The sequence below is a fragment of the Chrysoperla carnea genome, chromosome 1 (assembly GCF_905475395.1).
Source record: "Chrysoperla carnea chromosome 1, inChrCarn1.1, whole genome shotgun sequence".
Classification (NCBI taxonomy): Eukaryota; Metazoa; Arthropoda; class Insecta; order Neuroptera; family Chrysopidae; genus Chrysoperla; species Chrysoperla carnea.
Window position 1 is genome coordinate 55,030,752 of NC_058337.1, and position 60,948 is coordinate 55,091,699.

At 30.2% G+C, this 60,948-nt stretch overlaps 2 protein-coding genes across 2 annotated transcripts; both read left to right on the forward strand.

The window, feature by feature from the left end:
• The first annotated feature begins 49,579 nt into the window (after window positions 1-49,579).
• Window positions 49,580-50,704, forward strand: LOC123302942 (trypsin-7-like). The gene is made up of 3 exons (XM_044886038.1): window positions 49,580-49,704; window positions 49,774-50,201; window positions 50,337-50,704. The coding sequence occupies exons 1-3, from the start codon at window positions 49,653-49,655 to the stop codon at window positions 50,631-50,633; spliced, it is 777 nt and encodes a 258-aa protein (XP_044741973.1). The 5' UTR covers window positions 49,580-49,652; the 3' UTR covers window positions 50,634-50,704.
• A 4,543-nt stretch (window positions 50,705-55,247) lies between these two features.
• Window positions 55,248-56,257, forward strand: LOC123302948 (trypsin-7-like). The gene is made up of 3 exons (XM_044886044.1): window positions 55,248-55,340; window positions 55,411-55,829; window positions 55,961-56,257. Exons 1-3 carry the CDS (start codon window positions 55,289-55,291, stop codon window positions 56,255-56,257), a joined length of 768 nt encoding a protein of 255 aa, XP_044741979.1. The 5' UTR covers window positions 55,248-55,288.
• Window positions 56,258-60,948: the final 4,691 nt, after the last annotated feature.

Sequence of the window (60,948 nt, forward strand, 5' to 3'; positions counted from 1 at the left end):
ATTATATTTCGGGTAGTATTTAATGTTACATTAAATTACTTTTCGTGGATGACAATCTACTACCAAAAATTAAGCTAACGCACAAAAATTACGATTAGGCATATGTATTGAAATAAACACCACGATACCCGAAATAAAATTAAGATCGTGTATCGTGGTTTTTATTTTAATAACTATATCTCAAGTCAGCAAAAAATCATTCTTATATTTTCGTTATTTTGGCACTTTCGGTACCTACCTACTTTTGTTTGACCATTTTTTGATTTTCCGCCCCCATCTTGAAACATGAGGGAGTTATTTTTCACAAATACAAGGTAATCACACATCGTCTACACTGCGAACGCATGCGGTGTGATATCTGAAAAAGTGTTAATTTTGGCTTTAATCACTTGGAAATGTTGAAAAATAGCTGAAGATATGGTCGATTGATTTTAATTCATAGAGGTCTGACCTAAATGTGTCAGTCATCTGATCACAAGAGCTAGACAGTGATTATAGTAAGAGTAATTATCAAAGAAAATTATTTCTTCAGCACGCTTCCGACTATAATTCGGAAATATTTGTACATCTCAAAATAGTTTTATTCAGGAGTAGTTTGTTTTTCGTTAAAGATACGTCTATATGTCTATATGTTCAGTGATGCTGGTGTCTAATAGTTTTGTGTCTTCCCTAACTTGTCGTACTTTCAACATCCGGCAAGACGTATAAGACCGTGAATCAAGGGCCTATATAAGAACGTAAATCAAGGGCCTTGTTAGCACCGAGTTAGCCTTGTTGGACCGAGCTTAGAGTTTTTTTTACGTCACGTCGGATAGTACTGTTGTTCTCTAGAATACGGAGCCTAATCCAATCAGCTATGTTCGTTACATTGTGATAAATGTTTATTATTAAAAAAAATGTATAGACGTTAAAAAAATGTATGCATCTATCTCTACTACTTATTTTTTCTTTATTTAATCAATTAACACAATAGCGTTATAAATGATAACGATGCGTCTCGTTAAGGAATCATAGAAATCGACCACTGAACTCACCATTACATTCATTTCATATATATTATATACACATTGCCATACCTTGTTAACAGCATCATGGAATATGACTGATCATTTATAAAAATTTGCCATAATATAAATAAAAAAGAAAAAAATACTTTTAAGGTTATGTTCATTGTATTAATAATAAAATGTGTCAAATATATCATAAACGTAACAAGTATTAGTATATACAAAGTCTAAGTGGTGCCATCTATTAGACATCATAAAGATTTATTGATGCTTTTATATATGAATGTCATGTGACCCTTTTTAATACGTCCGACACATCAACTGGCCCATATATCAGCCTTCTATTTCTATGTATGGTTGAAGATAATTCATTATATAAGATGACCATAACACACAAAGTGATGTGGTCTTTTCTTTATTCCTTTTTTTTTCGTTTTCTGCATCAACTTCGCGCCACATAACAAAAGAATTCTGTGGAGAAAACAGTTTTTCTTATTTCCTATATAATTCATTTGTTGGGTTTGGCGAGGGACTGTCCAATATGATTTATGATATATGATTGTTATGATAAATGATTTTTACTTTTTTTTAAAAACATTAACATTCTACTACAATATTGTATCGAAATTTGTTTTGTGAATTAAACCCGACTAAATTTCATTGTTAACCCTTTACTGACATTGTTGAATCTTGAATGATCCCTCAAGCATGTTTCCTAAATGATTTCAGCCATTTTGAATATTTGACTTGAAACTCGTTATATCTCATTTTTTTAATGATTTGTATTTTGACACCTCTCTTCACCGTCTTTAAAATATAAGCCTCATAAAAAAATCGAATTTTTAAGCTAACATTTTATCTCCAACAAAATTGACGATTATCGTATAATTGTGATCAACTATTTGAATAAAGACGATTTAAATTTGTATTTGGGATAATTCTAAGAACTTTTTGTCTCTTATCATTTTTCAACTTATCTAACCGTTTCGCGCTTTTTTCGAGATTTAAGCGCTTTACGCTTTCATTTAACGCTTATATCTCAAAAATGGTGATTTAAGGTGAAAAATGACAAAACACAAAAAGTTCTTAGAATAAATATATTTACAATCGTTTTTAAATCAAATATTTGCTCACACTCATACGATAATCGTCAACTTTGTTGATAAACAAATTTTAGCTTAAAATTGCGAATTTTTGAGTAGAGATGAAAAGAACCAAAATTGTTTAAAAGCATTCAAAATATAAGATACAACAAGTAATCAAGTGTATAGTAGTGCTTAAATCGTAAGTCAGAAAAGTGGAGTTACATTTTACGTGGTTGTGAGCCCGGGCCTATGAGTTTTTGAAGCATGCAGTTTACCCAATAAGCGACGAACAATTTTGGATTATATGTTACAGAAATACTAGAGTACTGCACTATTTCAAATGAGGGCTAATACGCTTCATTTTACTATTATGTACTTGAACAGATGCTGATGATGATGATTCCTTTAAGGTTTTTACTATAAAATAAGTTATTTTCATTTGACGTAAAATAAATTAATGTTGAATAAATGCTTTTTTTTCGTCATTGTTTTTTTCGTCATTGTGACACAAAACAAATTAAGAGCATAAATTAAATTAACACAAAAATAGAGATAGTGAAAAAAGAAAAATGAATCAAATGAAAAACTGTTCGAAACGAAATCAATTGAAATTAGTGATAGACATTTTTCTCTCTTTTATAAGCATAGAAGAAATCTCAACTGATTTCAAACATACGACGTTGTACTTTCGAAATCTGTCAATTATAAGGTTAAAATGTTGTTTTTGTATACGATACATCATGGTTTCAATAATTGTACCTATATTATTCTCGTGCCATATACGTGAAAAAATTTATGGACCTTAACTTTCTGCAACGTAGTAACTAAGCTCTTGAGTCGATGTGGAGCATTTTCTCTCATAGGACATATGGCAGAATGGGTATTTTCGAGAGGGGGTATAGAAATCGGGGGAAAAAATGAAATCTAACCGTCTGGAAGCAATGGCAAATCAAAGCATTCATTTTCCTATAAACCTGGAAAAATAGTAGCAGACCAAACTTTATGGCGGTTTCGAAGAGAGTGGAGTTGAAATAAACCGTGCGAGGGTGGAAATGTCTGCCATAATTGTGTAACGTTTGTGCGTTCGTTATGGAAGTTATATGGCTAGCGGCATACATTTTTCAGTTTTTACATCTTTTGTTTAATAAAAGTTTTCGGGGATTCTCCAACGCTTGATTTCAAATAATCGTCATACTGCCAGTCTGCCGTGTCTGCCACTACACCATCACACTTGAGTTTATCTGGTCAGGGTCCACTTTTTTCCGGTTTACTTCAACCCCACATCCTTCCGAAACCGCCATAAAGTTTTGTCGGCCACCATTTTTTCCCCCAGATTTCTACGAGAAATTTTCTTCTACCTTTTATAATTTCTTTTACTTTTAGAACACCAGTGTTAATTAAGTTTTCCTAAAATTCTTAAATAAAAATACTTCTATTGCATGCAGTAGGATTAATAAATCATCTTTAAAAAATATTTCACATGCTTTCGTCCATTTAGTAAAGTTGCCTCTATCTAAATACAAAAATATCAAATTCCCGGTTACTATCACAGTTTTTAATTTTTTTGTTTTTTGTTTTGTTTTGTTTTTTTTTTTTTCTATAAATAGATGTCAAGTCTGATGACGAAATTTTCAATTCCAAATTACTGGATGGTACAATTTTTAAGATTGTGTATATTGGTCTTCCTAAACTCATCACCACCTTTTAGATACTTAGGGAATAAATTTTAAGAACCACTTAGTAAATGTCGAAATGCATTTGTTTAACTATTAATCGGTGGGTAAGTTCAATGTATACATACTTTTTATGTACACGAAATATGTCGTTAGGGAATCAGTAGACTTTGTTGGTGTTTTAATGTGAATATGTACGCTATACGGTGATTTATTTCAAGCTGTCAACCTTTGATATTGAAAGTTTGCCCTTATATTATCATGTTTCTTTGTCTATCCAATTTAATTTGATCGATTTTTATTGAATGAACAGACAATTCCTTTTTTTTTCGTTTTGATTTTTCAAAGCATTATAGGCTTTCTTTACAAAACTGTCTACACTTTACAAGGCTTTAAAATTTTAAAACTCAAATTTTTCAGAATCATGTTTTAACAATTTTAATAATTTAATCTTATATATTTAAACGAGCAATTCTTGTATATATATATATATATATATATATATATATATATATATATATATATATATATATATATCAACGATCTTGGAAATGGCTCCAGCGATTTTTATGAAAATGAGTATGCAGGGGTTTTTTGGGGCGAAAAGTCGATCTAGCAAGGTTTCATTTTTAAAAAACGTCGTTTTATCCGTCTTTTCATGAAAAACTGAAACCGGCAATGCAAATTATAACTCTTCCTGACATCTATTGGTGTATATCGTAGTTAATGAAATACAATGCAAATTATAACTCTTCCTGTCATCTATTGGTGTATATCGTAGTTAATGAAATAAAATACATTACCGGGACATTCAAATTGGTATTTGTGTGGAGACATTTAAAACGGTCTTCTATTAGTGATAAAATTTGTGTCTTTTTAAGAACACCGAGCAAAGCTCGGTCATCCAGATATTTGTATTTATACTTTACTTAATTCATCATGAGGAAAAATCAATGTGCCATCTATCATCTATAAGTATCAACTTTATATCTATAAAGTTGATACTTTTTTCACATCGTTTTTGTTCATTCCTTAAAGCTATTATTTCCACCTTTATTAATATGTTTTGCAAAAAAACAAAGCAAACTTTTGCAGAAAAGCAAAGCTAAGCTTAAGTATTGAAATTGATTGACGATTTGCCTGTATAAAAAGCAACTGCAGACAAGAACTAAATTTCTTGGCGGAATAAAATTTTCCATTCTTACAAAACGTTTTAAACAATTTTTAAGTTATCTTGAAGCCGACTGTTCTTGGATTGGTTTTCTAGATTTACTATTAAATTAAATTAAACAGTATTATTAAATAGTAAAAACTTGTTTGCTATTATTAGGTTCATGACGATAATCAATGTTTATAGTGTTAATGTTTTATGATGGTTCTCTATTTACCAAAAATGTATAATCCATCTTATGGAAAGTGAGTTGAAAAATACTCTCCTCTCACAAAATAAAATAAATATGTATAAAAATAATATATGAGCAATAAATTTACGGCACATTAAAATAACAGGCCGCTTTTGGGCCATAAATAATATTTATATTATATATATATTATTATTTTCGAGAACCAGAAGAGAGATGGAACTAAACTCCCTTGTGGTCTGCAATAACACAACCGCATACACGACTGACTCCTCGACTGACGATAACAAAAAAAAACATACAAACATACGAACTCTCATTTCGCCTTTTTTCACAGACATAAATTTTTATTTTTATTTTTCCATGAATTTATTTTTTTGTATAAAATATATGTGGTTTGTTTACTAGAGCCAGCAAGCAAGTCGTATATAACCTACAAATATTTTTGGAGCATGAGCTCATGGAGGTACTTTTTAATGAAAAAGTCTACACACATTGCGGTCAACTCGTGTAGAAAATAGAGAAGAAATGTAGACAAATATTATTTTCATAAATTTGTCATAATTTGTAATTAATTGTTTCAACTAATTTTTTTTTTTTTTATTAATTTTAAATATGTGGTCGAATAGACAGGATTGTAATAAATTGCTGTTGGAAAAAATGAACATAAATATAATTTCCATTTTTGATATGTAGGTATATATTCTATTTTTATACTAAAAATTTGTTTAAGCGGAAAAGAAAATAGTGTTAACGGGCGTAAAAACTTAATGAACACTTGTCATAAAAACACTTTCAAATATTTGCAAAATTTCAAACAGAAAGGTTGTTCTTTGTAGTTTTTGAATACTATTAACTTGAAATCGTACGCCGGTCAAAACAATTATTGTACTACAAATTTAACATATGCACTCGTAAGGTTATAAATGTATCTTTTTTAAAAGTTTTTTCATACGTGGCACGAAGGTACCTTGAATTTTAAAGGAAGGAAATGGCTTCTTATATTACTTTTATTATCTTAAGTGACAATAAACTCAATCTAACTCATAGATACTTCTAGAAAGATTTTGAGAGAAAATCTGGAATGATGTAGGTATGATGTTATACGACGCATTGAATGTAAGGCTTCACGTAATCAAATAAAAGACTCTTATAAAAGTAACCGAGATTATCTCGAGACCATATCTTTCAAGCCGAGACCATGTAAATATCCGAATAATAAAATATACTGTATTAATAGCTTTGAACTAGAATAAACCATGATAGAAATAAAAATTTTTCCACAAAACAATTCCACAAACATGACAAATAACAATTATTAAGCTGTACATGTCACCATATTATCTTTTTCATTATTTCAACAAAATTGATTTCCCTGTAGATAGATCGGCATAGTAGGAAAAATCCCGATAAATTCTTTGAAATGAAAATACAAAAAAAAATAAATAAATAAAATAAAATAAATGAAAACACAAAAACATAATTGTTGACATGAACGTACATAAATATCCATAAAATGACAAACTCAAATTATTTATGTATATAAAAATTTATGTGAAGAGTTAAGCTAAGCTGACTATTCTATGTGTATAGCAAAAGAGCTATTTTAATAATTTTTTATTATTAATATTTATTTTTTCCATAAAAAACATGCATGTAATACTACATATACAGAGTGCTCAGGCAAAGCGCATTGAAAGTAAATAGTACTAATTTTCAACGAAGAATTACAATAATTTCGTTATAAGCGATATATCCATCATAAGCCACCTCTAAAGCCTCTAAGAGGCAATTTTTAAGAGGGAATTTCAAACAAAAATGTTTCCAAATCTCATTGCCACCCTTGACCCTTTAGAAGAATTATAGTAACTTTCAAAAGCCCTCGAGTGACGAGTTTGCATGTATTTTAAAAGTTCCATTGTCATCCCTTAGTCCAGCGTTTATACCCTTAAAAACAATAAAATAATTATTTAATGATTATTAAAGAAGAAGAAGCCTGCGATTTATTAGCGACTTAAAAAGCTTCCGAGGGATGATTTTGCATGTATTTGAAAAACAAAAGTGCAATCATATGAACATGGCACTCTTGAACTCATGTTTGTACTACCAAGTGCACCAAAAAACCAAGTAACAAACCCCAACCTATTTCGATCATCTACCACAAAATAATTCTCGGTGATAGAAGAATGCATTCAAAAATGAATTTGTGAACAAATTCTTATGAGTTCAAATGCACTTTTGATCGGCAAAACAAGTTGCACATGATTTCTAGCTTCCTTAATAATGTTTCAAACTGCATTAATAATAGGTGAGTTTTTTGTAGTAAAAACATTGAATCTTAGGTTAAGAAAATGAATTGTTATATCTATGACAGTCGAGGATATATTTACGGTGGTTTAGTAGATTAACGTTTTTGAATATTTGTATGAAGACAACCAATATTAAAGGCTTGTTACCCACAAACAGACTATCAGACTATCTACCATGGAACATAGTATACACAAAATATTTATTTATAATAACTATTACATATGTTATAAAATTTATGCATTTATTTTCTTGTTTGACTAAAATGTAATATTTTATTATCTAATGTCAACTGTTTAGCTTTTTAGTCATAAATAATGTATACAACATACGTATATACAATATATAATGTATGATTATTAAATTATTATACACAATTTTATTTTCTTCATATGTGTATGAATTTATGTATACCGGCTGATCAAATTGTAACGCGTCATTCCCGTCTTTTTTATCTTAGGATGCAAATTTTTTTAAATTAAAATAGGAGTATTTAATTATTTTTAATCTACATTATTTTAAGGATATACGAGCGCCAAGGCAATTTGAAATAAAAAGCTTGATTTTTTTAAATTTAATAACGATTCTATATATGAAGTTGGACTATGTGTACATCAATGCTGAAAATTTTTGGGCGGGGGGGGGTGTGAGTTTAATCTAAAATTCTTTTGTCCTCGTATACCTTTAAGCGAAATATAGCATTCAACTTTTAATTTTCAATTGTTTTTTTGTTTTTTCAGTGTTTTTTTAATTTCGCATCCGAAGAAAAAAAAAGGTGAAGCGTTAAAGACTAGCCACCCGGTGTATATGTGGAGTATGAGTAAAATATAAATTCGAGATTTGAGTAATTATATAAAGCTCTTTAAGAAGTTTTTATATTTCCACCAAGTATCATGTATAAAAAGGCCTACTTGCCACGCTACTGTCATCCAACTTATATAAGTATGTAAAACAGAATCATATTTACTAGAAAGGTTGTTCTAACCATGCACGAGTTCGAGCAATCTAATTATCCCGAAAAGTTATTAAAAAATATTTTTAGTCTTGTGACATTTTTTCGACAAGCCACAATTCTCCGTTTTGGAGTACGATTGAAAAAATCTAATTTTGATGAGAATTTGATATTGTCGAAATAAACGGTCATTGTGTGGTTTCTATCAAATATACTGCTTCTGCCTATGTAATACTTTATGTAGTTTCTCATTGGACGAGGCCTCTTCAACGAGTGTCTCTTCCGGATGGGATTAAAAAACAGCTTACGCTGTTCGTACTGAAAGAACGAAGTTGACAATGCTCAACACACATTCTTCTGTTGTATACGCTGTGAGGAATGACGCCTGCAAAGACCTAGAAGTGATCGCAACCGGAATAGCATTAGCGCACTTAGCGCCAGTTTCGAGATCTCTTGGAATACGCTGAGGAAAAACCTCAAGGGCGTCTTCACAGCTAAAAAAGATGAAGAGCGTGTAATGGGGAGCGCTTCGTAGCACATAAGGGGATGGGCGAAATTAATGAAAAAGGAGTTTTCTGGAGGGCACTAAAAGGATTGTTTTTAACGGATGAGAATCCTATATGATCAACATCATCTTCAATTCATCTTCGTTGGTGTCTTTTGAAAATTTTGAAACCTGTATAAAAAAACCTATCACGGGTGCATATATTATGAATTGATATTGAATTTGAATTGAATTTGTTGCAAAACCGCTAACATCCAAAATACGTTATCCAAAAATATGTGCGAAGTAAAAATTTGTGTGGTGGAGGCGACGAGGCGATTTTTACCACCTTTTTAACACACGGTTTTCGATCTGGCCTTCGGTCTCTGGCTTCAGAGTTTTCAATATGATGTAGATATTTAGTTTAAAAATTTGTTATGTAATGTCTAACAAGAATAGTGGGAAAGTCTGCTCTTATTTATATATCCCCGGTAACTGTAGCAAGGTAAAACATATAAAAGTTTTTAAATCCAACCGTAAGTTATTAAACAAATTGTGGCCAAATTATAAAATCGGTCCAGTAGTTTTTGTATGATGTGCGACCAAACACACAACAAGAAAGACAACATGCTGGAAACTTTTTTTGCTGGTTTGCTGACTTAGCTCTCAAAATCTTGTAGCATCTAAATATAAATGGATTGAGTATTGTACATACGAACTACTGCCCGAGAGCGTAATTCTTCTATTACGCCAGTTCTTGTACGACTACGGTCTTTGTGTAACATTTGTAAAAACATTATGCAACTGTAAATAAAATTGATTTGTTAAAACTTGACAAGTCATATATTTAATGATAAGTAGAAAATAAAATTTTTGTGTCAAAGTTGAAATGTTTTGAAGTACCTAACATGAAATCTGCCATATCGTTAATATTTATCGAATACTTTGTACACAAATATACCATACTTTATCAAGCCATAAAAATGTCTAATCTAATGTAATTTTTATGTATAGATACTTATTTACAAATTAATATACAGAAATATTTATAATTTGTAGACGTTATGCAATCAAATTAAAGAAATATTTTGATATTTGGCGACCGAATTATTTGTATGTTTTTATATGATTTATATCTTTCTAACGAAATTTATTATGCAAATAAAAATAATTTTATTTATTCGATTTTTATGGCTGTTACTAAAAACAATTCATGTACATTAACATCCTTAAAGTACACTGTAAGAAGTGCATGGCGTTTACTCCAATACTGGTATGGTATAGACACAGATACAATAGTATCTATGTTAACATAAGTAAAATTGCAGTATTGGATAGGGCTATCCACCCTATAGTATTTTGGGTATCGCCAACCAGAATGGGCCTGACGCCCATCCTGTTGCAATGTTTTTATGCCCTCAATAGAGTACTAATATATACTAATACTGTTATAGTGATATCCACAAAAATCCTATCCTATACACTTATTGTGTATAGGAAATGATCGATGTAATTATGGCTCATTATTGCTCAGACTTCTGTAATGAAATAATATCCATTAAAACACATTTACTTTGAACTTTAATTTACCGTTGCCGCCGTTTAAAAGCAGTGAGTGCATTGAAAAATTGGATATAGCCTGACAAACACATATAACTGTAATACAAAAATTTTAAAAGAGTATATAATTGTTTTGAAGGTAAAAGTTTAACGAGATTATTTCACTATAATGTGTGCAAAACATCTCAATTACCGAGAATTATTTGCGATAGACATTAAAAGATACAGTAAAATATATAACTGTCATGTAAGACTAAATCTTTAGGTAATTGCTATACATTTTACATATATTTTAGTCAGTTTAATACTGATTTGCTTTTCAGCCCTCTTCTAGATAGAGAAAGCTATACTTTCTTTGGTGCCAAAAGATTCAAGAAAAAGGAGCTCGTCGCTATGCGAGCCTATTATCTTGCGGCATCACACAATGTATTTTATATGGTTTTAATGTTAAAGTTTTGACTTATGGCACAGTCGCTGAAACCTAACCTTACTTGCTCATATTATGGAACAAAAATTTAGACACTGCTTAATCTGAATTAGTTTTGCGCTGCTATAGAAACGATGTTTAAACGGGATGAAGATAAAGGTAATAAAGAAAAAATGGAATTTACCTCACCAGTTCCGTTGCTTTTAAGAGTCTACTTCGAACTGCTAAAGTCCACGTAAAAACGTTTTGGAAAACCTAAAACGTGACTAAAGAAATTTTATTTAAAAAAAAAAATATATGACTGTATGCATGGATATGCTAATAGCAAATATATTTATTCCTGAATCCTTTCTAATTAATGTGTCATTATCATTAATAAAACAAAGTATAATAAATTAGCTGTAATGAAATAAAATACGGGAAATTATAATTGGTAATCATAAATTTTAAACATTAATAATATTAAAACATTGTGTTATAGCATGGCATAGCAAGCATATATAGGGAATATTTGATGAGTTATAACGTATACATTATATAATAAGAGAGAATGAGAGAGATAAAACACAGTATATGGTAGATAAAATGATAAAGTCAAAGTGTAATGACAAGTTATGTTATGATAGGTGGCATGGTATGTTGATAGCTGCTAACTATAAAATGAAAACGTAACCTAACCTCACCGATCGAATATGGAAAATTACTGTTGCTGTGCCTGATTCACATATACGGAATATAATTACAAGGGGCTTAGAAATAAGAGATTTATAAAAGCACAAAAAGAGAAATAATTATTTGGAGGATTTCAAACTATCAGCATTTTAGGACAGCAAGCATAATGCACCATCCAAAAGAAAAGCACGAAACCATTCATAAAAAAAACTTATTACAATAATAAGGAGATCTTTTTATCCAAGGCTTTAAGTAATCTATAAAAACTAATGTTGTCAATCAGAACTTGAGATGAATTGCTCTCTAGGTACGACAACACAAGAAGTAAAAAAAGGTAATATTTGTGTTTATTTTGAATGAAAACGAATGTGAATTAGAAGCAACATAGTAGCAGGTATCACACGTTTCCTAAAAATCAAAGTTAAGAAAGCAAATGTTTATAGCGCATATATTGACGAGACATCGTATTAATGAAAAAATTTCACAATGCTATATTTGTAAAGGTATTTTTGCAATCAATACATTCTTAAGGCACATTATTTACATCGTTCTTCAAATAATAGTCTCCTGTATGTTTCCGAATAGATAATCGATAGCAAGATATATTATTGAATATCACATCAAAATCACACTCAGCTCTGCATTCACACAGATCACAGAGTGTAAATTTATTCGAAAATTTGATTTTCAAACATACCTTATTAATAATACTTGTTATTTCCATGAGATATTGGAACTTGGGAAAAGCAAGTCCGTGCACTAAAAACATTATTGAATTATTTTGAGACAGATTCCCTATTTATAATGTCAGCGTACAGATAATGAATTTAAAGAAGAGATATGTTGTAATAAGAATAGTTCTTCTCGTTGGCTCCTACCGGAGGTCAAGGGCAAGTTACGTGTTTACTTACGTAACCTAAACCAGGCCTATGGTATATACAAGAGTAGACTGGACTAGGATTTACTTACGAAAGGAGAAAAATCTTGCGGATTATGTCTAATTAAGTAACAAGATTTTGGAAAAGTAACAACTAATGGACTCGAACTGTATACTTGAGAACTTAAGTACTAAGGGGTGGAAAATAAAAAGCAACCATACATTTGACAAATAAATAGTACATTTCAGTATTATCACCACACTAGATCTCTAAAACTATGAAATACCACTGACTCGTGTATTCATCACGAGGTCTCTAAAACTATGCATACGATTGACTCGAAATTAAGCATAGTTACTTCTTTTGTGATGCAAACGCTCACTAAGAACGGATTTTTGAAAATTTAACTCCAAAAGCGGTGAAAAAGGGGATGAAAGTTTATATATGGAAATCTCATGAAAAGATTTCATAAACAAATATAGATTAACGTTTGCTATAATGTCAATGTTACTAAGATTTTTTTAACTTCATGTCGTTTATAATTTTTAACTACAATAATAGTTACGGTTCTATAAAATTAAAGTGGTGACAAATGAAGTAAAGGTTATAACACAATAATCTTTGTATTTCAAATTGAAGTTGCCTTGCAAAGCGGGAGGTTAACACCTACTTTGCATTTAAACGTAAAAGTTACTTTTGGATGCTGTTGTATTACTATTACATATAATATCCTGGTAACTGCAAGTTTACCATCAACAGTTTTTCGAAAAAGGTTTGAGTGGGTATTATTCTATCTACCTTCTATGTGTATGGATGTGAACCACCACTGATGGTTATTATTTACAAACAGTCACATGATGGTTTGACTACTAACACTGATAGGATTTCCTCCTATATGCTACCCTCTATATTATTTTATGTATTTTACCATTTAAAATGTTGTAAATTATCCAAAAACCTTTTGGCGATATCCGTATGTGTACAGTTACATACATATATATAGTATTTATACATAAATAAATAACTAAAATGTATTTTCAAATAATAATAATAATAACATCAAATGATTATTATTTATTTTTGTTTTCATCCCCGTTTGCCTCTCTACACCCTCTTTAACAACAATCACAATGATATTATCGAATATTCGCCTTCTATCCCGTCTCCGTTTCCAAATAGTGTGGTATTTGAAACTTTAATAAATTGATATTGAAAAATTTAGACTGGACGGAATTTCAAGGTATTATTCAAAAACTTCCAACGATACTTCGAAACTTATATTCTTAACAAGTATTTTAGCATCGTATTGATTGAAATTGTGGATACAAGCACAATAACCTGTGATATTTAAGCAGGTTCAGAGGGAAATGGTTTAGACTAATATACATCGAATCAGGTATATTTAGAAGTAGAATAATCCGTTTTGGTCTCAATGTTTTTGCATTTTAATTATCATTCTCTTTAAGCGACTTTCTATTACGCAGATCTGATGTATAGAATTTAGGAAAGCAAAATTTAGCCTTTGAAATTTTCTTCATTGTTCTTAATTTTCAAAATTCAAATATTTAAACACTGTAAAATATTTAGCAGTCTAAAATGAATGTTTGTGACATAATAGCATTGTTACGTCACAATATGTATACGATATCATAGCCTGTAAACATATAGTCATCATGTTATACGAATACGTCTTGTTATTTTACAATGTGCTCAAAATAATATATATCATTTATTGAAACATAATTTATCGTATTCTGATGCACGATGGAAGTAAAAGGTAAGATAAGCTGGCCTCAATTGTAGCTACGAGATTCACTATATCCAAATTCTGCCTATTCAAGACAGATTATGGGATCAGTTAGTTTCATATACACTATCGAATCTAGCACACTGGTGTTGAAGGAACGATACTCTTACGTGAAATATTGACCCTTTCAATTTGTGGCAATTTATCAAGAACACAATTACGAAAAAATTAAGAATCACATGGAATGCAAGTCACTTGAACTTTGAGTTTTACTCATTACGTAAAGATCTTTTAAGGTTTATTTTTAACCATTAGCAAAATAAATTATACAAAAACTATTCGAAAAACTTTTCAAATTTCAATTCATTCAATATGATCGCTTTTCAGATATCCGTCCAGATACTCAAAATGATGCCAGCTATTGTGCTGAAAGACAGTTTCCGTTAGGAAAAACATCAGATTCCGTTATAAGATTATGTAGAATATTTGGAATTGTGTGAGATCGTAAGAAGACACCGTAAAAACCATGCGACGTGTTCGGAGGATGTTAATGATGATTGTAATTTTCGAATTTCCATCTATTTGGTAGTGAAGAACATATGTGTGTTTTAAACATCTTAAAACAAGATTATAAATCGTTTTTTTAGAGTACATTCAGAGTAAGATTAGTGATACCCGCATCGTGACTTTCTAACTTGCAAAGACATTCACTATTACTGTTGTTAGAGGCATTGTTTGTTTAAAAATTTCCGTTCTGACTATTTATAGCACGATATCAATATCAAAAGTTACACCATCTAAAGTTCTATACTATGGCTATACCGATAAACATAGCGAAAGTGATCGCAAACAAGCTACATAATATCAGTAGTTTATTCAATTGAGATCATTTCTCCAAAATTAAATTTTTCTCATATCTCCAAAATATATCTAGCCAGAAATACTGGAATACTATCAATATGAGACTGTTTGATAGATTGTATGTTACATTCTGTATAAGTTTATTTGCAGTCAGTACTCAACCTATCGTATCTATTCCATATAGATGGCAGTCAATGATCATCATATAGTGATGAAACATTTATGTTGGTAACCATGTGAGGTAGTGAGGTACCTATGTAGATACCTAGTTGGTAGGTAATATGAAGTGTTTGATATCTATTTAAATATCCATTTATTTTGTTCACTACTTCGTTTAGTCGTTAAGATATGAAACTGCATTTCATAATAATAATAACATTTATATAGACATGGAGCTATCTATGTATGTAAGGGTGGTTATCTTTTGTATACTTTTTGGATGGTGGGTTTCTATCTAAATGGGACAACACTATGAAAGTGATCACACCTTTTTGGCTAATATTTTTAGTAAACTTCGAGAATCGAGATAAGAAAATATGCATTGACTCCCAAATTCAGTATTGTAGTCTCAGCACTGAGTATAATTTATAAATTTATTATTATTGTCTTACAACTAAGGTTAGGCCAAACGGAGGAATTTTTATAAAGGGCGATTTATCGATTTACCCGAAGGATTACTTGAATAATAATGAACTGTGTTATACAATGACGTCGTGTTATAATTTTGGTCGGAGTGTGCGCACAGAGGATTTAAAAAAAATCAAAATTATTACCACCTGTCGAATTAATTAATGTAACCAATTTCCATGGGAGACGACCATGTAAGACGACTGTAGTTAACCATAAGAGGATACAAATTAAAAATATGGAATGCTTATTACTATACTAGATGCATTTTGTGAGCGTGCCATGATAGGGGTCGTTGTAAAAACTGTCGATAAATGAAAATGTTCAAATGTTCAATTATACTCATGTTCAAATGATCAAAATTAAAAATATTTATTATTTAAAATTAATTTTTGATCGCTTGCGTTAATATCCTTGGACAAGATATCCTAAAGGAAATATTTTCCCGGGCTAAATATCTCCTTGACAAAATATTCCCACAAAATAATGGGAAGAAAAAATATAAAAACTCATAAAAACCTGCAGACCTATGTTAACTCGATTCCATGATAGGCACATGGATCAGAGAGTGAACGCAATAGCAGGGTTAACCAAAAAGTAAAAAAAAAATTAAATATATAAACTCAAACAAATCTGCAGACCCGTGGTAGCCCATTAAAGGCTTGTTCAACCCGTGGAGTATTATCGATTATTATACGATTAGGACATTTAATTTGAAGATATTTTGTTTTGAATATTTTGTCGAGGATTACTGAACTTTTATTCACTGAAAATTTAACAATGTCCCCTGTAATGGAACGCAGTTGAACTGGTAACTCAAGAGGTTGTGTGACGTGACTAACGTCTGTAGTAAATTATAATGAGCAGTTTGAAGTAGCTAGTGACAATTCGCTGCACGAATTAAAACCTTCGTTAATACCGGTAAAATTCATCAACAGAGCGTATATAGAATCGATTGACCTTCACCACGAAGTTTCGGCTAAACACAATACCCAATTACAGAAATTCAGTTACTGAACTTCCTAAACATTTTTTAATAAAATCTGCCAGTTTTTGCAGAACCTACTTGTACGTTTGGCTTGTACTGCAATTTAATACTAATCATTTTCAGTTGGTATAAAACTTTCTTACTACTAAATAGAACACAAAAGTGTTGCATAACCATTTTTTACATCCTTATGTAAAAGAAGTACTATAGGCATCCCTTGAATGTATCTACGTATCTGGGATAGCTTAAAACCCATTAACTGAAGCTGCTTACCGTTCATATTTTAGATATAGAAATATTGTTATAATATGCTTTTATAAAGAAAATTTCAATACAAATATAGTTTTTGATTAATCATAAATCAATTGCGATTAGTTTATAAGTGTACAAGGAAGTCTTTTTGTTATAAACTAGTTTTCGGTGTATAAAAATAATAATTTCGTACCTATATAAAAATAAACAAATTTTATTGATGGTCATGTCGTCATACACAGTTTTAATATTTGTATGTCGTCATTCTCAATATTGAAAATGAAACAGCAAAACGATACAATGAACATTAAAATGTGTCGATTACTATCAGCATGAGCGTGTACAATATACCATAACGTTTATTTATGATCAACTATAGTAGCTCCAATATAGCTACGTAGTACTACGTTTAAATATCCAGTATTTATGTATTTATATCCTGTTTTGTTCATATAACAGACTCAGTCAAACCAAAACCCTACGAAAATGTAGCTTATATATGTAATGAAACGATTTACACCAAACTTAAAATTAGTAAAATCATTTTATGCCTGTCTTTTTGTGAATGAATAAGAAAGTCAGTTCTGTCATACCTGTCAGTGGAAATTCTTAGAATTTTAGCTTGATATCTCTTTTCATTTTTTGAGTAATCGCGTTTACAGAAAAAAAACGTCTTTTTTTCGGTTTTGCTGGATTTTAAACCGTTTAATAATAAATAAACCATACACATAGGCAGACCATTTCAAACAAGACATTTCAACGGTTAAAAAAGGGTCCGGGCAAAGTATGAAAATCGAAGAAAACTTCAAGAGAGTTTGTCATTGAAAAAGGAACAATTTTAACGAAGAATTTAAAAAAAAAATTTCCGGATTATTTTTTATATAATAAAAAACGAACCTTACATAACCTTAAAACTATTTTTTTTAAAAAGAATACATAGAATTTTGTTGTTGGTATCTGCCGAATTGTATGTTTCGAAAAAAAAAATTGTCGACTGATTTAGAAAATCAGCACAGCTTTTGTAGCGTAGATACAAATTTTGCAAAATTTCTTTTCTTTTTTAAAATCCTTTTCTTACGAATTACAGCCCAGCGTCAAGTTGCATGGGGCACCTTATACAGAGTGTACCATTTTAATATATTATGGCTAACAGCTTCTTTTGGAGTTGCCATTAAAAAAATAACTTAAACAAAAGCTGCAGAGTTTGATGAGGGACATCATGTTCTGACACAGATTGGATCTACTTTTCCGGGTTTTTTAATTATAAAATATGGTTTAAAGTTGATTCTCATGAAAGGTCTAACATATTTTATTTAAATGTGACTTAAAAAATACAGACAAATGTTTTAGCCAAAAGTTGCCAAGGGCAATGTAGGATATTCGCCTGAAATTCTAGTTTCAAGGACATTGAACTTGTTGTTCAAATGATCTTTAAATTTAACCTGGACTTAAAAGTTGTTGACATGCGAATGGCCTTTTTTGTCCTTGCTAACTTTTGTATACAATTTTTTTCTAACTACCGTTTTTTTTAACTACCGACTCAGTGCAATAATGGCATAGTTTTAAGTCACATTTCTTTCTTAAACTTACAATTTTCGAAAAATTTGTTATGTAAAAAATGTTAGTTTTTTTATCAACTTTCAAATTTAAAGTGTTATTCTATTCCTAACCTATTCGAATTTAAATTGACTACTAAAGCAATTCGCTGACTTGATCCAATCTAATGCTAAAACGTGATGTCATCAAACTCTACAACTTTTGCTTAAGTTATTGTTTGATTGGTAACTAAAAAGTCAGCTATTAGCCAATAGATTAAAATGTTCCACCCTGTGTATGTACGTATGACATTTAAACACTATAACTGACTTAGGTTTAACGCTAACATCATAGTGTACGTACTATACTATAGCAAACTTGTTATTATTATGTAGTGTCGTCAAAAGCATGTTATGATCATCGTTAATATACGGATCTGAACATGTCATCAGATTGCTGTTAATACATAACCTAACCATTTATTTTATACATAGGCTTTATTCACACTCTTATCTATTTGCAATATACATATATAATAGTTATTTTAATGTTTATGCTATAAATATATTGAATATTGAAAGCCCTTTTTCCAGGTTTCTTTGGATTTTGATATTTGCACTGAGTGGTTTAAAAATTCAATTGAATCATGTTTAGCTTACCATATGTACCTACAATGGCAGTATGTGATGTACATGTTGCCATGAAACTGGAGAAGCACGCCATTTGTCTTGGATCAGGCTTATTATTTAAAAGTCCTAACGATTAAAAGGGCTGCCAAGGTCGTCTAAAAATTTATTCTTTTACAAAATTTTCATAGCTCATTTGCATTATCTTTCCGGCACTTACCAAATCGAGTTTTCCGTTGCACGATATCTTGAAAATTGCAATTTTCAAGGATTCATGAACGTAAAATCTGCTTTGTCGCTTGCAGTTAAAATGATTTTTGCACGAGTTATTCAATCATCTTTTTGTTTAACCAATAATATCATTGGGTGACTGAGCATTGATTAGTTCGCCAGTTTTGATCCTTTTCCCCCGAGTCTCTTTTGATATGTCATATTTTTATTTTTATCTTTATGTTAGGAAAGAAAAAAGCCAAGACCTATAGAGATAATGGTCTTCCCTCACACAGAAAAAACATACACAGAAAGAAATATATGATCAGACGTTCAAACTCTAACTGCGGCATTACCAACATTGATATAGTTGGTAAGTCTAAACGCAAATTACAAGGCATTAATTACATTATGACAAGATAAATATGACACATAAAGCCCTCATCGGTCAGTGGTTATAGTGAAAAATAATTTTTACTTGCACCCAAGACGAGATATTTAATTTTTATCCAAGATCTGAAATCCAAACTCGAACGAAGTTTGACAATCAAAATTTGAGTGGGTATAAGTATTCAAGGTTAATCTAAAAATGGACCAGTTTGGCTTGGACCAAATAACAAAAATTTCCTCATCTGCACTAGCTGGAACCAATGTTGACCTAGTTTGTATTTCCTACATTTTAATCCTATTACTGTCCTATTCTATTTTCTGGGGACAAAATATATTAACATGTTGTGATTAAATTAAATTAGCTAGGCAAATTCCCTCTGAGATTCCACGAGTACTTTTTTACTTAGAACTGATCAAAAAATAGAAAAATATTTTTTATTTTGAAAAAATTTAAATTTTGTACTTTGTGCTAATGTACATCGGGACATTATATAGGTTAATGAAAGTCAATCTAAGGAATGTAACTAGAAAAAAGAGCCTTTCACGAGTAAACGATACAAGATCCTTTGTTATATGTTTGATTACTTAAGTAATTAAAAATTCAGTCTCCCTAGTTACTAGATTTATTTGGAAATGAAATCACCGTCGCCTGAACAATCCTTTTATGCGATGCGACTTTATACACAAAGCAGTCACAACTATGTAAGCTGGCCTCTAGAATGGTATATATATTGTAATATAAATTGTATATTATACATTACATATATTATAGTAACAGGTTATTATATATTTATCAATCCCTTTTTTGATAAGGATTATGGTTAATGTTACGCAACAAATAGATATAAATATTCGATCATAAATATAAAATATATGAAATATATATTTAAAGCCTGTTTTTATTGCATGTGTCTATATATAATAAAATAACAAACTAACCCTCCTCTCAAACCCAACTACCATTAAAAGGTAGTAAATACTATTTTATATCAATATTTATTGTATAAAATAAAATTGTTATTACGATTGAGCACAGGATGCTCAAAAAATGTATTTCCAAAACCACAAACAGCGATTAAAAAATCTAATCACCCCAAAGCCGATTTCTTTCTATTTGAAAATATTCTTACGTACTGGAAAAATCACATTCATATGAAACGTCACATGTGTTATTCGAATAAAAGTTTTTGTGCTCAATTTTTTAAAACTAAACCAAAAAGATTTAGAAAACATTATTACACGCCTAAACGTTTTTTACCGGGAAGTTGAAAACCAAATTTTCATAATCACCGATCAAAAATGGTTTATCCTCACTTTGAACAAAAGCATTGTTGTACACTGTTTTCGAGATATCAGTTTTACTTTGTCAGAGAGTTGAAGGCGTATACCTTGATATACCTACATGTCCAAATGTGATTCTTTTTCGACCCGGCAAACCGATGGCCTACACAGACATCAATCTCAACATACAAATATTTTTTGTAATTTAAAAATAAGTTTTGCGTAAAATATTAAACAATGACATATTTTTGTCTTTATTGCCATAAATCTGAAAGAACTTTTTATTGTACTAAAAATTAGAAAACAATTCATTATCTAAACCACCTATATTTAACTTGTAGAAGTGCTCAATATAAATTATTCGTGGACATAAACCTTTCCAATTTTTCATACATAAATTATTTTCCACTTTTTAGTACAATAGGTAGTTAAATACTTTTAAAATACTTTTTTCCTTAAGTTTTCATTTGTTAAGATTAAAAATATTTGTATATTCAAATATGGTGGAAGAGGTGGGAAGTATTAAGCAATGTGGGTGTACAACTCTGCGTTTTTATTTATTTTTTATTGTGATAGTACTTTATTGTCACCTGATTGATTTACAGGTATCCTTCGATTTTCTATTTTCAATCTCATTGAAAAGTACCAAAATTTTCAAAAAAAGAAGGTTAAGGTTTAACGACATATAAACAAATTAGTTGCAAAAATTTTTTTTTAATAGGAGACAAGTGTCAGCACATTCTTTATTGTTTGGTTTATTAAATTTATTTAGAAACACCCTATAGTCTGTTCGATATGAATTCACAATAAAAATAATTAATTTCGAAGTGCATATTATTTATTTTGAAGTAACTGATTAGAATAATAAAGGCTCCTGATATCGTTTGGCGACGGGGTACGAAGGACCTATCTTTCTTTATCTTCTCAAAATTTATATATGAGAGATTTTATGGGTGCATTTTTAAAGGATATAATTTTAAATTTCTTTATAATTTATCACATAAATATATATTTATAAGAAACAAACTAACAACACACACACATAAAGTAAATTATAACCCATATAAAATATCATAAGATTTATGAATACTATATTAAAATGAAAAGTTTTACAAGCATTTAGTGTCATGTAGATTACTAAGTAGGTAGCCAACCAATGCAATGTAATTGTGCCAACTTACTATTACATTCAGAGAGCTTTTTTGTTGTTATATATTTAGAACATACTGTTTAGGTTAGGTTGGTACTTAAAAATTATTACGTATAAATAGTTTGTATTCCACTGAACTTAATTTTTGACACAAAATGTTATTCGAGTGAATAGTTCTACAACTCGGAGCTAGCGCTGTTTTCTTTAACAAATATTTAGATACTAGCATTGGATATGCAAATTTTCAAAAAGCATACCAAATAATAAACGTTTATAGTTTATTAAGTTCACTGTTGTTTCTTCTGCATGCTACTACACTTTTGCATGCTACACTACCCAACGTTCACAAAAGATGACAAGAACCCATTTTTAGATTGTAACATAGTGACAAGTCAAGGTTCGCCAATTTGCTCTGGTAGCGATGGCTGGAAAGTAGTATATTTAACGGTTTTACCCCCGTTACAAGATGAACATATTTTTATTAACTAAAACTATTATTTTTATTTGAAATGCATCGTTTTAAAATAGTAAAATATAACTTCAAGATGAAATTAAGTGCCAAAAACTATAAATTTTTTTAAACTTTTTAAAAAGCTGTTCTGGAATAGAACCAAATTTCCTGGAATAGAGCCAAATGAATAGAAGAAAATTTCTTTGCTCCGCTTAAATTTCCTTGCTCCGATATCTGCTAATATTTTATGGGGATATCATTAGTAGCACATTGGCACGGTCAAATCAAGAATCACTTATCAAGTTAAAAATTAAAGTTTATTTTAGAAATATAATTTAAAAAATTTTTATTGTTAGTAAATATTTCTTTGTTTTTTATAAAGTTAATTTGTAAAATCTTTAAATTCAAATTCTAAAAGTATGGCTTTTTTCTAAATCATCAGACTGTACAAAAAATTAGAAACTCGAATCTGACATTACATAAATAGCCTACACCAATACAATAGAAACTAAGTAAGTAATACGATGGACAGTTTTCCACTGTTTTTTGGCGTTGATGAATTTTAAGTGTATTTGAATTTTATTGAGATTACTATTCAAAAATTAATAAAGAAGGAAAACTTGATTTCTCTATCCCTACCGCTGTATATTATAGATGTGCTTTCACTCAAAAACTGCCGAATGGATTTGAATGAAACTTGAGAATAATAAAGCTCATACATCAGAATAACACATGAGCTACAATTTAAAAAATATATTAAAAAATAAAAATACAAAAATTAGATTTATTGTTTTGACATTTCATAAAACAGAGTGAAGGAGATACAATTTATGAAAATCAGTGCAATCAAGGTTATCAGACATACTTCTTACACTTAAAAAAAAGGAAAATAAATTATTTGATACATATACTTTTATCTGTGTAAAACAGTCATAAAAGAAATGCACTTTTGATTCTTGCCTATTCATTGAAAATAAGTAGTTTAAAACAAATAATCATTTTTACAAAATAAAAAAAAAAAAATTGTTCGTTTAACGGTTGAAAGGGTTTATTATTTCAACATTTCATCCATGAATTTTCATCTTCAGCCTGTTATAAATGGCAATTGTCACATGGCCGACAAACTTCAATTGCGTACAACATCCATCTAAGGAAAAATTATCTAGGCTCCCGATTGATCAGCATAATTTCGACAATACTTTTCTAAATGTCGAAACAAATATTGAATGAATTCTATGTTAGAAAAAAAAAAAAAAAAAAACGATAAAATTAAATAGAATACATACAAATGTTTTTCACATAGAAAATGCTTCGGTGTGTGAAACAAAAGTATTTTAGAAATTTTTAACCAATCGAAAGTATAGTTAACAAAAAATACTAGAATAATCAGATTAATATGAATATGGTACTGTATACATTGTTCGTTAAATTTATCTCATTTATTGTTAAAAGTATTTTGGACTAAGCAATTGTAATAGCCATAATAAAACTTACTGTTTGCTTGAATAAATCAAAAGTCTAATGTTTTAATAAATAAAAATTTTCGATTTGTAATCAGTTAAGTAAAAAAATAACTAACATCAAAACAGTGGCTCGGCTTCTTGGTGTTTTGGAAAAAGAAAACTCATGCTGTGTCGCCAACATGTTCAATAACTTTTATATATTTATCATTGTTAATGTATCTCTGTTCTTCTTCTATTCGTATAGGTGTCCTTATTTAATTTATGATTGTCTTAATAAATCTTACTTATCCACCAATAAAAAAAATAAATAAAAATAAAAATAACAACGTTACACCACAAGAGTTGATAGTTTTTTTCACATCCATTTCTAGTCGCCATAATATTCGACCATTTTTTATATCTTTTTTTATGCCTGGTTCAAACAATTAAGATCGTATTTCAAACTTTTGTACTTAATCTTCTTAATTTTCGAACTCAACAAAAGTTTATTTAAAAGCTCATAAGTTGAAAATATTAAATTTTCAACTTATGAGCTTATCTTTTTTTATGAAGAACCTAATAAAGACAAGAATCTGAACATGCATAATACACGTTGCATGAAATTTATGACTTAGAGAGACCATTTAATATAAGGCTTTTTAGAATATTGGGGCTTAGATTACTAATTATGCTAGCCCTCAAGTAGGCTTTTGGGCCTTGTTGGCAAAAATCGTGCACATTTTATGTGGGATAGCATTGATTTTTATGTTATTTGCGGGGTACATTACGGCTTATTTAGACTCTGGCCGAACTTTTGCAATTTTTTCAGTAATGGCTGTGTTATCGAAATTGCAAAAGTTTCTGGTTGCTCGTAAGATCTTATCAAAGCCTGTATCATATTACATAATGACCCACATATTTGTAATGTAATCTCAGATTAGCGTCATTTTCTTTCTTCTACTTCGGAGGTATTTTAAAAGTATTTCAATGTCGGCTAGAATAAGGAAAATTACTTCGATTTCCACGTGGATAAATCTTTTTCCAATATTTTTGTCGTGTTTTACCTTACAGTACCCATTTAAACGGACACGCGTAATTTTCCATTGCTACTCTCTGTCATAAATATCATTCATCAGTTTTTCGACATGTTAGCCAATTAAAATCTTCGTAAATTTTTATTTCCCTATGTGACACAAGCCAAAAAATTGTGCGCTTTTACCTTTCATCATCTTAACGATTTTTGAACCCAGTTTGATGATGCTACAGTGTGAAACAAACATTAAATTAAGTAGCTATATAACTGCTACTAGGTATGGAAATAAAACTGTTTATTAACGATGCGAGAATAAAACGAACGCACACTACAAACAGTAAAACGTATAATAATATATAAAATATATAACATAATATGACATAACCTCACATTTATAGACAGTAAATTATTTAATAGTTAGTTTTACTAAAACCGTAAAGTTTTATATATGAACAGAGCGACATTTATTATTTACAACTGAGAGTTTTAGTATTTATAACCTAACTATTAGGTATCTATCTAACTTTATGATATAAAATATCTATCTAATAGTGGTTCTGTTGTATCTGTAGATTATTTTTTGAATCTTTATATATGAATAAATCCTTTCGAATTATAATCTTAATTTATATATAAGTATCTATTTCTTAATTAGATTTAATGATATTCATTCTTATAGTGTGATAAAGTAACTATTTTATAAATCTATGGGAAAATTATGCTAGGTAATATGAAAGAATCCCTCACGGCCACACTTTAATCATGTGAATGGCTTCGGATTCTGATAGTGGTTGATCAGTCGATTACAGTTTCATTTCTCCAGTTTTACTCACAACAAAATATAAAATCGGTTGCCAGAAAGACTGAGAGACTTATTCTCTAATATTATTCCAGATATAAGGTACACAATTAGTGAGCCTATTATTCCCTATATTTCAAAACATTGAAATTTTAGACAATTTTGTAGAACTTTGCTCTACTTATCCAGAAGAAGAAAACGGGAAAAATATTCCCTGTCCCATTCCTTATGAAAAATAGAAGTGGACAAAACATTCGTAGATTGGGAAACGATAAATTGGACCTCTGATATTGGCCGTATAATTGAAGGACTATGGAGGAAAGTTGTAATTTTATATTTGTTTGTTACCTCTTGCTTTACATGCACAATAAATAACTTAATATCAAAAATTTATGAGAGTAGAGTTTATAGAGTTACAAACAGCTACATCTCTAAATGAAATGTACTTATATATTATAGATAATAAATGCGAGCTCTAGGATATTTCGAATTAAATTTCGATTTGTTCCATTTTCCAAGATCAAGTTTTGTAAGTATTCTATAAATACGTATATACTATTGTATAGCAGAAACGAACTGCTGTTGTGTTGCAGAAGCAAATTAATCGTATTTTAAATTTCCCGGGCGCCATTTGTTAACGTATTTTAAATTACGATTTAATCAATGATGTTCTTGTACATGTAGTTCGTTTGTGCAACTCAGTGATTAAAAAAGTAATTAAATAAATTATACCTGTGGATTCTCGTAGAATTGTTTCTCGTTTTGACAGCAGGGGAGGTATCACAGAGGCTATCTCTGCGGCTGTTAAAACAAAGGAAAATAAAGTTAAGCATGTTAAAATTACAATCAACTATATTATTTAATCTGAAGTACCTGATTTGGTTTTGTGGAAATATTTTATCAAGTTTAGATATAGCTATCCGGTGACAACTACTCAGCCTCAAGCACGGAAAACCACTGTTAAGTCTACCAAAAGGACTTCGATGAATATACATCCATAGGAAACAATCTGAGTTTACTCTTCTTTCTTATTTCAACAGGCCTCGTGCATGCATTGCGACCCTCGTGGGACCATATCAATAATTTACATCACACATGTCACGGGGTATTCATGAATTCTTGAGCAGGGTTTCCACGTACCGAGCCATACGGTTTGTCACCTATGACGAATCCGTCTTTGAAATGGTAGTAAATGACGCATCCTATAGGTTATACATAACTCATTCAATTTGTAGACCTCCAGAATTTGATTCATGCGATTTGAAATAATTAACTGTATTCACATAAAATCTACCTAAATGCGTGTACACGGATAGTGATTTTCCGTAAGACTATTACCTAAATTCATCGTATAGGTTCAGTATCGAATTGGTAAATTAAATAATTCACCCCCCTCCATTTACCACAAGTTATTGTTCAATTCAAAACACTCACAAACTCGTGGAAAGTTTCGTAACACATTTTTCAATGGTACAGTATAGTTTATATTATATATTTTATGTTTATTAATCAACATAACTCCAGTTATGGTAATAATAATCATACATAAAATCCACCTAAATTTTAATTGGCTATCTACGCAGTATCCATATAATTACACTCAAATGTGTCTATGTGTTTCTGCAATTTTATTTGTTTAGTTAGCTAATAGTGGATTACTGTAAGATTTTAGTTACTGTTGAGATATTTCAAAAGTGGTTAGCAGGGGCGGTAGAAACCGCCATATATTTGGTAGCAATGTTATGAGGTCCTGTGTAAAGAGAATATTCCGGGATCTCTATTGTCCTTACACTTGTAAGGAGAATAGAGATCCCGGTTTCCCAGATTTGAAAAAAAATCGATAAGTGATTTTCAAATTTCTAATGTTAATTAATTTAAAAAAAAAATTAAATATTTCATTTATTTCAGTGATGATTTATTCATATTTGAAGTCCCAACCCTAACAAATCAAAAACAAAACTAGTAAGCTAAATGCATTTTGGTATTTTCGAAGTGTCGCATCACTATCACAAAAAGGGCACTCGGGAAAAGTTTAGATATGGGTTCTCTATAGTTACCTGCACCACTGGTCGTTAGCTATTTATTTAAACTAGTATAAAATAATGGAATTTGTTTTTCATGAACATCACTATTAATTAACTAGAACACACTGTAAGTGGAATAGAATTGAATATGTATATGCATAAACATTACAATAATAATATAAAATCAAATACATTTATTATATTAAATAAATAATGTTCGGTAGGTAATAACTATATTTAAATAGATGATATTTATCCATTGGCTGAATTAAAATAATCCAGCTCAAAACAATTATAATTATTATCATTACCTATAGGTAAAATTATTATGATACCTATTTTATAAATGTATCGGCATACTTAAAATATTATTTAATAGTAGTACAAGATAAGACTGACTAATATGCAAATCATTACCATATAAGCTTTATGAACTTTTGTATTAATTAACTACATGGACTAAAGAAATATAAGAACGCAACATAGAGCTCGATTATAGACGAGGAGTGTATTCACTCTTAAAAGGAAACTACTATACCTATGTTTTATGTATGCTCCGTTCAAATTTAAACGAAACTAAAATACAGATTGCTGATAAAAATTATAGAGAGCAAGTCATGTTTAAAGAGCTGAAATATGTTACAATCTCGTAAAATTCATTTACGTATTTCTAAGATATTTTTATAACGTTGTAACCATGTTAAAGTAGTACGAGTGACAAGGCAAGTTTAGACTTGTGGTTGGAATTATTTGAGAATTATTTTCAACTTTGAGTATGAATTTTGACGAAAAATAAGATTAAAAATTTTTCGATAATTGCCTTGGTTTTCGAAATATCGACAGCTAAATAATTAAACATAATTTTGACTTTTCGATATTTTGAAAATTACTGTTGATTTCGACAAATTTTATTCTTACTTTTCGTCTTATATTGTCAAATTATAACATAGTTCTCCAAAATTGAAAATATATATTTCTTTAGTTGCAATATTTCAAAAAATATTTACCCGAAACTGCTAGAACTTCTTGAGCCTGTTACCAGTACCTAAATAAAATTAATTAGAGAGCGGTAAGCATTAATTTTAGTTACCGCGTTAAATTCACCAGTTTTTTAACTGAATAAAACATAAAAAAAAGGTCCGCTAAAGTTTGTTTTCAGCATAGCTCCGTCAATTTTTATGCACCGACTTGAAACTTTTTTTCATTTTCAAGGTTTATTATAGTACTTTAGTGTTCGGTATACTTTTTTGAAACAAAGTCAAATTTTTCTATTATTTGAAAGTACTGACTTTTCGGAAAATGTTTCAACGACACTTTTTGTTTAGAATTCATTCCTATATCAATCTCCGTTGTCATTTTCAGCATTTAGTTTTCCATCCTCAAGAAGAGGTGGCTCCCACTCTTTGGACAAGATCGCATAAATTTTTTTTTTAACTTCTTTAAGTAAGCTTTAAACAATGCAGTCGCGTAGTTTTTTTTAAAGATTCATTGACTGTTCTTGGATTCCGAGGTATAAGTCTTACGGCTTTTCACTAAATATATGAATACAAAATAAATTTGATTATATAGGTTGTTTCTTATGCTGGATTATTTCAATTCTTAAAGTTTACAAGTAAACTGAACTTGTTTTAAAAGTGGTATTATTTAGAAGGCAAATTAAATTTTGAATAAGACCAAAGAGTTTAAATAAAATATACATTTTGCTTAATGTAGTTATAATACTGCTTAATATAGGTATAACAATATTTTAGTACAACAGGTATATGAGTATAATTATTTATTTATTATAAATATAACATTATCGATATGTGTTTACGATAGGTTTGTATGTACGTATCGGAGGTTCGATTATAATAATAATACTAATAATAATAATAGTTAATGATTAGTTGAAATAATGAAGTCACCAATCATCAATAACCAATAATTAATTTACACTAATTTATTATAAATACGTTAATGGCTATGATTATTTTCATGTTTATTTAATGTCAACTTATAAAATAATCGCTAATAAATATTAGGAAACTCGTAAATATTATTATTTTCTATTAAATTCATAAAATGTGAGAATTATAAATCGAATGCTTCAAGTAAAATTACTTAGCTACACAACCATACTTCTATACTTGATAGCCTCGGATAAAAAGGTGAAATATTTAAAGTAATAAATTATTGAAAATATTTTTGAAACCGAAATATTATTGAATCCGGATGGTATGATATTTAGGATCAATAACTCCATCGCGAGTTCCATTCACATTTAGAAGCCTTTTTTTTCAGTTCTCGAGTCTCGAGATTCATTTCATTCTCACTGTAAGTTTTCAGAAAAATATGTGTTCTATTTCTCATTTATGCAAATGAAAATTAAATCTTAAAATTTTAAGGACGTCATTTACGCCTTTTGGCTATGGAAACTTATAAATTTGCTTGATTTTTTTGCATCCTTTTTGCGTATGGTTTAACACTTTGTGTATGGATAAAAGCATATTATTGAAGTGAAAGAAAGAAACCAAACAGCGTCTGTGTGTATATCAAATAAACATTCATTTAAAAGACAGGAAGAAAAAAGTTCAAAACTGCCGGTCAAGACATTGAAACTTATTGAAAAAGGTAATTTAAAAATATTTTACTGCATTCAAAATCGCATCCGCATGTTGGTATATTAAATTTACGGTAGAAAGCGATTGGTTTCCTTAGGAAAATCGAAATCAAAAGTTGGTGATATCTTTATTCTTCCCATTTTGGGGGTTTATATACAACACATTTTGCAAAGTATGAATAATTTATAAATAAATTTTTTGTGCACCATACCTCTAAACAGATTTATTTGATTTTTCTAAGTATTGGATTAAATGCAGTCAAATTGGAGCAAGAAGGAGAACTGTGGGGCGGGAAAATACAGAACATTCAGAAATTTTTGATTAGATAGCAAAAATAAGAATTTCCTGGTAAACATTGCCTAGAAAATTATTATAAGCAAAGATGTGGAAAACTAAACTATAATACCATCTAATGACAACAATATTTTGCTTAATCAGAAAGTTATTACACCTTGGTGTAAAGGTCATGTATACCAAGGCATGTTTATTATTCGATTAACGACTAAACTGCCCAACAAAGATCGATAATAAAATGTTAATGCCGCTCCCATATGTGATCTACATAATAGGAAACCAATCATTGTATTAAATATACTTAATGCACATTTATCGATCTGCATTTTTTTGCATTCAACTTTAACTAAACAAGTGATCGATCGATGTGCTGTGATATCGTATATAGTTTTGTACAAGTCTTTTGTATCGATCGTTTGAAACAATCGATCCGACAATCGAACAAAAGTTAAAATACAATAGAAGCATAAATAAATAAATAAATACAGTGAAAAAGAAAAATCTAATAATTGGGTTCTGGAGACGATTATTTTATTTGACATAATTTTGAATGTATTGGTCATGAATGATATATTAAACTCAAATCGCAGTAATGTGAAAATAAACGTGAAACCTCTAAAATGTGAATTATTATTTAAAATTTGTCATACACAAAATTTTTGTCACTATAACCTAACTCAACTCACATAAAAGAGAGAAATTTTGTTGTTTGAATCGACAAAAATGTTTTATGTGCTAACTTTTTCACGGGTTATTTGTGTCAGCTGATATTATTGCTCAAGATTTTTAATCAAAAGGATTATTTTTGACATTTCTTGGGAATTTTTTTAAATGATTTTTATGATTTTATTTTTTGTGTGTTTTGGGCTATTGTAGCCGGGATATTCAGTCCTAGAACCAAACACAACGGGCTACATGAAATATAAATCACATAATTCACATTAATATAATTAATAAAACATAATTCACATTAAAGGATTGGAAAGGAATTATTTGATTGTAGTAAACGGGTTTAGTTAACCGTTGATTTGTCTTTATAACAAGTGAATATGACTTGATTCAACATTTCAATGCTTAATTCAGAAAAATAAATATTTAAAATATTAACGCAAGAAAATGTTTTCTTGAACTACGGAAATATTTACTTGTAATTAACGATGGTAGACAAAAAAAATTTAATTTTGAGTTTTAGTTTTAGTTACAATAACACACTGCTGTGTATGAAGAGTGCTTCAAATTTTTTATAAACATCTATGACACAGGTTCAGTTGGTTATAATGGTGGCAATAATTTTAATTAGTGTTTATTGTTAATGAGAATGCTAATAAAAACCTGTATTGAGTGTTAAGTGAATAGTAAATTATGTTGGGGTGTTTGTTATATTCATGTGGACCGGTTTTCATTAAAGCATACAGACCCACGCTTAAAAAACTTACTGGTTACATCAGCGTCGAAACATTGTATATGTGCTCTTTATGTCATGTAAGGCGACTTCTTAGAAGAGAAAATTCTCAGTTGTACGATGTTCTTTCTTAATTTAGTTGGAAAATTTTTGATTACCGTTCAAATTAATGGAAATTTTTTTCCCCGGAGGAAATTTTCAAGGAGTTGGTCAATGGACACTCCGTTTTAATTAATGTCAGGCGAAATAGTTTTTCCATTTATTATTTCATGATATTCCTGTTAGAATTACAAAACAAAAATGCTTGCCATAAAGAAAAACACCAAAAATTTTCTTCTATATGCAATTTCAAATAGGACAAAAAAACGTACTTAGTGTCAGCGTTGAAGTGATTAGTAAGTTTTTTAGGTGTGACTTAATAAACTAGAAGCTGGAAATTGAAATTTTTCAAATATAATTATATTAAAGACGATGCATAAACATCTCTAACTGCATCTTATACATACATTAATCTTTATGGCTCTGGATTCTAAGACAGCAATTTCAACTACAAATATTGCTTGCAGGAAACCGGAAGTTAAATAGCTGGTTATTATTCTAATATCACAATTATACAGTACAATAATATTAATAGGTGGGGGCGCATATAAAAATAAAGACCTACTTCAAAATGTTATTCGAACAGAACGCCTCTCTAATCGAATCTTAGCGTAAAATATCAATCTCTCGGCTTGTTGGCCGATAAAATTTTAATGTTTTTTTGGCATATAAATACAAATAGTAACCAAAAATATTTTGACAGAATTTCTTAATGCGTAACATTTTCACAAAAAAATTCAAATTAAGGATAAAAAAGGCACTGGTTACATTTTTGTGCGCTTGGAACACAGGTGTAGCCTCGATTTTGCTTTTGAAACTGTTACGAGACCAACACTGATTTGGACCTTCACTAAACGCCACCTTGGTTGGTAAGCAATAATTTTGTAGGAATTATTTACCAATTGAAACAGTTAAAAGATTGTTTTAGAATGTTGGAGTTGAAATAATACAACTATTATTCAAAAATAAATAAAAGTAAAAATACATCAGCATCGAAATAAATAATCCCTAGATAGCTTAACGAGTTAGATAGCTTATCCGATGTAACCTCTGGCAAGTTTGATCCTCTTCCAAGTGTAATTTTCTTCATATCTAGCATTTATGTGAAACAATGATGAAATATTCTGTTTTCTAGTCTGTACTCTCTTAAAATAATGTTTCCGACAGTTAAAACTTTTAAAGAATGCCTACAACTGTTTTGAAAAGGCTCAGTACTTTTGCTAAATAAAAATGCAAACAACACTAATTTAGTAAACTTTGTTGGCGACAAGGGTCCAAGAATTTCTGTATTGTTTATGTTATTTTGATAAATCTACAAAACTTTATATATGTATGTTTATATGACTTAAGTAATATTAGCATTTGACTTAAGTAGGTACCAGTGGTTACATTATGTATGAGGTACTTTATTTTTTTATTTGTTTTGTTTTGTTTTTTTTGTTTTTTCATTTTTCGTTGTGTTGTGTTTCGTGGTATGTAAGTATGTACTATGTATACATATCTTTATACAGAAATAAAGAGAAACAACATAGCACCATATAACCCACAACAATATCTATCGTCCTGGGTGGTTTTTGTTGAGGACAAACACAGTTTGTGTTTGCTAATCGCACGACCTCATCGACGATGGACTACTATCCAACCAGCATACATCCGACCACCTTCGTTTATTCGTTTCGCCTCCATATTTAGATGGTGTGTACATGCCTTCATTTTCAACACCGATATGCCATTTTATATTCATGTATAATGTATTATCATTCTATACATAGGATGATTTTTTATTCATAGTTCTATTTTTTATGTGCATTTTTGTGTATAGATAATGCTTCCCAAGACAAAATGTTTTCGGCGTTATAATTTGGCCACAATTTAAAAATAATTAATTTTTAAATTAATTTTTGTAACACCTGATTAAAGACCACCGCCATAGTTATTTTCAATCACTATTTATTCTACAATGGTTTAAAAGTCTTGATGGCACGACTGCTTATAATGAACATATACTGTACGACTGCTTACAATGGAATATTGATCGGTTAAAACTGTGTATAACTGACTTAGTGACTAATGCCCACCCTTGTTCAGAAACCAATTGTTTTTTCTTTGTATTAAAAAACTGGTTAGTTTTTCTTAAAACTTTTCTTCTTTTCCGTTCTTTTAGTCAACTTCCTGTAATTATCCTCCTCTAGTAATACATTTAGTTTTATATTATAATTCAGTAATCACTTCAGTCGTCTTGTTATCGATTTTCGGGAACAAGTTTTGTGATAGTTATCTTGACCCTGAACAGTTAAGACAAGCAATTTTATTGGTCAAGGCTGTAACTAAAAAACCCTCCCTTTAATGCTTCTGGCCTTGTCAAATATAATTTGTAAAATAAATAAGGTATCATATTTTTAAATGCACAGCCTACACCTGATGTGTACACCCCCCAAAGTAAATATACTTGTTTATACTCAGACTTTTTATATTCCCCGGCCTTATCTCAAAAACCCACCCATAGAAACTCATTTTCCATAGGGATAATGCAATACCTTTATAGGGATATTCAAGTTTCAGCTCACCTGTAATAAATATGTAAAATAAAATCGTGTATACATGTTTAAATTATGCAAGTTGTGTTGTATCTCATATAGAAGGCACTACATTACAGGTAAAACTAAATGCAGACGGAGTTTTGTGAATTCAACTAACTATATGTAGTGGTTTTGTATTGTCGTGTAACATAAATCATCGAACCAAAGTTGTAAGAATGAGATAATAATATTATTAAAATGAGATGGTAATAGAACCAGCTACATACATTACATACAGACATTGAAAGATACAGTGAGAAATAAATTAATTCATTTGACAAGTGTATAGATTTCTCTTCAGATTACACAAAAGAGTTGGTTCGTTTCATTTCATTTTATTTCGAGTTATAGTTGCTATAACCTTCTATATGGGCATTAGTAGCTACTGGCATAAATTTATTATTTGTTGACTATATTGCTTGCAATATACAATTGAGTTTACGGAATGCAATTATAAAATTCACAATTATATTGATGTTTGAATGTATGAAATGTTACAATTTCGCTTAAAATTGAAAATTGCGCACCCCAATTTGGTGGTAATATTTTCACAGGTTTTACAATGAGCCAACAGTCAAGAAACTTTATTTTCTGTCATATACTTCTGCTATCTGTTGGTCTATCGATCTATAGTTTGATGTGAATTCCAGCTTCGTTCGATATATTTTTAATTTCTACGCCAAGACGTGCGGAAAACTTTAAAATAATATTATGGAGTGCTTTTGAATACTAGCACCAGTGTTTCTGGAAATGCTCACTCTAGGTGGGTGGGCTTAGTCTGTATGCCCTCTCAAATGGTGGGGCAGCTAATCATTTATTTTATGCAGATTTCTTCGCAAATAGTTTATTTTTTGTAAAATTAACCACCTTTGGTTTTAAACTGTCTATTTGAGGTGTACATATGATTTAATTTAATATTTAATACATCTCTTTAATCTAATTATTTGACAAAAGTCGGTTATTTACCTCATACAATTTAATGTATGTCTTCATAAGTTTAATAATTCTTTCCGATGACTATTTTCCTGTAATTACGAAAAAGTTTGTCTATTGATGTTGGGAAAATATTTCTATTGAAGAGCGAAAAAGTCTTTTTATTGACATCTCACCGATTATCTTCTTCTTCATCTACAAATTTCCAAAATAATTTAATCAATGGGAGATACCTCTTCTCTGATAAATTTGTAGGTGTAGTAATGTTCTTTATAATGCAAAATATTGGAAGCAATATTTAGGCTAGCAGTAAGTATGAAAACAAAGTCTAGTATAGACTCACCTCCTTCATTACTGTATTTTTTCCCAAGCTAAGTATGACAAATCATGGTCATATGCTCATGTGATAGTTTTTTAATTCCCGAACTAAAAAAAAGGGTTTTATAAGTTTGAGTTTAAGGTTCCGTACCCGAAAAAACTAAAAAGTTGGATATGATTTTCAAAATTGGTTCAGTTTAGAAAAAGCCTTAAGGAAAACGGTAATTTAACGAAGAGTCTTCTTAGATATGTTTCAAGTGCAAGTTTAGGGTTCCGTACCCAAAAAATTTGCCGAAGGTTTTATAAATTTTGTAAATTTCACTTCTGAATACACAAAATTTTTAATTATTTTCTCGCTAATGAAAAAAAATGTACATAAAATTTATTAATTTGTTAAATGATTGTAATAGGTAGTCAAAATGTAAAGTTGCCAATTTTTCTTTGCAAAGAAGTATGTATAGACAAAAGTTTCTTTGAACCTTAGCAAGTAGCTTTATCCAATGATTCTAAAAAATCCTGACTTACTTAACTGTGATACATATTATTACCTTATCAGTAATAAAAAATCTTGTATTTATCAATATATGGGATGTTCTTATACAATTATGAATAGAAGTACTTCTTAACAACAATATGACAAATAAAGTGTGAAATAAGTACATTCACGGCTTAAAATTACTAACTAGTCAGAAACAATTACTTTTATGGTAAATAAAAAATTACTTTTATGCTCTATTTTCGTCACAAATGATTTTGGCTGAAATTTTTCACCATAATAATTTATCAAGATGAAAGATACACTTTTGTGTGTTGAGAAAACGTGCATGTCATATTTAATTTTTATAAAAATGTAAATTTTGGTGTGTAAAGAACAGTATACGAATAATAAAAAATAAAATAAAACATATCTGACTTTAAACTCTCACTCGACTTCTGTTTATAGATAAATTTTCTTTCATTGGTAAAGTTACTAACTGCAAACAGCATATTTAAATCTCAAGGGTAAAAAATGTACCTAAAAAGGGCTAGGTAAGCGTATACCCAACACGATTTTATATCAATGATGAGTTTAACATCGTTACAATCAATTTACTATTGGAAATTGCTATGGACTACCTAAATGAAGACACAGTAGTCAAACGATAGCCATGCTTAAAAAACCTTAGGTGGGGTATTCATTCCAGTCATTATCACGAGACTTGAGAAAAGAAATTATACACTAATTAGTTTTGATAATCATGGACTGAACTGGGCTACGCTAAGAGGTTTTGTAGTTTTTATGATTACACTAGTCTTGGATATGAACTCCCGTCTCTTTACAAACATTTTAATATTAAGTGGGACTTTTATTTTAAGTAATACATATTATAATATCTTAAGGCGCAATTCCACTGAAGCAACACTGGGCGACATGTAGCTCGATATTTGTTGTAAAGTGTTGCTTATTGTAGGCTTGCGACGACGCAGCACAAAATTGAATTATATTTGTCCAGATTCCATGAGGCATGCCACAAGCCGCACCGATCCGTTCACTGTTGGATAGACGACGATACTGTTCAACTTGTAGCATGCGGCAAGCAAACATATTTTTTGTCGCTTTGTGTTCCCTCTATCTCTATTGAAAGATTATGCTGCCTCAATGGAATTGCGCCTTTAGGTAACAAAGCAATATCCATTATTTTAAATGAGGCAATTCATGGCCTTGTTTCTTTTTCAATATCTAAAAATTCAGCAAGGAAAATAAAATTATCATCTACATCATTAGATAAAATACAATATTCTCTTTGTAAGAGAAAAGAATAGAAATTTGAGAAAAACACTTATTTCGATTTATACTATTGATTGCACAAAAAAATATTTTAGTCATACATTTTTAAATATAAATAAAAGTTTAATTATATACTTGATCAAAATGTGTTTTAGCACAAAACCTTATCAAAATTTCAAACAGCTGTAACTCAAAAATCATCACAATTGGACCACAATAGCTCTTTTGAAAACTTTTAATATTCGCTTTCCAAGCAAAATTGCCACTTCTGGTTTTAAAATCCTGTTTCTTTATAAATAATAATGGCACTGAAATTTTTTTCATATCATTCGAAAACTTTAATTTGTTTTCTTTAAAGCTCTGTCGTATTGTTTTGCAAAACACTCTCCCACTTTTTATTTTAAAAACATGTCAAAATACAGTTTTTCCCGATATTTTAGGTGTTTTTCACCTGCCGGCATTTTATAAAAATGGTATTATCTTAAACCTTATGATGGTCATTAAAAAACTGTATTTTCTAGTTTTAAAATCTATTGCTCAACAAGTTTTTGCCCCTTTCCACGGTGATTTGAAAAGGTATGAATTTTTATTCTTAAATTTTCAATAAAATTTAAAAATTTTTATAATTACTTTAAATTAAATTTGTGGGGACCACTCCAAAGCCTGTTTATTTTCCTTGAACATAAGCTATAAAAAATTCCTGTACGAACTTACCAACATGCTTAAAATTGTATCAATTTTGCAACATTACTGGGTTGAGTTGAGACAGGCGTAATTAGTAAAATTTTTCGAAACCCTAATATTGAGGCATGCGAACTCTACGCCGAACTTCCTTTCTTTTAGTTTATTCTAAATTCTTATAGTTTATGTTGTATAGGTTAAATATTTCGTTTTTATTTAGCCTACTGCGGTAATCAATAGAAAGTTTTTTTGATTGTATTTCAAAGTCAAAGTTCTAGTTCCAAAATCTAAACGTCTTAGGGTGTGCGTATATAGAGGTCCAAGAAAAATGATTTTTAACTAGCCTGTCAATCCAATGTTGTTTATATGAACAAGCAGACTTGCATCCGGGCATTTTTCATATAATATTTATTCTTACTTAATAACATTACACACATACTTTTAAAAACTTGTTACTTATTTATATATAAATTTTTTTGATCAACGCGACATGATAAGCCGCCTGCCTATCATGCTATACCTGGTTAAGACTACAATATAATACAATACACATACTAAATACTAAATAGTAAATGTTTTTAGTTCTATAAATATTTGCTACTACATACTCGTATTAATTTGTGAATTAATTTGTGAAAATAGTTAGGGATTCAACTGTCACTAGACGTCATGACTTTTGTTTGGGCTAATAAAAGACGACCTTACAGCTTACGATGTGGTTTTGAACAATTCATACTCAAACAAGTAAAATTTCGTTAAATATACGAAACTGTAGGTGCAATATATCAATATCTGAATTTTGAATTTATGAAAACAGCCCAAAGTTTGCATTCCATCTCACTGGAATTGACAGTTTCTTAGGTATATGTACTTTCATGCTTTGAACTACATATGTCATATTACATCACAATCCGGCAGCCAGTTTCAATGTACTTGAGTAACAGAAATTTTCACATATTTACGGCTTAAAAACACTTCTTAGTACTGAAGATGTATTTTATGAGAACCACAGACAGTTTTTTACTTTTAACCATTTTTTGCAATTGCGAACTTTCTTTTAATTCACACTATGGACGGGATATATATCTTATTTATAATATTAAAATATATTTTTTACAAAACATGTTTTAATTTTAGATTTTATTATTATTCTAATCATAAGAGTTCTGCCCGATTGGGCTGTAGTATTATTATATGATAATACTTCTTCGATTTCTCTAGCGTCGTTTCATTACTAACACTGTTTTAAATTATTTATACAATGAGAGCCGATTGGGTTATAAAATTAAGTGTGATCATTTAAAAGTATCCACCCTTAATAACTCTTGACATGATTTTCTAGGTACCATTTTTGAACTTCCTCCTCGATACTTAAACCGACTTATTTTCACTCAAAACAAAAATTACATCAGGTCAAGAGTTATTAAGGGTGGATACCTTTCATCTTCTGTGCAGTCTATTTTGAGAACCAATGAATCGATTTCATTTTTTTATCATGGTGAATAGAGAATTTTATGCCCTTTCAAATAGGTAGGCCATTTGAAATTTCAAATTTGGGGTGGCTAGGGATGAGACTTAAAATTCTTTGGGTACCATTTTTGATCTACCTCTTCGATATCTAAATCGACGTGTTTTCATTAAAACAATAATTGACATCAGATCAAGAATTATTAAAGGTGGATACTTTTGAAATGATCACGCTGTATATACATAATACTTGTGTACCATTTTTTCTTCAACGGGAAATTTTTCTGTACTACAATCGCAATTGTTAAATGTTTGTTGTATTATTGTGTCATTGTTTATGGTTGGACACGTCATTCATCACTGATCATGTGTTGTGTTATGTTTTGTATTGTTATTATTTTGAGTTGTACAACCTATCATACATATTAATTAATTTATTTTATAAACAACAACCAAGGTGCGGTTGACAGCTATTATATACCTACCATAATAACAGTATGAGTAGGTAAGCTATACAAGTATATCTATAGACATTCTAGCTAAATACAACTTGTAGTTGTTATAATAGCTTATAATAATAATATGTTATAGTAGCAGCTAAATTCTATTTATTTTACCTGCACTGGAAAATGTTTGGTGGTCATTAGATATTTATCAACTCAATTGATATAATGTGATCACTCGTTGTTACTCTACCACAAATAAAAAATTATTAATACAAAATATTTCCCATGAGTAGCAATAAATGAAGTACAACGTCATTCAATTTCAAAAACGCTAGGACATAGATTAAAATAAAAATGTTATAAATGCAACGACTAATAAAACTAATAATTTAAAAAATCAAAAAGCCCGACTGCGTTAAATATACACTGAAAAGTATAAAACAAGTCCAGCAGTTTCCGTAGCGAGTTTAACAGTCAGGACCTATTAAAATCATACCGGCTCAAATCTTTCCAATAATGGGTCTCGACTGTTAAATACGCTATGTAAACTGTTTGACTTGCTTTTTCTTTTCAATTTATATTTACCGCACTCGAGTTTTATTATTATGTTAAATTATTTTTTTGTTTACCCTTTTAAGTTTAGGATTTTTAAAATACCTTTTAAACGATACCCCATTTGCCATAGTTCGCCGTCTTAACCGATTTGTCTATATAATGACTATTCAATGATACCCCACTTGATATAGCCCGCCGTTCATTTTCTTTTTTTCACAATATGGCATCTGGTGGCCGCCATTTTGAATTTTCATTACTGCTATATCTTTTTCAGTGGCACTCGCAAGGTTAACACAAATCGATTGACGTCAGTATCATCAAGATCGGCAACCGCGTTTGGTCTCTAGTGCGCCACATAGGAACATTCATACATTATTTTTCACAAAATGACGTCTGGTGGTCGCCATATTGAATTTTCATTACTTCCATATCTTCAGTAGCACTTGCTAGGTTCAGACAAACCGATTGACGTAATCATGCCACATAAGAACACACATACATATATACACTGATAAACAGATTACCACTCCTTTTGTCGCGCAGTCGGGTGAAAAAGGACAATGAGGCTGAGTTATCAGTGAATTATTATTCTATGAGTTCTTTTGACTATAAGTGTATTCCTGATGATGTATTTAACACAAAAAGCACAAGAAAAGAATATAATAATAATAATAAAAATAAGGTTTACCCTCCGTTTCTCTGACATATGCGCCTATAACAGAGGCCACCCACATCATTAATTGTTAATCTTTATTTATTTAACTTCATACATGTTTACAATTACAATTTGATGGTGGGTGGATTCGGTTGCTTCGTTCTTATCCAAGCGACGACAATGTGATCAATTCTACCGCCCTCATTATTATTATTTGTTAAATGGTTCAGACTGCCGCTGCCTGGATTCGAACTCGCAACCTAAGTCTAAATAGACGACCGGTCAGAGTCTAATGCCTTAGACCGCTCGGCCATTTAGGCTCCAATATACAAGAAAAGAATATGAAATAAGCTTCTAAAATCCCTTTGGAAATAGAAATCAGTAGTACAAATTTTTATGGTCTCCATTATCCGTAACATTACCATAATAAGTAACACAATAAACTTGTAAAAAAAACACATTAAAATGATTTATGATTATGTTATTAATAATATTGTTCATTGTTTTCGTAAAATAAAATACATATTAAAAATTATTAATCACCAATAATTATTGAAATATGTCCTGTTGTATTTATTATATTGATTTTTAGGAGACAGTAGTATAGAAACCATATTTTTAGTACATTAATTACGAACCATTATCCTGAGGAATGGCAATTGCTTGTGGCGACCAGAGAATCCCCACGTGATGGCGCTGCACTGTTAACTGAACTCATCTAGTCTGCTCTTCTAATTTTCAAATCATATTGCTTAAAAGTCTTTAAATAATGCGTATATTTTTCCGTCAATATATTTCCGTTGAAATGAACAAACATCCAAAATGTAATAATTAAAATTTATATTCACCATTTTGTTGGGACAATAACTTATGGTTAAGGAAACATAATTATCACAAGTATACAGTCATCTCAATTTACACTTGATTGCAAATTTTGATAATAAACTTATTTATGATCATGCATAAACATAATGGTAAACAAAAGGCAAGGAAAAAAAAAGACGATGAACAAAGTGTAATTTGTCATATGATACTATTAGGGAGGGTGACACAAAAACCCATTAAGACAATGTTACCTCTCAGCTATAATAATATGTTCTATTTGACATTTGCAACATACTAATATTTTAACTTAAGTATATAAGATGACACTTAACACTTGAAATTGTGTGACAGCTGTTGACATTTTTTATGACTGTGAGCAGCGAACAAACGAAGTAGAAGGCACTCCACAGAGTACTCAGTACCACAAACAGAAATATTTTTATATACAAAAGTATATATTTACATGCCTATACAATTTTCATTTACCATATGGTGTCAAAAAAGTTTTAAGGATGGAATGAGCTCGTTTTAGGTTTTTCTAAATATAAAGGCTTAACTCATTTAATAATATACTCATATACTAGGATTAAGAATAGGCTTAACAATCATAAATTACGTTACGTAAAATTGCGTTTCTATGATATGAATGAACCCTTCTCTCCTCTTTGTCACGTTGCATCACATTTTCAACAACCTTGACTATTAATTAAATAAATATAATAACGAACTGGTACGTGGCTAATGTTTTGTCAGAATGTTAACAGACATGTTAAAAACAGTTTGCCAAAACTTCAGCCAGGTAGCCGGAGACCATAAATCTGAGTAAAAAACCAAAAATGTAAAATAAAATTTTGTTTGCATTTTTAATTCTCCAATCAGACCCAGGGTCCCTGATTGCCTGGCTGATGTTTTGGCAAACTGTTTTTAACATCTCTGTTATCATTCTGACGAAGCATCAACCACGTTCCTGTTCGTTGCAAAAAAAAAAAATTGTCTTACATTTTTGGCTTTCCACTCAAACTTACGCTCTCCGGTTATCTGGCTGATATTTTGGCTAACAGTTTTTATCGTCATTGTTAACATTCTGACAAAACATCAGCCACGTACATTTTCGCCTGTTTTCATTCTGACAAAACATCAAACACGTACCTGTTCGTTTCCAAAAAATTTTTATTTGCAAGTTTAGCCTTCCGCTGAGGAATCTTAAATCTTTATTTTCCGCAACAGACAACACACGTACCTGTTCGACAGTGAAACTTTCATGTCCCTCTTGCTCTACTAGACCCATGCTTAATAATATAAAAAAGGCAACAAGATAAAATAAAAATTTCAATTAAAATTGGAAACAAATTTTACGTTTTTTTAACGATGACACTCTCTCTGGCACATTTCATCATTCTAAGCAATACTCCCCCTTCTTCCTTTTGCGTAACGTATTTTATGAATAGACCCTTTTAAAATTTCATCTCATAAACGCAATCTCCGTAATTAAAACGTTAACGTCTAGTCAATGATAAAGTATAAGATACCTCTGAGAGTTTTGTGTTATTCTGTTATCGGATCGGTAAGATTCGCGCTATAGAGACTAGTGCTATATTGTATTGGACTTGATCTTGGCAGAGTGAAATTTCATTATTGCATTGTGTTATAACTCGAAACTCTGTACCCTTTGGAACTTATTTCTCTCCGAAACAAACAAAAACTAATTACAAGTTTAACTTGAACAAGAAGGTCTTTCTATGATATTTTTGTTATTTTCTCTCATTACAACTCTAAGTATATATGTACGTACTAATCTAAGTATTTAAAGACGAGGATAACGCGCTACTCAAATGAAACCTTTCGGTATTTTTACAAATGTGTAGAAAAAAGACCAACCCCTCCCCTCATCTCCGAAACTACCGAGTTTAAAATTTTGGTGAAAATACAGATTATACGATCTCACTCATTGTTTACAGCTAAACGGAGATTCTATATGAATATCGCATTCCAATAAAAAAGGCAAATTTTTGTGGTGTAATTTATTTAAGTAAAACCACCAAGTGTGACAAAGCAAATGGAAGACCACGCTCTATGAGAATGAATACAAACATAATTATCTCAATCAATTTTAGGTCAAATCAGCAAAGGTTCTGATATGGCTCGTAACGAAATAACTGTCCACGCGAGTGTAGCTCTCAAAAATTTAATTTTTTTTGGTACGACAACTATTTTCTAAGAACAGAGCTCGAAATATATTTCGAACCACATGGTATAAAATTAATTTTAAAAATATGTCAGCCATACGATAATATTACTACACAAACATTACGTCTAATTAATATGTTATGACATTAAAATCCGGTGAATGTTTCTTCTACTGTCTTCTCTGTCTTGTGTGATGTATGCATGCAACATATAAAGACAAACAGTGAATGTATATACAAAAAGGTTAATGTGAATGTAACAAGACAAGAAAATGATAAATAATTATTTTTGTGGATAGACAGATATGTTAGATATTTATTTCTCTATATGCTTCAACATTCCCGGCACATTAACGGATGTCGACACTTGAGCTATAAAAAAGTAATAAAGCCTCATAAATTACTGTCTTTTTTCAATTAACAATGTATGGTTTATTTTTAATATTTTATTTTAAAGTACTAGAAACATAGTATTTTAACTAAATCTTATCTTTTTAAATGCAATTTTAGTGTCTTTATCGGTAATTGCTTGCATAAATAAATCTAAAAAATAAAACCCTAAGTGTCGGAAAATTACGCATTCAGATAATTTTGTTTCAAAATATTTTATATTCAAGTTTATTTTATCTAATCTTATGGCGTCGCCTTTTAAATAGTCTATGTCTTAGCAAATTTCGAATGGCTCTTGCTAGTAACTACACTAGTAACCAGTATCCAGTTTTTTCAGAATTATCGATTTTGTTTCCTCACCGTTACTTATGTAACACTTGCCTTATTTGTGATGACTACAGATTTGAGTCTAAAAGTTATTTTTTTTAAATAAATTAATATAAAACGTAAAATTATTATTTAAAAGAGAAAGCGTTATTTCCAAAGTCATGGGTGCGGTAGGATTCGAAATAAATGGAATTGTTTTATAAGATTTTGTGTATTCAAAATACATTTTTTGTTCAGTATTAAATATTTCTTTCAAAGAGAATTATGTAACTACAATAAATACAATCAGTACAAGTAGTAATATTTTTCTAGGAAATCTTGTGTACACCTTACTTCCTAGCCAAAAAATAAAAAATTGCAAAAAAATGGGATAGGGGAATGTACGCAAACAGTTATTAAAAGTAGTAAAGGAGAACTTTGCTTCCATATTAGGTATTAATTTATAGTAGATTCAAACATACGTACATTCATATACAGATACATGTCACGACAAAACTAAGCTAAATTAATTCGGAGTTGCCCAATATGGAATTTCTATTACAATTTCAACACAAAATTTTTTGCGGGATTACAATTCTTTCTTAAGTTAATACCAGGAAACAATCAAATGTTATTTAAATATATTTAATAATAGTAGAAAAGAAAAATGTATTGAATGATAGTAAATAAATTTTTCGCATGCACAAAGAATTGAAACAATGAAATGTAAAATAAATAAATAAAAATGTCAAATGACACTTCAAATTAAAATGTCAAAATAAAAATATTAAAAAAAAAAACGAAATGGAACGAAGTGAGTGGAAAACATGAGGAAAAATTTACCATGTACACATAAATTGAGACATCGATCATAATAATAATACCGGGGTTGTATGATGTATAATAAATCATTTTAATGACGCTAGTTGTCGCTACTGTGTCTACATTTCCGTCACCGCCTAACATGGCTTTTACAGTGATATGTAATAATATGTCGAAGTCCTCAAGTATAATTCGTCATTTTACTTCATGTCAACACAAATCTAGGCATATAGACAATTGCTTGAAACTGTCCTTAGATGGCTCACTTTGGGTTAGAATACTAAACGTTTCGCACATCGTTTAAAACAATTCAAAAGAAACATTTCTTCAAAACATAAATCTTACAAGCTAAAGGCTGAATGAACATTCCAAAAATATTTCGACCTTCTTGGGGATGTTGCGGCTATATCGAACAAATTCTTCTTTGTAAATGACAATCAAATATAATGTTGTTACAAGAATGGACGGTCAAATTAAGAATGACAGACTTGACTTTATATGAAATATGGGCAAATAGAAAAAATTTATGGTAACGTCAATTTAGAATTTTAAATAATTTAATGATATGAATTTGGTTAAAGCCTTTTTTACATAAGTGTTATTAATATGTCCTATAAGATATATTTAATACTGTCCGAATGTCAAGTTGCATACTCTTGAGCCTTAGACAATCTAGTGTAAGCTGACATTAATCCTAATGACGGATTATTGTTATTTTTTTTAGCACATATATGTAATTACACTACTGTACAGAAAAAAGAACCTAACGGGATTACAAAAGTAATCAAGACTTTTCTTGTAGTGTATTACCATTCCTTACAAATAAGAAATACTAATTAAAAATATTTGCTTATTTTACATTGCCGAGTATCATATAGAGTACATGATATACCGAACAACTGTGTTATACCGAAAGTTAATCTTTATTTTAAAGAAAGTTTTTCTTTATTTTTCTTATTTTGCTTCAAATGCGAAAGAAAAATTTCTCAGGTATCCAATTTTCAAGAGGGTTCATTGATTAACAAAAGTTTAAAGTTTTGTTATGAGTCATGCGCTAATAAGTCTTGGTCTTGCAGAGTTTGGTGTTGATCTTAATACATGTTGATAGAATCTTTGTCTTGAAAAATTTGCAAAACCAAGACCAAGACTGCAAGACTGAGTTTAATTTTCTTCATCACCAGAAATGAGGACAATATTAAAATTAATCCTGTTTAGACGGAAGTCCGTGCCGGAGAGTGTATTCAGATAATTTTAAATAAAAATTTTTATGATAGTGAAGTAATTTTTCGTATTGTTAATACGATAAAAATATTAAATTTGTTGATAGACAAACTATTTTCTCGTAAACAATACATTAAGATTAACGATTTTTTCTTTTAAAATTAACAGTGTACTAAGATAGCATACCTCAGCAGCGGTTTTATAAGTAAATTATTTCTGAAAATTTGATTTGAATAATCAATACCATTATTAATTATAATTTTTAATGTAATAAAAACTACACAAACCCATGTAGGCGATTTCTAGGTTGGGGTTTTGGTTTGCCAACGCTTATCCATTCCTTATTGTAAATTGAGATTTAGTTTACTAGCCTTGCCCAACGCTTGAAATCACAAATTATCTGAATACTCTACTTCGTCTAAACATAATTAATTTAAAAATTGTTCTAGTTTCAGGTATCTTATTCTATAGCATATTGTAATGATAGTGGAGAGAAGAGCGTACGAGCCTCAGTCAATCCGTTTGTTAAATAAACTACGAAGCATAAATATAGAAACTGATTTGTAATCATTAGACATAATAATCCGCGGACAGCCATCTCCTTCATATAATTATTTTGAGGGCTGAGTAAACCTCGTACATACATATTACATGCACTCCACCAGCCCATCACAACTTTTAATCAAATTAATTTAACCTAGGTATAGCACTTATGGAATTGGTTACCCTTAACCAACTGAGCCCGTATGTATAGCAAATGTCAGATTCAACAGTCTCTAGATTAGATTAGTACCCCATTAAAAAATTAACGAATTTCTATGTTACTTAAATTGTATTTTTTAAACGTTTATATCATCGATAAAAGATATAAAACTGAAACAAAACTGTCTAATGCCACAAGGATTTTTACATTTTTTAGAACTAGCAAAAGCCTATACATATAAAATTTTCGGTCCTTTTTCGAATGGGTTTTAAGTTAAATAAGTAGCCAATATGCGCTTTATCAAAAACTTTTGTTGAGATAGAGTTTGTTGTAGTTTTGTATTGAGATAGATGGCGCTCTGATTTAAGAAAAGGTTGGAAATGAAATTTGGAAGGATTCTTACAATTGAAGCGAAAGGCGTTCAGATCTGAGTTCAATCCGTTATTCGGAATGGGGAATGGTCTTTTATCACAGGGCTATATTCAGGTAAAAACTGAACATGATATCATAAAAAAAGAAATTAAATTTTGTTTACTTGCAGCCAGTCTTGGTAGAATAGCGGAATCCAGTCTTTGTCTAATGTCTAACATCCAAGGTTAAAACAATGTTACCATTCGGTATGGAAGACTAGACCAAACTTGGTTTGTTAGCTTGGCTCAACGCTCAAAAATTCCCACCCAAATTTGAATCCATGTTGGCTAAGTTGTTATTTCTTGGGTATACGGGGCTTAGCAGAAATAAACATAATTGCAATTTTAATATTTCTAAAATTTATAAAAAACAATTTTTTTTTTGAAAAAATTAATAAAATCGATGAAAATTGAATGTAAAAGTCTCTCTAAAAATTTTTAATTTTCGTTGAATATAGATGGTGAATCTAGAAGAATAGAAACGTTTTGAGTAAAAGTTTTATTGTTTTATTTATAAAGGCCTATGTAAGGAATGTTTTATATATTTTAAATTTTCTCTTCCGTTTTTTTCTATTCCTTTTCCAGCAACTTTGTTAGATTTCCAGAAAAATATTTGCATAAAAATTGTTCTCCTTTAAGTGGAACAGTTTTTTCGGAAACTTCTTATTGATGAAGAATTGAGATGAGATATTACTATAAAAACCTATTATCAATGTTATTATTATTATAAATCTCAGTCAATCGTTGTTCCATCACAAATCAGAGATTTTTGACCAGAAAAATTACTGGAAAATTGTATTTTTGAAGATCCATACAATCATTTATTATTCAATTTCATTATTTTGTGGAGTTGTGTGGCCAAATTTTTAAGGTGAATACTTTGCCAGATATTATTATAAGCTTTTGAAGGCGATACTTACCTATTTTTTTATTTTGAGGTGAAAAATTTTATTGTGTAATTTGTCAAAGTTTTTCAAAATTATTTCGATTTGGGCGCCACTGGAACCTGCGTAAAATTTAAAACAATGTATTAATATAAAAATGAAAACAATTTTTCTATAAAATTGAAAACAATTTTACTATAAAAAGGAAAATTTTCAAACAGTTTTCTTACGCAGTGATAACTTATTGGCAATTAATTATAGCAGACTAAATTATAGTAAAAAATGAAACTTGCATTAATATTAGGAGTGCTTGCTGTATTGGCAACTCAATCAGGCTAGTGACATCAAAAAACCTAAATTTCAAACCTGAACTTGTAATAATATTGTATGTTTATTTTTACAGCGGGAAAAATCACAAAGTACACTCCACGGTTGGATGGGCGTATTGTCGGTGGGGAAAATACTACCATTGAAGAATATCCATATCAAATTTCATTAGAATACAATGGTAGACACCGTTGTGGGGGATCAGTTTTAAGTGAAATTGTAATTTTAACAGCTGCCCACTGTACTGATGGAATTTCAGCTTCGCGTTTGAAAGTACGTGCTGGTACGTCTGTTAAAGGCAGCGGTGGTGTCTTAATTCAAGTTAAAACTGTGTACGTCAATGAAAAATATAATGATTACAACACCGACTTTGATGTATCTTTGCTTGTATTGGCTCAACCTCTAAGCTTTTCTGGTCAAATTCAACCAGTAGCTTTACCAAGCGTAAAAGAATATTTGGATGAACCAGAATTAAGTGTAATTACCGGATGGGGAGCTTTACATGTAAGTAAAATTTTTTTTTTGCTTCATTAATGTGTAAAGATTAAATTAAATTTTATTAACTTTCATGGGCTTTTAATGGGAAACATAAGGACTTGTTTTCACATTTAGATAATCAATGTAATTTTTGAATTATAGTCTGGAGGATCATCACCGTCTCAATTACAAAAAGTTATTGTACCAATTGTTTCACAAGATAAATGTGTTAAGGCATACGCAAGTTATGAAGTTACTGAACGTATGATCTGTGCTGGTGTCTTAGGCGAAGGTGGTAAAGACGCTTGCCAAGGTGATTCTGGTGGCCCACTAGTGTCAAATGGTAAAATTCATGGTATTACATCATGGGGTCTAGGATGTGCCCACAAAAACTATCCAGGTGTATATACACGTGTTACGGCTGTAAGAGATTGGATTCGTGAAAAAAGTGGCTTATAAGTTTTTGTATTATTTAAAAAAATGGCTGCTTATTTATTAATTTTTTAAATATATTGCTAATTTTCAAATTGTGAAAATTGTGAAGAAATTGCTTATTATCTTGAAATGGGTTTCATAAGAAAATAAATTTTAAATGACTTTGAAAATAAATTTTAAAAATCGACTCTGGTGTTTTAAAATAATATTACAATGTCTGCTTTCGACGCATTACACCACGAATATTTAAAAGCCCCCTTACTACTCGGCCTTTTGAACGACGATTTTCAAAAAAATTATTACATTTTTGAAGATTTTCAAATCTTGGCGATTGATGACCACTAAGTTTATTTTTTTGCCAAGCAATCTATCCTATGTCATTTGAGCTATCATACGGACTGTAACGGTATCTCAAAAGCTTAAGACATTGAAAAAATTTGTACTGACGGATATTACTGTCACTTACGCCCGAAATATTCGTGTTTTTATCGCCATAGACACCATGGATTTCCACGTCGTCAATATTAGTCTTTTCTATCCAGCTTATTATCACATTTCTATAAAGGTACCTCATTTATTGAAATTAGTTGAAGTTTTTCAGCCATATGAGGGCTCAACAATTTTGAAAAAATAGAATAGTTGTTGAGTTATAAATAGTTAATATAAATCATGTAAGGACAAAGTTCTGAAGATTGTTGTCGTCTCGGGAATTTTACAAGTAACGGCGGCAATATTAGTTCTGTTGCAATGCCCTACTCGTTTAAAATCAAAATTGACGTCATTTGACACAAAAGTCATCACAAAAGGTTGTATAAATCAAGCTTCTTTATTTAGAATTATGAAAAGAAATAAATGCAGAAGTTAAAATAATTTAAATATTTAAATACTATAAGAGAATAGCGTTGGGATATCGACTATTGAATGCCGAGTGATAGGTTCAGTATTTTTGTCCAACAGAATACAGACGTACGTCAGCCTGTTGGACATTTTGAATGACGGCCATATTTGAAACCTTCAACAGAAACCTTTCTTCGAAACATAAATCGTACAAGCTATAATGGCTAAATGAACGTTCCAAAAATATTTCGACCTTCTTGGGGATGTAGCGGCTATATATTTTTTACATAAGTGTTATTAATATGTCCTATAAGATATATTTAATACTGTCCGAATGTGAATAAATTATTGCTTCCTTACCTCTACCAGCAATAGTTACCATATACTTATGTTATTTTATAGGAGAAACATTCACATTTTTTTGTCAAGTTGCATACTCTTGAGCCTTAGACAATCTAGTGTAAGCTGACATTAATCCTAATGACGGATTATTGTTATTGTTTTTAGCACATATGTGTAATTACACTACTGTACAGAAAAAAGAACCTAACGGGATTACAAAAGTAATCAAGACTTTCCCTGTAGTGTATTACCATACCTTACAAATAGGAATATTGGCAAAAATCATACAGAGTACATGTCTATGTAAGCTATATTGCATTATACAAGTTTTAAACAAAGCACATTTTAAGGTACCCTTCACCAATTTTGTTATTGCTTATTGATAAGATATAGTCCTTGAGAAAGAACAAGATTACTCACTTTCCACGTTATTTTACTATTTTACCTAACCAACGGTGAAAGCTTTTTCTAGAAAGAAGGTCTAAAACCAAAGGTAACATATAGGTTTTAATGGAAAATAATTTTTCAATCCGGTTTACTTTTAAAGTTCATTAAACCAAATGGAAAATTTTTTGCCACCCTTTCAGCCTTCGACGCAAAGCGTCAGGGGATGATAACAACTTGGGGCTACATTATTAAAAGTTGAAAGTCCATACTTTCGATTGAAATATCTGAAATTAGTAGTGATCAACGAGACCAAGATCAAAATCAAGACCATAGTTGTCTTGGTCTTGGTCTTGATCCTGACAATTGAATCTAGATATTGGCTTTGCATTATTTTGCATTATTAGTTTTATTCTTGTCGCGAGTCTTGACCTTGCAAAGTTGACTCTTGGTCTTGGTCTTGATCTTGCAAAAATAATCTCAGTCTTGGTCTTGGTCAACCGAGGCTTGTTTTTGATCTTGCATCAACCATGTTTTGAATTTTTGAAGTTTTGATGGTTTCGTATTGTACGTTTTCAGAGTTTTTGGAGTCTTAAAATTCTCTAAGGGGTTCATTAATTAACAAAAGTTAAAAGTTTTGTTATGAGACTTCCGCTACCAAGTCTTGGTCTTGCAGAGTTGGGCTTGGCCTTGATCTTAATTTATGTTGATATTGTCTTGGTCTTGAAAAATTTTCAAAATCAAGATCAAGACTGCAAGACCGAGATTAATTTTCTTCATCGCCAGAAATGAGGACAATTTTAAAATTAATCCTGTTTAGAGGGAATTCCGTGCCGGAGAGTGTATTCAGATAATCTTTGATAAAAATTTTTTTGAAAGGGAAGTGACTTTTCAGATTGTTAATGATAAAACTTTTAAATTTGTTGATAGACAAACCATTTTCTTGTAAACAATACACAAAGATAAACAATTTTTTTTTTAAATTAACAGCGTACTAAGAAAAGATAGCATACTTCAGCAGCGGTTTTATAAGTAAATTATTTCTGAAAATTTGATTCGAATAATCAATACCGTTATTAATTGTAATTTTTAATGTAATAAAAAATAAACAAGCCCTTGTAGGCGATTTTTAGGTTGGGGTTTTGGTTTGCCAACGCTTATCCATTGCTTGACCAAGGTTAGTAAACATTGCCCAAGGCTTGAAATCACAAATTATCTGAATACTCTACCCACACTTCGCCTAAACATAATTTATTTAAAAATAGACCTAATTTCAGATATCTTATTCTATAGCATATTTACACTTTTTTGTTGTTTTTTGTTATGATAGTAGAGAGAAGAGCGTACGAGCCTCAGTTGATGCAAACCCGTTTGTAAAATAAACTACGCAGCATAAATATAGAAAATGATTTGTAATCATAAGACATAATAATCCGCGGACTACCACCTCCTTCATATAATTATTTTGAGGGCTGAGTAAACCTCCTTCATACATATTACATGCACTTCACCAGCCCATCACAACTTTTAATTAAATTAATTTAATCTAGGTAAACCACTTATTGGTTACCCTTAACCAACTGAGCCACTACGTATAGCAAATCTCAGATTCAACAGTCTCTAGCCCTACTATAATAAATGGAGATCCTACTATAATTGATTACTACCCCACTAAAAAATTAACGAATTTCTATATTACTTAAATTGTATTTTTAAAACGATTATACCATCGATAAAAAATATAAAACTGAAACAAAACTGTCTAATGCCACAAGGATTTTTACATTTTTTAGAACTTGCAAAATCTATACAAATAAAATCGGTTCTTTTTCGAATGGGTTTTAAGTTAAATAACTAGCCAATATGCGATTTATCAAAAACTTTCAGTTTTGTATTGAGATAGATGGCGCTCTGATTTAAGAAAAGGTTAGAAATGAAATTTGGAAGGATTCTTAGTTTTTGAGAATGAGGAATATTCTTTTATCACATGGCTGTATTCGGGTAAAACCAAACATAATTTTCCCTACTTTCAGCCAATTTTGGGCGAATACAGAAAACCAGTCTTTGTCTAATGTCTAACACCCAAGGTTAAAACAATGTTACCATTCGGTATGCAAAGTTTACCAAAGTTTTTCTAGCTTGGCCCAACGCTCAACAATCCCCCTCCCCAAACTTGAATCCATGTTGTCCCGATTGTTATTTCTTGGTTTAAGGGGGTTGCCAGAAATAAACAAAATTGCAATTTTAACCTTTCTGAAACTCATGAAAAAACTTTTGAAAAATTAATAAAATCTATGAAAGTTGAATGCAATAATCTCTCTAAATATTTTTAATTTCTGTTGAATCTGGACGAAACGTTTTGAGTATAAGTTTTAGGTTTTTGTTTATAAAGGCCTATGAAAGGAATGTTTTTATTAATTTTAAATTTCTTACTGCGTTCCTTTTTCAGTAGCTTTATTAGATTTTCGGAAAAGTATTTGCACAAAAATTATTTTTTTATTTTACGAAGAAAATCTTTCTAAATGAAATGTTACGTATTATAACGTATGACTCTTAACATTTAGAAACAGTCAACGAACCTCCAATTATAAGTTTTTATAATATATCCTTCTATAAGTGGAACAATTTTTTTCAGAACCTTCTTGTTGAAGAAGAATTGAGCTGAAAAAATAAAATAAGAACCAATTATTAATGTTATTATTATTATAAATCTCAGTCAATCGTTGTTGCGCGTGGTGGTCATTTGAATAGAAAAGTTACTGGAAAATTGTATTTTTGAAGATCTATCCAATCATTTATTATTCAATGTCCCTATTTTCTGGAGTTGTTGCCAAATTTTTAAGGCGAATACTTTGCCAGATATTATTATAAGTTCTTGAAGGCGATACTCATTACCTATTTTTTTATTTTGATGTGAAAAATTTTATTGTGTAATTTGTCAAAGTTTTTCAAAATTATTTGGATGGCGCCACTGGAATGTGCGTAAAATTTGAAACAATGTATTAATATAAAAATGAAAACAATCTTACTATAAAAAGGAAAATTTTCAAACAGTTTTCTTACGCAGTTATAAATTATTGGCTAGTGGTTATAACAGACTAAGTTATAGAAAGAAAATGAAACTTGTATTAATATTAGGAGTGCTTGCTGTATTGGCAACTCAGTCAGGCTAGTGACAGCAAAAATATTAAAATTTCAAACTTGAACTTGTAATAAAATTGTATGTTTATTTTTATAGCGGGAAAGTACACTCCACGATTGGATGGGCGTATTGTCGGTGGGGAAAATACTACCATTGAAGAATATCCATATCAAATTTCATTAGAATACTTTGGTACACACTGGTGTGGGGGATCAGTTTTAAGTGAAATTGTAATTTTAACAGCTGCCCACTGTACTGATGGAATTTTAGCTTCGCGTTTGAAAGTACGTGCTGGTACGTCTATAAAAGGCAAAGGTGGTGTCTTAATTCAAGTTAAAACTGTGTACGTCAATGAAAAATATAATGATGACAACACTGATTTTGATGTATCATTGCTTGTATTGGCTGAGCCTTTAAGCTTTTCTGATCAAATTCAACCAATAGCTTTACCAAGCGAGAAAGAATATTTGGATGAACCAGAATTAAGTGTAATTACCGGATGGGGAGATTTACATGTAAGTAATTTTTTTTTGCTTCATTGATGCGTGTAAAGATTAAATTAAATTTTAACTTTCATGGGCTTTTAATAGGTAGCATTAGGCATTGTTTTCACATTTAGATAATCAATGTAATTTTTGAATTATAGTCTGGAGGATCATCACCGTCTCAATTACAAAAAGTTATTGTACCAATTGTTTCACAAGATAAATGTGTTAAGGCATATGCAGGTTATGAAGTTACTGAACGTATGATCTGTGCTGGTGTCTTAGGCGAAGGTGGTAAAGACGCTTGCGAAGGTGATTCTGGTGGTCCGCTAGTGTCAAATGGTAAAATTCATGGTATTACATCATGGGGTATAGGATGTGCCCACGAAAACTATCCAGGTGTATATACACGTGTTACGGCTGTAAGAGATTGGATTCGTGAAAAAAGTGGCTTATAAGTTTTTGTGTTATTTCAAAAAATGGCTGCTTATTTATTAATTTTTTTAAAATATTACTTATTTTTAAATTGCGAAAATTATGAGTATTTTTTTTATTATCTTGAAATGAGTTTCATAAGAAAACAAATTTTAAATGATTTTAGAATAAAATAATATTACAATGTCTACTTTCGACACTTTATACCACGAAGATTTAATGGCCCCCTACTACTAGGCTTTTTGAACCACGAATTTCAAAAAAATTATTACTTTATGCCGAGTGATAGGTTCAGTTTTTTTGTCCAACAGAATACAGACGTACGTCAGCCTGTTGGACATTTTGAACGACGGCGATATTTGAGGAAATTGACAAACGTTCACAGTGACTAACAACAACGAACTGACCGAGATAAACATCGTGTTAGACCGTTATAGCGTGCTGGTAATTCGTTGGCTTTCATTGTTTTATTTCACGTTTGTCCAAACACGATATCACGTCAAGTTTTTTTCTATATTAAAATCATTGTAATAAACAAAGTCGTGTTTACACTGCAGACCACCGCATTTTTTATTGCGGCATTTAGTCTTAAGACTCTCGGTCTTTCATTATTTTTTCTAGTCTAGTACTGACGCAAAGCCCTTCTCAATGGTCAACAGTATTCTGATGGTGATATGTAAACCTATTATGATCTAGAAAAGCTGTGACTTTTTCTCCCAGCGATTTTTTTATACCCCAAAATAAACATTTTTTCACATTACAATTGATCATTGTATATAATTAACTTTAAAATTTTAAGTTTAAACATCCTTAAATTTGAAGTTTGAGTGAAAAAGATCTAGAGCACTAATTGTTAAAAAAAAACATCTAGAGCACTAAAATTGTAAATAATTTTCTTTTCTTTTTGAAGAAGTACAATAATAGGATTTTTCATTTACAAAATGATTCTTTTTTGTTTCGGACAGATTTCAAGCAAGTAAAGACATATCACATATCTTCTATCCTAGTCAAAAAGCGCTGTTTGATAAAGATAAAATATATTAGATTTTCTTAGGTTGAATAGTTTTTTGACAACAGTCCGAAACAAAAGCAAATCGATGAAGAGGCCTATAAGCAAATCGAATACTTAAGGCTTTTGAAAACTAATTATGAAAAGTTTATTTAATTGCAACTCCAATTTGAAGTGCAATATGTCAATTTCGCTTTTACATTAATAACTCCCGCGAAGAACTCGTTTCTCTTAAAACAGTACAATCTTGCCAAAGGTAACACAACGGTTTTTATGCTAAATAATTTTTCCACTCGATTTATTCTTTAAGTTTATTAATATAAATGGAAAATTGTGTCCCACCCTTTCAATCTTCTGCGCAAAGCGGTAGAGGAGATAGTAACAAGTTTTGAACTATATCATCAAAAAGTTGAAAGATCTTCCTTTTGATTGAGATACAATCACAAACAGATCATTTTTCGCAGAGACTGAGATATCTGAAATTAGGACAACTTTTTTATTAATTCTGTTTAATCGAAATTCTATACCGTTGAGTGTATTCAGATAATTTGCGATGAAAATTTTTTGAAAGTGAAGTGACTTTTAGTGAATTTATTGATAGACAAACTATTTTTTGTAAGCAATGCATAAAGATTAACGTACTTTTTTTTTTTTAAAATTATAAGTGTTCTAACAAAAGATAAGGATACTTCAGTTTTGTAATTGAATTATTCTTTAAAAATTTGATATTCTAATAATCATTGCCATTGTTAATATTGTGTTGATAAAAATAGAAGGTTGATAAATAACACTTTAATTTCAATAATTCTTTTTATTTTCTTTTTCTTGTTATTTATAATTTTTATTGGAATCCAAAATACACCATGTAAGAAATTTCGAGATTGGGTCAGTTTTAGTTTGCCAAGCCTAACCCATTCCTAGGTCAAGGTTAATAAATCAAGGCTTGATTTACCAGCCTTGGCCAGGACTTGGGCAAGGTTGGCAAACCAAGGCTTTTATTTACCTTGGCCAGGGCTATCAAAAAAAAGAGGTATTATAACAGAAAAACGATAAGTTCCTATGTACCCTTCTTTTTGTATTTTTTGCTATGGTAGTAAAAATAAGTGTCAGTTCCAGCCTCACTTGATGCAAACCATGCACTACCTATTACATACACAAACTGATAAAAAAACGTAATCATTAGACAAAATAACAATTTACTATCATTATAAGATTCACCAATTCCTAGCTTGAAAAAGTGGGTCAAGACCTTACCAATATCGATTAGTACCCCACAAAATAAATTGATGTTTTTATTTGTTAGTGCAGTTGAATTTTGTCCTTGTTTTTGTTATCAATGTTTATGTAAAAAATGTAAACTGTCAAATGACATAAGGATTCTTACATATCTTAGATAGAACCACGCTATTAAACCAAAGTCTATCTAATCCGTTTTAAGATCAGGTTAATAAATAAGTAATAACTCATCTTCTAACTAGGAGCTTGAATGTATTATTAAACTTAAAACGACTTACTTTAATGAAATATATTTTTAATGTTTTTCCTATTGAAAATATCCTCTCAATATCAAAATTAATTAATTTAAAAAAGTTAGCTTTCAAACCAGGGCATTTGATACCTTTGGTTTATAGTAAAATAGTACACAGGATTTATCTACAATTTATTATATAGGCGAAATTCATAGTGGAAACAATCATTTCCACTCCTTTCGATTTCCCCCCTCCCTTTTCTCATTGAAAATGTTTTTTTTTTATTTTCCTCCTCTGATTATAGGTGATATGGCCTGCGCTATTAAAAACACTTGAGAAGTTTTTTTTAATTTTATCGATTTTAAAAACACTAAAAGCATTCTCTTTAGGTATCTTGCTTATAGTAATTTATCAACGTAATATGTAATAAAAATTCTTAAAGTGTTAGCGTGCGTACAGCACAATATTTCATACAATGTGATAAAATAATGTTATTCCTCACCTTAGCAAACCCTTACCACCATTCCCCCGCGGCTCAATTGTACTGTTTTGTTTTTAGAATAAATCATAAATACCATAATATTTATTAATATTATAATTTTTTGATAAATTTTGTTCAATCATGCATATATAATTTTTGAATGGTTCACTGCATCTTCAATTATATGATTTTGGTGAACAATTTTATCATATTTTATATTTTATAATAATAATAATACTGCTATTATAAAACCCTTAACATTCACCACACCTCACTTCACCTCACCTTAGGTGGCTCTATTCTAAATAGCTTTGTATAGTAGTTTATGTATAAAAGTATTATGCTAATAATATTTGGGTAATAAATCATATTTCTGATATCATAATTATAAAATTAATATATTTTCATTTCAATTCATTAGTGTACCAAATAAAATTGTCATATTTTGCAGACTTTCAGAATAAACACAAGCAGCGGGTACCGATAGACAGATGACCTACATGTCACCCAACACTTGAAAAAAAAAACAGTAGCATCATTTCAACCTCCGCTCCGTTTGTGTGTAGTCTAGACGTCAATGTATAGAAGTTATAGCATAAATAAAATCTTTGAGACCTCCTTATTCCTTATAAATACCTTTCAGTTGAATTATTTAAAGCCACGAGACAGTAATTTTATTCACAAAGGTATAGCACTTATGTCATGACATACTGTAATCGCGTTGAATTGCCTGAAATAAATATATGATCTAGTAAGTCAATAGTTTTAAATAGAGACGAAACGGATATCCGGTAACTATCCTATCCGGCCTGTTTTCACTATCCGGTCGGATACCGATAGTAATTTAATATCTGGCCAAATTCCAGATAATAAAATTCAAAAAGTTCTCATTATTTTACACAAGTTTATTTTAATAATCGCACGTCAAAAATGTTTGTTATATTAATTATTTTAGTACTCAAAATTAACTAGTAGCAAATATTGACAACTGCGGATACTGATTCAAAATAATTGACCTCCAAATGTATGGGTCGCGATTTGTGGTCTTTTAGAAAAATTCAATCTCATTAGCAATTAGATTTTGTTTTTCTTGATCGCGACAATAACAACTATTATCCTTTGCCACTTCATTGAAATAGTCCCAAATAGTGTCATGAGCTTCACGTGTGAAGTTGGATCATTTCATCTTCTCCCATTCGTTTAACAGGTTATCAAGACGACGATGATCTGTTACTGCAAAAAAAGATTCGCCGTAAAAGTTTTTTTATATACTCTATCATGATTTTCTGTCTAAATAGTCTGGCTTGAACCTTGGGTCTAAAAAGATAGCAATTAGGTAGTTTGGTAGTTGTTTCCTAAGGCTTTAAAACGACTTGCCATTTCAGTTTTCAAAGAAGAAGAAGTTTTGTTTAAATCAAAATATTGCCAAATTGGCAATCGGTTTTTTGATGCTGACATTTCTTGTTAATCAATCAAACATAAAACCACGACGACAATTGGAAAAAATGGAACTACTGGGCCTAATATCCGGTAGCCGGATATCCGGCGCTCCGTCCTCGTATCTTGCCGAATATCCGGTAATCGATATCCGGCTAAACCACTATCCGTTATCCATCTCTAGTTTTCAACATATTATAAACGCGAATGTGAGGTCTTTCTGTCCTAACATTTGCTGAGGAGAAGGGAATATTGATCAGAGGTAAGTGAATTTTATTCTTAAATAAAATATAGATCTAACGAGACTGTACAAATCGG

What these genes read in the sequence shown, in the direction of transcription:
- LOC123302942 (XM_044886038.1), top strand. Translation starts at nt 49,653, where the DNA reads ATGAAACTTGCATTAATATTAGGAGTGCTTGCTGTATTGGCAACTCAA. An exon ending in TGTATTGGCAACTCAATCAG is followed by an intron (nt 49,705 to 49,773) that starts GCTAGTGACATC and finishes TTATTTTTACAG; the next exon opens with CGGGAAAAATCACAAAGTAC. An exon ending in CCGGATGGGGAGCTTTACAT is followed by an intron (nt 50,202 to 50,336) that starts GTAAGTAAAATT and finishes TTTGAATTATAG; the next exon opens with TCTGGAGGATCATCACCGTC.
- LOC123302948 (XM_044886044.1), top strand. Translation starts at nt 55,289, where the DNA reads ATGAAACTTGTATTAATATTAGGAGTGCTTGCTGTATTGGCAACTCAG. An exon ending in TGTATTGGCAACTCAGTCAG is followed by an intron (nt 55,341 to 55,410) that starts GCTAGTGACAGC and finishes TTATTTTTATAG; the next exon opens with CGGGAAAGTACACTCCACGA. An exon ending in CCGGATGGGGAGATTTACAT is followed by an intron (nt 55,830 to 55,960) that starts GTAAGTAATTTT and finishes TTTGAATTATAG; the next exon opens with TCTGGAGGATCATCACCGTC.